We start from the raw sequence: 72,089 nt of genomic DNA, 5'->3' as shown, positions 1-72,089 counted from the left end.
TTTTAAATGTTCTACATACGCCTTCCTTTACTATCTTTTGTAAATGTACCACATCTCACTTTTGGAGCTTGATACACACTCTTCTTCTTGGCCTTGCCTCAGGAATCCTCAAATAATACCCCTGTTTGGAGTTTGAGTGCGTACCCTTCCACCCCTTTTGAACCATGAATTGAGGTATCTATTTCTCTTCTTTCTTAGACCCAAAAATCCTGTTACTTCTATAAATATATTTGCAATACAGTCCCTCCCTCTATTTATGCCACCTTCGAAGTTCTACATACATCCGTGGCTCAGCTTGAGTTCCTCAGGATCAAGTCTTCCCCAGTTGACCAGTTTGCCTTCAGTCCGCGGGCCACCTGTGGGGACCAGACAGGAATTTCGTCAAAGGGGCACCTGCCAACCGATTCTTCTTACACGTGTGTATTTTTGTGCACCGATCTCCACAGGAAGCTCCATGGTCTTCTAGCTAATGGTTGGAATCAATTGAGAGTCTAGATTTGGGCCTGGGTCGATTAGACCAGAACCATCCTCTGCTACCAAAATGTGCTCTAGCACATTGAAGCATCTTATGTACTAGATGGAATTACCACCAAGGATCTCGCACCTAAATAACTGGACAGACTCAAAGAATATGGCAAAATACTACTTTATTATCAGCATAGAAATAAATTCGGACAATCTGGGGAATAACAGGCAGTAATTCATACACACATTCCCAAATGTGATTATGCAAAGGTTGTATACCTCGATATGCGCTATCTATGACGTCATCCTACATGGAAAACTAAAACCTATTCAAGGGAGGGATTGGTTAAGGAACATATGTTCCTCTAGTATATACACGTTTTAATAACTTAATTTGCTTTCCCATATCTGGTGGGCACGCCTCAAACTACCTCTAAACATGTATAAAACTGATTATGATGGAAAAAATGGGAGCGAGTTGGTCTTTGCAACATTGTATAGCATGTTGCTAAATAGACCCTCTGATTGGTTGGCATGCTTTCCCAACCTTGGACTTTCGGCTTGTTAGCAGCACGTAATCAAAACGAAACAGGTGCCGCAAGGAACGTCAGACTACTCCCCACTTTCCCAATGAATGTCAGACTACTCCCCACTTTCCCAATTAATCCATCATCACTCATCACTCAGGCCCCAAGCCAAGGCTTCTCTTTTGTAGTTGACCTTGAAGCCTGCTCTCTGCTCTGGGACATTCAAGGGAGTGTAGGCAGACTATTAACTTCGTTTGGACTTAATGAATAGCCTGTGTTATCAAATTTTGAAACATGTTTGAGGATACCACAACTTTGTCCATCTCGACCTTCTATTTACTTGCAACCTTTTTGTTTTTCTATTGAATATCGAAAAGGAAAAGAACAAGGAAAGGTGGATTTTCTCAGCAGATTCACACTAAATAAAGATGATGAAGCCACCATTTGTAAGGGCAAGGGTATGTGACAAATTGCAGATATTCGTCCCTTCTCGCCAAGAAGTAGCCACCCTCTTTGAGGCTAGGGAGGTGAGTCCTCTTTACAAGACCTTCCCTGGGGGTAGGAGCAAGAGGGATACCAATGGGAGTCACTCCCTCCTGGGGTCAAGGACCCACTTTCCAATGAGGAAACCCCTAGATCCAATACCTTATCTGCCTATATGGGTCTGCCACCTATGAAAACTGATTGTTATCCTTACATTTGACTTCTAGCAAAGTGGGAACGAACCAGGCATAGAATGACAAAGGAACTGTCTCTTTAAAAAGAGATTTGCACATTACTGGGATGAGTAGCTCTTGGTAAGAGAGAGAGTATGGTGAGCAAGGGAAGCACCCTGAAGTCATTACGCCTTGGACAGGCATAGCAGAGCAAAGTGGCGGAGCCCATGACTTTCTGAGAGGCAATAAATGCCATATTGAGATGCAGGAGAGACAAATAATCCTGCAACAGGAGAACCTTTGGCCGAAGAGGAAAGAAAGTTCTGCACCCTGACCACAGCTGCATCGTGGTGGACAATGGGTCGAGCTAATCGTGCTGAGGCTTCCCTGCTGCCCACATCCGTAGATGGCGTCCCGCTGCTTGTGAGCCGAGAACAAGACACCAATGAGAACAGATAACGAGAAGAGGACTCAGGAAACAGAAGAGCTGACTGTGCACTGAGCCTGGCAAGGTTCCCCTGCATCAGAAGAGGTACTGAAGAGAACGGGAAAGGCAGGAGTGACATATGAAAGAATATGAAAGAAAGAAACTTTGTCTAATCACGTATTTGAAAGGTGAATATTAAATAAACTGAATTGGAGTTAAAGGAAATCAATACAATGAGTGAGAAATAACACTGTATGGGAAGCTTCTAAGAAGTGGAAGCCAATAACCTGGCTGGAGGAGAATAACCCCCAAGTACAGAGACCTAAGGAGAGGAGAGAGTCCTGCATGAACCAGTGTGAGAAGTGTTATAAGAAGAGACTGTTAAGCGAACAGAATTAGAAAGGGGACAATCCAGTATCAAGCGTCCAGGACATGGGAACCCATAGTTAGCACAAAAATACTACAAAACCTACAAGTATATCATTGGGGAAACAAAATAAAGGAAGCACGTATTTTAAGGAGAGACATTTCAATAGCAATAAACACAGGATATAAAATGTTGATTGGAAGAGAAAGCCGCTGGAAGGAAGGCAAGAAGAAAATGACCATGAAATGAGAGACATTCTTTTGACCCCTTTTTGAGTTATTCAGATTAGTGGTAGGGTCAGGTCGAGTTAGGGTTTGGGATGGAGGACAGTTACTTTTGGACTTCCCGACTACAGACAAGCACCTTAGTTGATTTAGATAGGTAGGGTGATTCCTTTAGTAATAGGGAAAGCTAGGCCTTTTTAGATATAATTAAATTAAAGTGAAGTAACATGTCCCTAATGTGTCCGACTCCTTCTTCCAACCCGCCACAGTAGCCACTGACTATTACTCATGTCCTCAAGCTATTGCTTTATGCCTGAACGGACAGTCTCTGCTGGAAAAGTCTGAAGGATTTCTTTCCAGCAGAACCAACTCCACCTCGGAGCCGGACACCCGCCTGGTAAGTCTCAGAACCTTGTTCCTCCAAATCCCGTATAGGACCCATTTTCTACTGCCCATAGAATGTAGTGGTACGGGTCATCTTTTAATTTCTCTTTTCAGTATTGCTTTTGATCCCTTGTGATAAATCTGCTTATATTTGCCCCAGTAATGGTTTGCATTAAAATACATTTTTCAATAATCAATTGGCAATACAGTGAATTCATAAAATAACCAATGTCCAAACAAAAGAAGTTATACGCATAGCGACACTTTAATTAAAACTTACCACAAGAAAATCCAAGGGTAAAAAGGAGAGGAATCAGTACTTAAAAAGTGTATGTAAATAAGAATATAAATTAAAATGCATCAACAGTAGTGTACATTACGTGAAAAGCTGGAGATATAACACTGGGAAGCTCATCAAAAATACTCTCTAAAATGTGTGTGGGTCCATCAAAAAGATGGCATGCTCACACATGCTGGAAGGGCCAGTAAAAGGTTCTCTATCCAGCAGAAGCTGGCACAGCTAAGGAAAGTTACCCTGTAGATTGCATTGGGTCTTCTGTCTCATGGTTGTCTCTCCTTCTCCTTCAGATAACATGGCCAACATGCATTTGATGGTGGAGTCTCTGCAACCATGATACACTTGCTGAGTGGCAATGAGGTTGGTTATGATGTCTTGCTTCTACTTTGGTTCAAGAGCTGCGCTTTAATGTTCCAGTTCTCTGCTTCTAAGAGCTGCTCTGCTGGTCTCCCAGAGAGAATTTAGTTATTCCTCACTAGACCACTGGCCACTCTCAGACTGGTGTTTTGGCAATCACATCTGCTAGTCTCTGCATTCCCCAGATTCAAGACACTTGGGCAGAAAATAATAAAGGTGGCTCTGTTCCATGCCAGCAAGGCAGGAATATCCAGTGCTCATGCAGATAAGTATCAAGTGATGGTTTTCAAAAGCCCTAGAGATGTCACTTCAATCCTCCAAGAACATGGAAAGCAAGAGATCTCTGTTGTTTGTTAGGTGGATAGAGTTCCTCCAATGTTGTCTTTAGAGGTAGTTATGTTATATTAGTCCCCAGATATGAATACCTATTAACCTAGTGCCCACCCACATTTTGCTGCAAGGTGGGCATCAGGAGGTGGCACCTGTATTTTCAGCTATATGTTCCCATGTAGCCAAACAGGCAGTGAGTGGGCCTTTCTACAGAAGCCTTATTTCGCCACTCCATGGTATGGTACAGTATTTATAAAGCTCAAACTAAGGCCCAAGGGCATCTAGGCTCTGAGGGGAAACTCCACCGGTGGGCCTGAGAGATACAGAAAAATAGAACTAAGGTGCATTTTCAACTCCTTCCGTAACTGGAGAAGACCTTCAATCTCGCGCATTGGATGGCAAAGCATTCCACAAGATAGGGGCAGAACCGAAAAAGAGCGGCCACCTAGCGGGCTCCATGGTAGCATGGAATTTTTTATACATTTTGAGAGGCTGAACGTAGACACATGGTAGGCCGACAGCGATCCAGTTTGGCAGGAAGTTTCCTAAGCACTTTTAATTTAGCAAAGCCAGTGTTACACACTGCAGTGATCTGAGCATCTCTGGAACCAGACGGCAGAAGTCTAACACCCAGACTTTTTACTGAGGTACTAGGGACTGGATAGGGATCCAGGGAGTCTAGAAAATACTCTGAGCTCCAAATGGCAGGAGCCATGGGGGAGCCAAACACCAGGACCTCCATTTTCACCCCATTTAACTTCAGCCAATTTTTTGCCATCCAGCTCCCAATTGCTGATAGAAATACTCTCAGTTCACGTGGCAGCTCCACTATAGGTGAATAGAGAAAAAAACACTAAATGCATATCATTAGCACAGGTGTAAAAGTGCACCCATGTTCAGAAATGAAGTCTGCTGGGGAACGCAGATAAAGATTGAAAAGGAGCAGGGACAGGGAAGATCCTTGAGGGTTGCTGCATGAGAGCATGGAGGACGTGGAATGACAAGAGTAAGAGTTGAAAGAAACAGTTGCATATAATCTGTAAGAACAGAAGCAAACCAAGCCAGTGGAATACTGTAAACACCCACTTGCTCAAGGCCGTGCAACAGAATGCCATGATCAACTGTATCGATGGCCGGAGACAGGTCAGAAAGGATCAACACCTCGACCCCCTCACAGTCCTGAAGCATTGCGAGATCGTCCAAAAGTGAAATCAGGATAGACTCAATATCCATAAAATGTCTAAAGCCAGACTGGAATCGGTGTAGACAATTGTTAGTTTCCAGAAAACTATAAAGTTGCAGAGTTATAATACTTCTGAGAGTTTCGTAAGAGCTGGCAGTAATTATATAGGCTGATATGTAAATGCTAGCGATGGATCAAGGTGGAGATTCTTCAAAAGCAGAGTGACCAGAGTGTGTTTCAGCGAGATGGGAATCACAGCAGAGGACAGTGAGTGGTGAAGAACCACAGTTAACAGGGATATAACTTTCTGCGGAAGGGCCTGATGAATGCGTAAAGGACCTGGATCCATAGGAGAGGTGGATCTAAGATGGTTCAGAGCATTCACAATGACCTTGTCGGTAACTGGTTCAAATTGAAACGTCTTTGCTTACGGTCAGTAGAAGAAATCACCCCTTTCCCAGAATTGGCCTGATTTAGACATACTCTGATTAGAAATAGATTGCGCAACCTTACAGATCGTCACTGCAAAATATATGCTGATGGATTCACTTTGAGCCTGGGGACAAGAGGAGTTGTCCTCTACTGGGGGAAGGGAGGAGAGTCCCTTCGCAACTCTGAAAAGTTCCCGTGAGGAGCATGCTGCAGAAGTGATACGATTTACAAAAAACAAATATTTTCCTTCTTTAATCGCACTATGATAGTGCGGCAGGCCTGTTTGCAGGCTCAAAGGCTTCCTGCTGATGGGATCAAAATAAATTGACAGACTGAATCCATGGGCCTCATTCAGAGTTTGGAGGTAATCATGGCGCTATTATTACCGAGTCCGCCCTCGTTCAATGGGGATTTACCGGTCTATTCCGAGCTTTGCAGGACTGGTAAATCCCCATTGAAAAAGCCATTGTTTTATGATTCTGAAGCCTATAATGTTGAGCAATAATACTTCATGCTTTGTGTTACTGTGGCCTAGATGTTCCCGTACCCAGGTAAAATAGTAGTTACAGCATATTTGTATGTATAGAGCTTCATTTATGACTCCTGATGCCTCCTGTTTCTAAGTGCTGTAAAATAGGAGTTATTAATATGAAATGAAATAGTACTTAATCTCTCAATGTCAGAAGGATGAATGGAAGAACAGCTGTGCTGAAATATCAACTTGGAAAGTGCGGCCTGGCACTTGTCAGAGTTGAGCTTTTAACTCATTTATCCAATTGCGACACTATGCTATCTAATCAAATGTACACTTAAAAAGAAACATCTATTAGGTTATCTTCCCACAACCCTCTCCTGACGCCTCTAGTTCTTTTTGAAACAAAATATAGCACTTCTTTTATCAGATTTACTAGTGGGCATTGACATATTCTTCCTGCATATAAGCACTGTAATGATAAGAGCTATGTAATTAAGTAAACCACAAGAGCCAATGCATTACTACATGGTGTGGTATGCATATTTAAATATAACATAGCTCATTGGGTTAAGTGTTCACTGCTAGGATCTATCTGTGTTCTGCAGGCCACAGGTTTGAATCCTAACAAGGTCTGCGAAAACCATATATGCTGCTGACCACATAGCTCAAATATGTATGGTCAATGGCATATATGGTCGGGGGCATACATGATTATAACTTCTTGGGGTCCGCCTCTTAGTCCTCCTGATGATGGTAAATGTACGGATTGAAACATCTTGAGGAGTCATGGATTCCCTTTCAGTTTGTTTTTTAAATATGTTTGGATTTAAATTTGATGGATATTGCCTCTTCGAACTTGACATACAATACAATAATAAGGCTTCAAGTTCATCTTCCAGATGAACAAAATGTGTATTTCAACAATGATAACATAAAATTAGCTGCAGAAAAGGCCCATGACAGGGATGCCACTTTAACAGCATACTTCAAATTGCATACACTAAGAATATATACATTTAACAACAAAAAACATATAAACAGAAATATATTTGACTAAGCACTATTGCTCTAACAAAAGAAATTACTTTTTTTAAATACACTTTTGCATTATGTAATTATTAATTGTTATATTTCTTGGTAGGTACTATTATATCAATAAGATTCTTCATGTCCATTTTAAACTTAATTTAACTTCTATTTACTTTAGTTTTATGATCTCATGTCTACTTCGGATCATGCTGCACGTGAATTGTATCACTCTGACATACCTCAACATTATATATTGGAGTCCAAAACCTGTAAGTGGAATCCAAGACAATGAGGAGCAGATACAACAATTGGTCGTGTGTAATATGTTGAACTCAATGGATTCTGTGAGATTTTGTTTGAGGTTACTACTCCTCCAGGTAAAAGGAGCAAGATCCTTTACAAAATACTTTTTTTCTATTAACATAAATTATGTTAAAATACACCACATAAAATATTTACACTCTGAAAATGTCTTCCTTTACGCACATTAGCCAGTGTACACTGACGTTTCCACTAGTGCAGCAATAATTTACATATGTTGGCAGTAAATGGGCTTATAATGTTGTACTGGCATATGCATGGTAGTGCCACTGGCCAAGGTTGGTTCTACTGGGTCTACCCCTATCATAACATGACACCCTCCATGGCCTATCAACACAGCACTCTCTTTGAAATGTGGTTGGTATTTAGTAAAGCCTTATGTCTACTATAGTACTGGCTTGGTAATTTATGTAATTTATGTATGTTTCTTACAAGCGTCAATCACTTCAGGGGATGGCATAAGTGTTAAATGTCATGTGATATAAGTTTATGTGATGTCATACGGGTCAAAGTTCATGTGATATCACTTCCTGTGATGTCACTCCGCTACCCCTGGAATTTTGGTGAATTGACGTCCCTGAGTAATGACCAAACTTCTAACGTACCAATGGATGCTGTTGCTCTTATCATAGCAGAGAGGTTATTGGTGACCTTTTCCAGACAGCCTAAAACCATATTGTAATATGAGGTCACAGCATTAGTGATTGTATTCATAATTGACTTTTAATGTTTAGTGGGATTTAATAAAAATAAAACAATATTGGGCTTAAAATATCATGAGTTATAGGTATGCTCTAAAAACCTGAGGCAAGTAGTCCATGGTGCCATTTCAACTTTATAAGCACATTTTTTTAAAGTTACATTTGTGGCATGTAGCCTGTAGGCTTTCTAAGCTACCACTGTGATTCATTCACACACATAAGATAAGTGTCCAGATAAAGCAGAATGTTTGGTAACTTGCGTAGCATTTGCTAATGTACTGTGTGTCTGTGCAGAACGGGTAGCTGTAACCACACAAGGCTGCCACGCCACGCTTAGAGAATTGTCAGCTTACACTTTGGCAGTGCCAGTGTCATGGATACAACCCGGACACTCTGGTGGGGAACAGCTGTGCGCAATAGTTGCTGTGCAGACTGTCCATGGCACTGGGGAGTCATGCCATGCCTTTACACCTGGGAGGGTTCAGCACTAAATAAGCCTCAGCCTACATTTAAAAAAGCATAGCGCTGCCAACTAGTAACTGGAGATCCGTATTTCCTGAAAGGGTGGTGCCAATGAAAAGATGGATGGGGGATTGTAACACTTGACAGGGATTTGCTCGCTAGTAACTCTCACCCAAGTTTCTTATAAGCCTTCTGTCTCAGTTATACAATACCCATCACCCCTCTGCTCCCCCGTAAAGGTCTTCTCCACCCCCCTCTTGCTGCTGCTTGTGTTTGAAACTTTTTTCCTTTTTTTCACCCAGGAGATGCTATCATGGGGAGAGTTTAATTAGGGTGGAGGAAGCAATTACATGGCTCCACTGGATAAACAGTGTGAGGAGAAAAGCGGAGGGTCAAAGGAGACTGAAAGGAACAGACGGGAGTGGCGGATGAGAGGCAGGCCTGGGGATAGGTAGGAAAGCAGAGGAGATGAGGGAATGGTGAACGGGAGCAGGGGGGAGAGCGAGAAAGAGAGGGAGTGTAAACATGGGAATAGAGAGAGAAGCAAAGGGATGGTTACAAATTGAATGGATGTTGTAAGTGGGATGGAAGCAGAGAGTAAGAGAACAGTGGGATACTTAGGTATGTATGCATGAACAGAAAAAAGAGAAGGATGGCAAAAGGTTAGAGAGAAAAGCAGAGATGGGGCCAGAGAACTAAAGATGGAAATGAGCGCAGATCCAAAGAGGGAGAAGAAAAACAAAGAGTGAAAGGAGCAAATGGGTCGAGTAAAATATGTAGAGAAAGGGAAAGTGGGGAGAATGCAGGATGCCCATTCACCGAATGTGAAGTCCCTAAACTGAAAGCCTTTGTGATGTCAGCGTCCTGCACTCTCCATGGGTTTCCCCCAAGCCTCTGAGCTGTCCATATATGAGCCTTTGAGAAAAGCCCTTCTGGACCCAATCCACTGCCTCATGCCTGAGCCTGTGAAATGACATATATCCAAGCCTGTAAGCCGACCATACCCGAGCCTGTGAGCTGCCGCACACCCGGACCCGTGGGATGACTCACTCCGACTTGCAGGGCTGGACTGGCCTATAGGGAACTCTGGATATTTACCAATGGACATCTGCACCCTGGGCCTCTTTTGTATGGCATTTCCAAATGTTCTCATAGGAAATGCATTGGGTTTGCTGAAAATGTGTCAATGGGGCCACTTTGAAAATTATTTCCAGGGCCTCTTTTAGTCCCCAGTAATTATTTCCTGGGCCTCTTTTAGTTCCCATTCCACCCCTGCTGACTTGATGACATGTTGTAATGTAACTAGATTGTATGTATGATTGCATATTACATTGTTAATGGAGAACTCGGATTATAAATAAAGCAAATGAATGACTCATTCTGATGCCTGTGAACTGCCCCAGACCAGAGCATGCAAGATCTATCAATCCACCTCCTTGCCTCCTCCCAGCTCCAGAAGTGGGCCTATTCTCATCACAGCCTCTGGCCTGTGGCATCTCCAGGTGGGATAACCTTGGCCACCCCTCTCGGACCTGGGGACTCCAAGTAAACTCCCTGCAGAGTGTGCAAGCCCTGAGGGCTTTAGGCTAGGATCTGGACTCAGGGAAAGCCCAAAACCAGCCTTTATGCGTTGGCCCTGGCTTTACTTATCCAGCGCCGGCTCAAGGGGTGCTCAGCGTGTGCGGCCGCGCAAGGTTGCCCTCGCGGCGCAGCAAATAAAGGGCACCTTGCCTCCAGCGCAGAATCATGCAAACAGCGCCTATGATTCCTTAATAGGCGCCCTTTACATGACACTGAGCTGGAGTCAAGGTACCCTTAAACACACCTTACAATAACAGCAGCCCCCTGCTGTTCTGTATTTGTGGTGGACGAGGTGGGGGGCACACAAATCTCACCAAGGGGGCGCTCGCAGACGTGGGGCCAGCACTGTACTTATCTGATTACACAACCCTGTGTTTCCCAACACCAAAATTCCTATGCAGACCATTTGTTTCTGCCAATTGTTTGCACGCGTCACTTACAGGACAAAATGACTTTGCCCGGACTTTGCACAGCAAAAATACACTTTACACAGTTCCATGTATCAGGGTTTGTGTCGGCAGTGCAAAGTCATTTTTCATCAGTGCAAATTCACTTTGAACCGGGCAAATATTCCATGAATCGGACTTTTTGCCTCTATAATAAGTCTGTCCAGGTCGCTGTCATTTTCTGGTGAGTGGTGCCAAAGGTATTTTGTCAAATTGCACATGAATAAAACACAAGCATTGAAAATGACAAAAGTTTTGACTTTTTTGTAGAGATAGGATAGGCATTTGAAAGGGACTGGCATAATGGTACTTCCTGCTCATGAGATGGAAACAGCTGGCAAATGGTGTGAGTACATGAGCATATGATGGCAGTGACTGGCAAATACCTATAAGAGCAAAAACTCTTGTCTGTGCCAAAGCTTGTTTTATCAGGAATTTAGCACCAGGAATACATGTGAGGACAAATTTGGCTGAAGGCACACCAGGTTAAAAGATTGGATTACACCAGGAGCTGGTTTACAACTGCAAGTAAGCCATTACCTTTCAGAAGACTACTTAGAAATATGAATGGCAGCGCCATAAAATCTGATCTGATAGTTTGATATTACTGCATGATACAGCTAGCTGAAAAGGATCACAGGAGGGTGTGTTTTGGGCGCAGAGGGGCGCGTAGTAAGTGGGAATGAGCAAATGGGCTGGCGTGACCATCAGCAGTCAATGAATGGATACAAACACAAGCAACGCAGAGTGGGTGTCCCTCTTCATGCCTGTATACCTTGCTATTTGCACTTCTGTGGCAATAGTTTTGGATGTATAGAGCCAGCTCAATAGCCAAAGCTAAAAATGCAAAAGAAACGTGCATGCCCAGGTGGAAAGAGCGAGAGAATGAAAAAGAGAGGAAGATGGATGGGGAGGAAAGGAGACGTGGGAGAATGGTTGTGTTGAAGAAGAGTAAGAGATTGGTAAAGGCGAGCAGAAGATGGGGAAGGGGAGAAGAAAATGAAAGGAGACCAAGAGACACAGGGCCTTATTCACAGAGCGTTTTCCTATGGGATTGCGCCATTATAAAGCACTTCTGTAAATCAGGCCCACAATGAGCTAGACACATGGGAACAGGTATGTGAGGCAGGTAAGTGAATCTGTGTGGAGGTATCACACAGGTAGATAAACACAGTGCTACACACACGTGGTGATGGTGGCACGAAATGGCACAGAGCAAATGAGAAAGACGGGTGTGGTGAAAGGAGGGGGAAACTGAGAACAAATAGAAGAGAGGAAGGGGTCAGGAGAGGAGGCAGAGGAGCGAGGCGGGAGATACGGGGATGCGGGGATGAGTAAACGAGGGTAGGAGACAGGGAAATGGAGAGGAGATCGTTTTTCAGCGGAGACAGGGAGAGGAAGACCAGGAAAGAGGAAGAGAGGGAGGAAATAGAGGAGATAGGAGGGAGGCAGGTGAGTAGGCGAGGGTAGGAGGCAGGGAAATGGAGAGGAGACGATGTTTCAGGAGATAAAGAGAACGGAAGACAAGGAAAGTGGGAGCAAGGCTCTAGATGGAGGAGAGGGGGGTGCAGGTGAGTAAACCCAGGTAGGAGTCAGGGGCAGAGGCAGGAGATAGGGTCTCAGGAGGGAAAGAGAGAGGGAGTCCAGGCAATAGGCAGAGAGGGAAGGGATAGGGTGAGGCAGGAGACAGCAGGGGAGGTAGGAGGCTGCAAGGTGGAGTGAGAAGGAAGAGACAGGAAGAGGCAGGAAAGGAGCCAGAGGAGAGAGAAGGGAGGAAGGGTGAGTAAAGGAGGGCAGGAGACAGGGTAAATGGCAGGAGATAGGGTGAGGTGGGAGACGGGGGAGAGAGACTGGAGGTAGAGAGAAAGGGTGAGAACAAGTAGGAGATATGAGGAAAGGCAGGAGAGGAGGTAAGGGAATAGGGCAGGAGAACAGGCGCGAAGGGTGGAAAGCAGAGTGAGTAAGTTAAGGTAGGAGACATGGAAGGAGGCAGGAGATATGGCGAGGAGAGAGACGGGGGAGGGATACAGGAGATACATAGGTAGGGTTATAACAAGTAGGAGAGAGGAAGAAGGGCAGGAGAGGGGCAGAGGTGTGGGGCGGGAGACAGAGGAGTGGGGAGGCAGGCAGGGTTAGTAAACGAAGGGAGGAGACATGGAAGGAGGCAGGTCGCAGGGGAGAACGAGAGAGGACGACCAGAAAAGAGGAAGAGAGGGAGGGTAACGAGGGAGAGTGAGGCGGGAGACGGGGGGAAGAGGGAGGCAGGGCGAGCAAACGAAGGTAGGAGACAGGGAAAGAGGCAGGCACGAGACAGGGTGAGATGGGACACGGCGGAGAGAGGCGGGAGATACGGAGATAGGGTGAGTAGGAGCAGGCGGGGAGATAGGGTGCCAAGGAGAGGCAGGCGAAGGGGACATAGAGCAGGCAATGAGGACACCAAGGGGCGTGGCAGGAGAATAGGATGGCATCTAGGGATTTGGGTGATAGGAAACGAGACGGGGAGTAGGAGCCGGAGGTCAGGGGGCAGGGGGCTAGGGCGACAGGGCGACAGGATGGCAATGTTAAAGGGGAAGGCGGGGGTATAGTGAGGTGAGATTAAGAGAGGGAGGGTAAAAGGGGCGCGGGAGGGGCAAGGAGGCAGCGCCAGAGGAGTGTTCTTACCCCAAGATGTGTATAGTATTATATAAAGCGCTGTAAAACAAGACGTGAGACGAGACTGGGAGAGGGCTTTTGTCCGACCACCCCTCTCATCCCAAAGTCCCACGCGCACCAATGTGCGCTTTTCTTTCAGAAAATAAAGCGCTTCTCTGCATTTGCAGAGAAAACCGTGCCTGGCGTGCCTGAGCAGTGAACCCATCGTCTCTGCATAAGAACGGGCAGGAAGGGGTTACTGCGGGCTGGGTGAGAGGAGGCAATGCGGGGAAACCCTGGCTCGTGCACGGACCCCGCCTCTCCCCCATCATCCCTCGGTCCCGGGGAATTGCGGAGGTGTCTCCCTCCCCCTGGAAGATATCCCCACCCCCTCCCCCCTGTGCTGCTACGGGGATATCCTCGGGCTGGGAAAGCACCGCCACGCCTCCTCCGGCAGGGGCCGCTCTTTGGCCTGTAATGAGAGGACTTTCAAGGTACAGGTGCAGACTGCAGAACGGGAACATCAGCACGAAAACAAAGGTGGGTGGGGCGAGGGGCGCCCGGTGTACGACACATCTCACGAGGCGGGGGCGGGGAGTTCCCTGTAGGCGCAGAACAGGAGAAGCTCGGGGGAAAACCACTGTGTGGTTGGCAACCATCATTGAAAAAACATTGCTTCTCAATCCAAAAGGGCACTGTTCCCTCTCACACTGTGCCCCCGCCATTTCTCATCTCATGCCACTGTCAAGCAGCTGGAAGTGTTTACATGACAGTTCCCAAGCAGACCATCCATTCCCTAAGCATTGAGTAAACTGCTTATAAAATGATCGCTGACTGGCCAATGTTTCATTTTCTGTTCCCTATACCTGTTTGCGGGGTGGGGGGGCGGGTAGAAAATGACGAAATTAAGCGTTTTGGATGCACCAGCCTTGCTTAGTCAATAAGTGCCTTTCATTTTCATTAGGGAACCAAGAGTGTCTCCTTTCCTTGGTCACCCCGCCTTATGCAGCCCTCACTTACGGGATCGTATTTATATTAGCACATTCGCACCTGAGGCTGATAACCTAACTCCAATCTCTGCTGTTCGCATGCGCAGACTTTGCACCTTACCCGACGCCACGGTTTTGCAAGGACTCTCCCAGAATGTGCCCTGCCGCCCGAGGTTTTTTTCACTTTAAAAACCATGTGCAGGTATTTGAGATACTGGTGAAGACTGTGCTGTTTTTTTTTTTTTAGATAGTATGAGTTTGGGCCATCTACCGCTCACCCCTAAATAGACCTCAGAATATTTTCTCAGTTTTGCCATCTGAGGACGGGCTTGAACCGCCAACTTTCCAGATCCAACCAACCTGCATTTACTGTGCCACAGAGAATAGCTGGGAAGCCCGTAACTCTAGCGAGACATGTAATGTCAAACGGAGCAACAGCTCCATTATTATTTATATACATATACAAAAGAGCACAATTTATATGCGGATACTTTGGAAGGGGGTGGGGAAGTAGGTTGCGTTAAATGGGGAGGGGCGTGGCATGGAGGGAGTGGGGTAGACCTTTTGTGTTTTTGTCTGTCATGTTTTTTGTCTTGGAAATCTGGTCTCCCTAAACAGTGCTTTAAGTGGGTCTCCTAAAAGTGGGGTTGAGCACAACGTTGGTGGGACACATTATATCGCCACGGCCGATGCCGCGACGGGAGATGCGCCCACTATTGAGTCAGGCAAGCTCACAGAAGTGGGTCTCTGTGGCTGGCTGGCACTTCTGTCAGTCACTGTAACTTCCTCTGTCCCTTTGTTTCCACATGTCGCTGTGGCGTCTTTAACCATCGATGAACCTGGGGACTCCTTAACATATTTCAAGGTTTATAAAAGGTGGCTTGGAAAGTACAAAACGCAAACCATCTTTTATAAAGCTTTGCCAGTGGACAAAGACACCTCAGGCTTTGTCTGTCGGAAAAGCTTTATACAAGATGGAGTGAATTGTGTACTTTTTAAGCCATTTTTTACAGACCTAGAAATGTTGAAAAAAGATGACTTGAAAAGTACGCAAACCATAAGGTATGCACACAAATATATGAATATTATACATTTGTTTGCCCACCTTACTATGGTTTGTGTACTTTTCATGCCATCTTGATGTACACAAAACATAGTAAGGTACACAAACAAATATATAAATGTAAACATTTATATATTTATGTCCGTACCTTACTATGGTTTGTGTTTGTGTACTTTTCAAGCCATCTTTCATAAACATAGAAATATTTTACGTATTTCTATGTTCATAAAAGAGGGCTTGCATATTACACAAGCCATAGCAAGATACGCATACAAATCTATAAATGCTTACATGTATTTATATATTTGTTTGCGTACGTTACTATGGTTTGTGTACTTTTTTAGGCCACGCCTATCACACAAGCCACGCCTCCAAATGAGGGACCCCTTGATTTCTTACCCCATTTAAAGTCCTGACCCTACCGGAAATGAACCCCCTTACCTTGCCCTTCCCCCATGACTCTGACAAAGGAACATGAATGCGTTTTCTTAAATGGTCCTTTAGGGTTTCAGCGCCCCCTTGTGGTTGCCTTCTGCAGTACAAAGGAGGATCTAATATGTGCCTTGAAGGATTTTGCCATAGACTCAAGGCACACTGTGGGGCTGATGGCATGCACATATCTCCAAAGAAAGAATAAGTCTTTATGAACTAAAGGCCATATCACATTCGATGTGCATTTGATGGCCAAAGAGCAGTGGTGGAAGTGGAAAAGGGGACCTGTGGTACTATGACTGCAAAGGAGGGAGTGGGATAGAGAGGCAGATGGGTTGCAGGGGAGGGGGAGCTGATCGTGTGAGGGACAGGGCAGGGTTTGACCTTTGGTTTGCAATTTTCAAAGTATATTTTTCCATCGTTGTCAGGCTACACATTGGCTGGAATAATAAATTAATGGCACTCTACATCCCTGACAGAAATATAAAAACAATATATTAATGGATGGAAATGTTTGATACAACTGTGCATGCAAAGATACTATTTTGGCACATCTTTTTAGAAAATGTTTATTAGAGTCGTCTGTGAATCATCACCCGTTCCTTTACCTCAATGCACTTTGCAGTTGCCAGTAAGCATCTGGCTCCAGTCACTGCAACTGAATCCAAACAGTGGAAAACACAACGGATTTGACTTTTGTGCAGGCATGGGATAGGCATTTGCCAGGCACTGTCATAATGGTTCTACCTGACCATAAGATGCAATATTTGGAACATGGTGTGATTATCTAGGCATATGAGTGTCTGGCATATGCCTAATTAATACCTAAACACAAGCCAAAACTGTTGACTTTGTCAATGTTTTTTTAGACAGGACCTCAGTGCAAGGAACATAAACATCAAGTGACTGAAGGGATACGTGTTTAAGACATGTTTATTAAACATATAGCTGCAATTAAGCCATTAACTCTTATCTCTCATCGGATTAATTAGAAATAACACTTACAGGCCACAGTTTGATGTTACTGCTTCATAGAGCTAGCTCAACGACATCCCAGGAGTGTTTGTTGTGGGTGGGATAAACGAACGGGTAGTGGGTGGGAAAGGCCATGGGTACCAATATGGCCCTGAGCAGTCAATGGGTTGTAAATAACTAAACAACTGCCTGAAATTCTGTGTCCCTCCTCACGTGTCCTTGCCTTCCAGCTTTACTCGAATGCATTACTTTTGGTTTATAAGCACCACCTAATGGCCAAAGCTAAAAATTGACTGAAGTAAAACTACAGTACAATCAAAGCTCTGTGATTAGGTGTTCCTCTGGTCGTAGCCCCTCTGCTCCTTGGCTGTTCTGGTGAGTCACTCTCCTCTGGCCCTGGGCTCCCATGGGAGCTGCTCCTCTGGGCCATCCCTTGACTCCTGGGCGAGTCACTGTGGAAATCACACATTGACAATTGCATAAGGAAACCTGTTTTCCAGCATAATCAATGCACCCCACTACTACCACCCCCAACCGAAGTCCTTCACCTCTTTTGCACTCCAATATTTTGTGTGATCAGATATGTTCATTCGAGCATACAGAACTGCCCCTACTTAACTTATGGTGCCCACCAAAACTGTATTTACTGTGTTTCCGTTGCCTTTTCGCATTTGAAAACTTTAAGCTACACCCCTTCATCACTGTTTTGGGGTTAACACACGCAGCAGGTGTTCCCTGCTGTAGGTAAGAGGGCCCTCAACAGCAGCCTGAAATGGGTCCCGTTGCACCTTCACCCGGCATTATGAACACAGCTTCCAGGTCCCAGAGCAGGGCATTTTAATACCTGCAATGTTTTCCCTGTCATTGTGAGAGTCGTCAGCCTTTTCCGACCCTACCCCAGTAAAATGAAGACCAGCCCAGAAGCAGGGCCATTTCGGGATGCAGGCAAAATGGGCAGCTGCCTGGGCGCGGGGTGGGGAGGGGCACATCACAGGCTGGTGTGAAGCAGTCCCTGGACTATTGTTTTAACCAGTTAACATCTTAATCTGTCAGTGCTGCTTTGGTTTGTCAGTTTCAAAGTCCCTCAGAACCACTCCCACCTTCAGGCAGTAGAGCCAGCTTCCTCAACCGTTAGCACATCTGTCAGGCTATTTGCAGCTTAACTTGGATAATGGCACTGCCATCCTTGGGCAAGGTGTGAGCATTAGCCCCCACGTGGGAGTCTGGGCAGGGCTCAGACAGAGCGGAGGACTGAGGGGGCGAGGGGGGGGGGGGAATAGAGCAGATAAAGTGAGCACATGACCAATCAGTCTAAAGAGAAAGCAAAGTGAAAAGTGTGTGGGGGGGGGGGGGCTTTCGGCGGAGACATGGGATTGAGACGTAATAGAATGTTAGTGAGAGACAGGATGGAGTTAAAGACGAGACGGAAAGGCAAAGAGCTGAAACTGCGAAAAAAAACAGACAATAACGCAGGATTGAAAGAAAACAAGTATAAAGCAAAAGGGAGAAAGGGATGCAAAGGAAATGAAAGTACGAGAGAGGGGGGTAGAGAGAGAGAGCGAGATGAAGGGAAGGAAAGGAGTACCTGAAGGCGGGAATGGCAGCGGTTTAAAAGGAAACAATGGTGTGAGTGACATGTGAGACCGAGAGAATAGAAGGGAAAAGGGAAAGACGTATCTAAGTACAGAGATGTATTAAGTAGGCTGGGCAGTGGCTTGTGCAGTGGGGCAGATTTAGCAGTGTGGCGGTGCGCTGTGCACGCGTGGGCAATGCAGATTCTAGGGGGTTTCCCTCGGCGCCTTATGGCCAAGAAACTGCCCCCTGAGGAGTGATATCCATTTAAACAGGGAGATGAATCCTGTGGCAAACAGATGCACTGGACCAGCTGCACCTTTCCACCACACAAGCAGGCGCGTCCTGGGGCAGGCCTTTCTATTTGCAGGGAGAACCCACCTGTGACAGCGGGAGAGCACCAGCCCACTCCCTCCCTCTCAAGCACCCGCCCCATGACACAAATTAAGACTGATCCCAGTGTGATGCCCAGAAGATGGAAATAAAGCGCCCGGGTCGATGGCCCGCCGCCTGCGGCTCACGAGCCATTGATCAACACAGGCTATAAATAGCCTGCGGTATCCTCAGCACCGTGCAGGGCTGGCTGTGTGTGGGTGGACCAGTGCGGGAGGGGCCATCGCAGGAAGGCTGCAGCATGAAGGGGGGCACCAGAAAACACACACACACTATATGTATGCCACACTCAAAAACACACACGCGCGCGCGTTAAGGCTGCATGGCATTTTCCACTGGACGGTTGAAAGGTCACCAAATTTGGCATGCAGCTGAGTTAGCCAGATCCTGCCACCCTTTCACAATTTGGCTACCTCTCCTCAAAGTTTTTATCGACCAGAAGAATGCTGACTAGAGGGCGTTTTTGCATTGGGTTTTCCATAGAGCCATACAGGACAGGCTTTTGCGACTTATATCTCGGAATTGCCCACTTTGATCATTGGCGCACACCTATCACACTTGAAAATAAAAATAAAAAACGACTCGAATGTATGCAGCTTTTTGAAGGAATACACTACCGGCAGGGGCGTTGCTAGGGGGGGGCTAAGGGGGCTATAGCCCCTGATCTTTTGGTTGTAGCCACGGATAGAATCTCAGGAGCTACAGCCAAAAGACTAGCTAGCCCCCAGTCCCAACAGTTCCGACATCAGCGTAGTTCCGGGTCTTTTCCAGACCTAGCAACTCCCCTGACTACCGGCCTGTAGTGTTAAAATACGCAATAATAGAAGAAAATACGAAATTCTGAAATAAACGGATTGAAACACCCAGAACGCACGAGCTAATTTTACACTTTCAATGACACGTTCAAAGAATACATTTGAAATAATGCACTACGCACTACACGTCCGGAATACAACTGAACACAAAGCCACACACAACAAGCACTCGATGAAAGACCACACCATGATAAACAGGAATGCACTCAATATGATACACTTGGAATAACAAGCTCACAATACAATTCAGCACAATAGTCGCACACAAACGGCATTGCATACACGCACACACAATGTGTAGACCAGAGCCAACAAACGTACAGTATAAACAAGATGCTCATTACAATACACTCTAATATAAGCAACGGAATACACTACTGCACAATAACTAACACCTCATGTAAGCCAACACCATGAGCACAAGATGACCAACAACCACAACCTTGAAACAATACACTCCAAATATCAGGAGCAGAATACAATTCTGCACTATAACCACATAACATGCACTGCATGCCAGCCCACACCATGAGCACACAATGACCAACAACCACAAGTTTGAAACAATACACTCCAAATATCAGGAGCAGAATACAATTCTGCACTATAACCACATAACATGCTCTGCATGCCAGCCAACACCATGAGCACAAGATGACCAACAACCACAACCTTGAAACAATACACTCCAAATATCAGGAGCAGAATACAATTCTGCACAATAACCACATAACTAGCACTGCATGCAAGCCCACACCATGAGCACAAGATGACCAACAACCACAAGTTTGAAACACTACACCCCAAATATCAGGAGCAGAATACAATTCTGCACTATAACCACATAACATGCACTGCATGCCAGCCCACACCATGAGCACACAATGACCAACAACCACAAGTTTGAAACAATACACTCCAAATATCAGGAGCAGAATACAATTCTGCACTATAACCACATAACAGGCACTGCATGCCAGCCCACACCAGGAGCACAAAATCGTGATCAAGTTTGGCATAGGTATTACCATCCGCTAATTGACGCTCACATTCATTCATGTAATCTTCAGTGTTGAGTATCACTATCGCTCCTCCTTTATCCGCGGGTCTGATGGTGATCGAGGGATCTGAAAAGAGTGCTCTTATTTGTGATAATTCTCCTCTGCTAAGGTTGTTCATTTTTGGTTGTCCATATTGTAACCTTTTAATGTCTGCTAGTGCCATCTCGTGAAAGATTTCAATTGCAGGTACGTTAATCGGGACAGTAAAGGTGCTCTTGGGTTTGAATTCAACGTATTTTTCTTCTTTCTCATTGGTTTCTAGCGGTGGGGGCAATTCAGCAAAAAACACTTTCAATTTCCGTTTATTTATTAGTCTATGCACTTATACTTTGGTATTGAAAAAGTTAATGCTGTATGTGAGTACAAACTTCAATCCTGTCTCACCTGTTCCTATTTCATGTTGAGACAAACTTCTGTTAGATAAATTAACGACTAGGTCTGTTGTGTTTGGAAGCGAGTTAGCATGCGCTGGTTTCTTCCTTTTCCCCCTTCTCCTTCTTTTTCCCTGTTTGGCTACTTCTTAAAAAGTGTTGGTTCCTCCTGTATAAACGCTGGTGGTATCTCGATTCTCAGTACCGGAACTACTGGCTGTCTGAGTGTTGGCTGGTTGGTTATAACCTGATCTTGTTGTTTCTGAATCCGAGCTGCTATTTTTTTTAAAACATTTTTTTTATTTAAAATTATATGTTTAATAATACAAACTTTTCATCATAATGTTTCATTAGTAGAAAAGCAAGAGCAAAGGGAAAACGTTATGCTTGTGATTCCAACTCATGCAAATTATTGTCCTTCTGTATTGCAGACCAGAATTTAATTACTGTTAGGATCAAATGTTTGTCATGACCTTTTAGAAGGTGGTCCCATCGCTCTTGAGTGGTCATTTGTTTCATGGAGACTCGGAATAAATCTTTATACAAGTTTCAGTCCATCAGGGCAGGGCATATCATGATTACATGGAAAAGGGTCTCTTTGGTATTCGCGATCTTACAGAATCGACAATCAGCAGATGTATATTTGGATGTTTTATCACGGTCAGTTTCACGAGTCGCCAGAATGTTGAATCGAAATCGTAAAAAGAGGTTGCGGATAAGTCTATCTGGGAAGCATGCCAGATAAGTTGGAAGTTCATGGAGAGCCCTTGATTCAATTGTACATTTCAGGAAACGTTTGTATTCTGTTTGCTCAGCAGTTTTTTTTATCCAATCATTCAATCATTTCTCTGGATTTTTCGCTTTGCATATTGTGGTCTGCGTATTAGCATGTCTTCAGTGATTTCTTCATCTTTCATTCGTTTCCTTATTTCACTAGACCAGTGGTGCATAGCTGTCACATGTAAAGCATTATTTTTTTCTTTCAAGATTTCTAGAGATGGAATTCGGTCTTGACTGATAATATTTCTAAAGAGATCCATTTGTTTCCAGGCAATCAATGATTCTAATGATTGAAGAGCCAATTCAAATCAAATTCTCGGCATTGGAAAATGTTTAGGTAAAGCCAGAGTTTTCCTAAAAAAAATAGCCTCATAAAGATGCCATTTCATTGTTTGTTGGTTAATCAATGTTTCACCTTTGGGACTACTTTCTGTTTATATAATGCAATTGTGGATTTTATAGAGTAAGTCCCAAATTTGTGATGAAAGAAACGTCCTTGGTGGGCTAGAGATGTTGCTTTCCTTTCAATATGGTCTTTCCATTCTTTTTCTGTTGGAGATGAATTTATCATGGCGCCTAAATATTTGGTTGTAGTTATTACTCCAATCTCTTGGCATTCAAAATTTAAGTTCCAGGTTGACCGGATCTTAGATTTTTTAGTTGATAGCATCATTAGTTTCGTTTTATTTGTGTTGATGGTCAGCTCGTTTTCTTTCATAAAGATCACCACCTTATCAAGAGTTTTTTGTAAGCCAAGCACTGTTTTATCCATGACTATGATGTCATCAGCGTAGATGAGAGTTGGTACTGGTTCATTGTTGATCTTAGGGGGGTTCGAAAGTGGATCCTGAATTGCTCTAGCAAAATCAAATGTGTATAGGTTAATAAGCAAGCAGCGAGAGGGCACCCTTGCTTCAATCCATTCCAAGTAGTAATTGGTTTAGTTACTACACCATCCTTAGTTAATCTAACTTGGATTGACATACTGGAGTATAGTTGTTTAATTGGATTTGGAATGGATTGCGGGCAGCCCAATATGTTAGTTTATTCCATAGGTTTCGTCTGTTTACAGAATCAAAAGCCATTTTTAAGTCGATTAAAAACAGCATAAACCTGGTGTTTCTTATGTATAACTTCATATTTGATCATACTCAGTAGCAATAGGTTAACGTTTGTTCCTATTTTACTTACGAATCCAGTTTGTCTTTTTTCATTTTTTTTTCCATTTGCCTCTGCCCATTTGTTGAGTTTTTGCAGTAGATACCCTGCAAACAACTTTCCCAGCGGATCTAGCAAAGCTATGGGTCGGTAGTTTTCTGTTTTTTTTCTGTCCCCCGTTTTGTAGAAATTGGGAAAAAAAGGTGACCCATTCCTCAGGCACTGATTTGAGGTCAGCATTAGAGAGGCCATCCGGCCCAGGCGCTTGAGATGGATTCAAGGAGCTGATGGTTTGTATGAGATCTTCTTTTTCCCATTTTAGGTCCCATGAATGTTTTTTGTTGTCTTTTTGTGCTACTAAAATATCTGTTTTTTTGCTATACAGCTTTGCAAAGTGATCTGTCCAGGCTTGTGCTTCTACTTCTTGGATCATGATCGATCCTTTGGAATTTTCATTGAGGAGAGACCACAGTTGCCTTGTGCTTTTCTGTTTTAAGGCTGATAGAATAGCCTCTGCGTCCGCTTGGTGCATTAAGGATTTGATCGCTTTTATTGAGTTTGAGTACTTTTATTTTTCTATTTTTATCTCAGCTGCAGAGGTGGCAGTTTTTTGCTTTTTTAGTAGTCTTATTTTTTCATAAAAGGGTTTTTTCATCAACTTGATGTCACTGTTGAATTTGTGCTTATGTTTGATGTTACGATTCATGCTGGATTTTTGAGGTTGCTTGTAGTTCTGTATTATCCACTCATAGTTGAGTTTTGGGTAATCTGCAAGGCAAGAGGCATCAAGCAGATCAGCCATTTGAGATTGTTTTATGCAGAGTTTGGTGAGGCCGTTGTTTAATTCAAGGTCTGGAAGTATAAATCGTGGTGCTTTATTTTGTGATATATTCCATGTGATAAAAATTTGATGGTGATCACTATTTACTTGTGGATGATTGGCAGTTGCTATTAATGATTTCCGTATACCTTCCGAGATGAAAATATAGTCAATGATAGAGGCAGCTTTTTCACGTGTCCATGTTAGTGGTGGTAAGCCTTGTCCGTTTGGTGGTTGTTCTGTCAAGGTTAGATTTCCAATATCTATTTCTTGTATCCATTTTTTGGCTCTTTGTGACAATTTGCGAAATTCCAGTTTAATCCCTTCCATGCTGTACAAATGCATGTTAAGATCTCCAGTGATGATGAATTCTGTTTGTTTATAGGTGCCGGCAGTTGCATCCAATTAGTCGTTTATTGAATCGAGGAATTGGTTGTCGTTCATTGCTGTTGGATTCCAATAAATGTTAAAAATTGTTAGGGAGGTTTCATCCGAAGTTCGAATGGGCGCTTCTGCTGGAGATGTTATGCAGATAATAATGTATTGGGCCCAGGAATTGATGTTTTGCTTGGCTACAACGGAACAGTTTGTGTCTAGTTTATTCAAGATAATCATTCCGGAAGACAGCCTCCTTTGTTGAGAAATGATTGCTGGGTTCACGAAGGTAGAAAAACCTTCACAGACTACTTTGTTAGAGAGCCAGGTTTCCTGGAGACATATGATGGTCATGTCTTTTTGGTTTAAGGAGCCTTCGTTAAAAAGGTGTTTGAACCTCTTGTATTCCATGAACATAACATGATACTAGTAGGAGAAGACTCCTTAGTGAGTGGTTGCTATAAGTAGGTCTTAATGTCTGGGCTTTGGAGGTCACCTTCTGTTGTCATGTTTCTTTTATACTGAGCGTTGGTTTGCTTATCGCCGAGAAGATCTTTCATCCATTTGGTCAAGTGTAGATTTGATTAAGTCTTTGTTATTGTGTTTACTCTGGACCTGGGCTCACTATACGATGGAAGTGTTCTGATGAATTGCTTAGAGTCAAATTTATTCTGTATTCTATGGTCAAGAGTTTTGTGTATAGTAATTTTTTGAGAGCCATGGATCTAGTTACAAGTATTTCTTCTATTGCAAAACCCCATTTGGCTAACTGTACATTTGAAGACATGACATGCTGCATTGTTTCGTGTTTATAGAAGTCAATGTAACTGTTTCCATTCTGTTTTTGTTAGGGAAGTGTAAGACATCAATGGGCCTCATTACGACCCAGGCGGATTTCGCGGTGCTAAATGCACCGCGAAGCATGGCGGAAAGCCGCCGATAGCGCCATGGGGGTTGGCGGATTTACCGCCCCATTCCGACCTCGGCGGAGCGGTAAATCCCCAATCCCCATTCTGCCCTTCCCCATTCCCATTTTTGCCCCATAGGGTATAATGGGAGTGGGGAAGGAGTTAATTACGCCACCGTAAAATACGGTGGCGTAATTAACAACGAGGTCCCGTAGCGCCATGGTTTTCTCCGGCTGGTAAAACCAGGCGGAGAAAACCTCCATGGCGCTACGGGAACTCGTAGTATGGCGGAGAGGTACGCCATGCACTACGCTGGCGTAATACCCTCTCCGCCAGGGTCCTAATGAGGCCCAATGTCTCTTGAGGTAATTTGAGTCAGGTGTGGAATGGCATTGATTAATCGTAGGATGTTCGCTCTGTTCATGATTAAAGATTAAGCAGGGTTCAGACTGGTCGCAGTCAATGACATTCTAAATATGTTGGATGCCATTTGCGGATTAAGACATTTTGGTCTAATCGGTGATGGTTCATCTTGGGCCACAGGTGTTTCTTCAGTCTTTGAACGATGATCAATTTCGGATGAAGACCAGACTTCTTCATTTGAAACAATTGAGTATACAAAAGAAATATTGGAAGAAGTGTTGATTGAAATTGAGTGAACTGAATCTGACAGGGTCTCATGGTATTCATCCAGCACTATCAATAGGTCATCCTGAGAATCAGGTATTATATCACTTGATACAGTTGTATGAGCAACAGAGCCTGTCGATGTCTCAGCAGGTTTTTTGGGATCTTGGGTTGCTGTGTAGTGATTTATGAGAGCTAATAATGCATCTAGCGGTTCATACTCTAATGATCTTATTTCAACAGATGCATTAGAACGGCTTCAGACGTCACCTTTGGATTTCATATTGTTTCTTTTAATTGTTGATGGGGCAGATCGAGATTGATTTTGCGGATTAACTTGGAGTTTCCTCAAAAAGGCTCGAGAACCTGATTGTCGTTTCTTTTTTTTTTTTTTTTCTTTGGAATCAAAGAATTGCCCAAATGGCCCCATTTGGTTAGATCAAAGATACCAAAAGGGGTGCATATTGTGTGTTCAATATTTGCAATACTTGGTGGTAATGGACAGATCAAGGTTTTTGTATGGGGTGTTAAGGTTTCATATTGGGTGATTTGATCTTTTTTTGCTATGTCTGTTTGTACTGATTGCTCCGTAGAAGCAAGCATTATAGATTGAACTGTAGGTTTTTTGGCTTTATCGTCCATAATTTCTTTGTAATTGTTGCCAATGTGTCTGTCAAATTTTCTTTGTCGCCCCAATCAATTCTTGCAATTTCTGCAAGGCGGTTTTGCCATATTCTAGTGGCTTCTGCTTCATGATTTAGTTGTTCTTGTATGGTGCTTATGAAGCCTTCTAGTTTGGTTTGTTTTGTCATGATCATAGCTAGTAAAGTTGCTTGGTCCTTTGTTGTGTCCACCATTGCTTCTTGTATCTTAAGAAAGGGTACCATTGCTATTGATAAGGCTGCTATTAACATGTTGTGGAGATCAAGCAATGTGGTTGGAATTCTTTCAGGTACTCCTGGATTGTTAGTCATGGCTTCATCTTTTTTTGGTTGAAGTATGGGTTGTTGCTCTGGATGGTTGTCATCGACTAATAGAGGCTTGAGGTAGTGGTCAGATTTGAGTGAAAGTTTTGGGACAGGATTTTTTTTTGTTTACAATGGGTGTCGATGTCTTGGTTGGAGCTTAATGCTTTGTGTTGTTAAGAGGTGTTGATGTCTTAAATGGTGCTTCAAGCTTCTTATTGTGAAGATCTCCGAAAATGTATTTTCCTCATTCTTGGGAATTCATAATGGCATCTATTTCTGTTATGTCTAAAGAGAGTAGAGCAACTCGCCTTTCTAATTGTTTATTTATATTGCCTTGAGGGGAATCTGAGTGGTAGTACATTGACTGCCATTGCTGTTTAGCTGTCCGTCCTCGTTGTTGAAGTGTGGGGGAAACAGGAATGTTAGTATGCACACTTGAGTGAGGATTTCCAGGTTGTAATTTGGATTGTACTGGTAAATTAGGTTTGTGTTTTGAAGGGGCTGGAAGCTGCACTGGACAGGCAGACTGAATGTTAGGACTGGCTGAGAGGGTCTGATTCTTTGCATGGTCCAATATGGGTGGAGATTCTCGCTGTTCTGAAGCAATCAGCATCTCGTTTCCACTGGTCAATGGATTTCCGGAATCTATAGGGAGTAGGAATAATTTGTCCGACTGTAAGACTTGAGGCATCAGCCCATTTAGTTGCGAGTTCTTTTTTTCAGACTTTGGTGTCTGCATTAGTCCTAATTGGCCCTGAAATGATACAAGGTGAATTGGAAGTTTTGAATCTGTTGATAGTGTCACAATCGTTTCGGGCTCAGTTAGGACAATTGGAATCACATGCGGTGAAGCGGTTTTAATCAAAGTGGGTGGATCTTGCAAAAGGTTTGTAGGTTGATCTAGGAGGTTTGTTTTTTTTGTAACATTTGCTAGTGTTTCTTCAAGTTTCTTTTGCAAATGCCTACAAGGTTTGCTAGGGTCCATTATACTTTTAGGGTTAGGGTTATTTTTACGTGACAGCTCGATATTGAAGGACTCTATGAACTAGAATGTTATAGAGCTTGGTGATTAATCACTTACCAGGTAACCAGCTGTAAACAGCGGAAAACAGCAAATGTTCGTCGCCCTTGTCTCCTTGGCAGGCTTAACGCCACAAGGGCGGCCGGGAGATGGTTAAATGCACACTTCCTGGGGGCGTGTCTGGGGGTGTGGCACACAGCAGGCAGGTGTCACATGACTCGCTTTTAGCTCCGATCAGCTGTAGTTGAGGCCCGTGCTCTCTTCAAACTGCTGCAGGGGCTACAGGCTTACGCAAATTGGAGCAGGGCTGCCAATGTTCACTTTTGTAGGAATAAAGAAGGTAAGCTGCAAACCAATACTTCACAGCAGTCAGTGGAGAACAGCAAATGTTTGTCGCCCTTGTCTCCTCGGCGGGCTTAACCGAGCTGCTATTATCCATCAAAGCATTATTGGGTCGTGGTGTCTGGAATTGTTATTTATCTGCCATGGTCCGAAATGTAATCCGAAATAGTTTGGCTAATGATGAATCTGCCTATAATTAGAAATTAAACGCAAGCCTCTCAAGAAGACCATTGTGACCAGTGAACAAAACAGATTTATTTGACTTGGAGTTACATTGAATCCAATCATGTATCTACATGATAGAAACTGATAACAACCACTAAATTGATTTTAGGGAGTGCAGCCCACACCGAATGCTGAGAAGCCTAGGTTCTCTCCCTTCTAATGATTTATGCACCCAACATGGAGGCGCTTACCATTGGGGTTGCACCCCATGGAGATATATGAGAAAAATTGAAATATAAGCAAATCAAACTAATATCAATAGCAAACACGGCAGCTGTGCCCAATCACCTATCTTCATTTGTATGAGCAGACACCTCACTGGTTGAGTCTTTTTTTTAAATGATTTTTGTTGGACATGGGGCATCCCAGGGAGAGCTACCGCGTCACTGTGTGCAACTTCCCTGCCCACCTGCAGGTGTGTTTTTATTCATATATTCGTGGTAGGGCACAAAGCAGACCACGGAGAGTGAACGTATCACAGGGTGAAGCTCCTCTGGCTGTCCAAGAACTCCATTAGGCAAGGACCAGGTCTCATGCTGAGGGGAGCACTTGTGTGCTTTGTCTGTGGTAGATGTGCCCGGATGAGTGGTGAGGCAGTGAGCCGAGTTTGTGGCCGTGTGTCTCTGTGTGAGAAAGAGAGAGTGTAGAGGAGCAGGTGGATGCATTATCCCCAACTCTCGCCCCTCACCGCCCTAATACTGGAACAGTAGGAGACAAACCTTATATGGGACTCCAAGTGTTATGCCTATACGACATCGAGTGTACGAGAGACGATGTGCACTCAGACAACAGTATTGAATGTATCCTCACACCAAGGGAGTGGAAGGATATTGTGTGGAAGGATATCAGCATGCATCATCAAACATCATGGAGCGCTAAGTGAAATCTGACGAAGGCAGAGTGATGTCATGAAGAAGGTATATGAGGACATACTGAAACGATATGAAAATACTTAAAAATGACAATGCAACTGAAGTGAGAAGAGAAACATTTCCGAAATTATAAAGTAATCATGTCTGCTAAAGAAGATAAAGTAATTTGCTGACCAATAAGTGTAAATACACAGCAACGCAAGATAGATGAGACATATGGAAGCTTGCTATGGAGGAAAATATAACTTGGCAAGGACGGCCATGATAGGAAAATGGACATTGGCTCGTGTAAAGAATCAATCCAGCTACCTCAGAAACAGACCAGGGTGCAGAGTCAGGCGACGTTGGAGAATTATCTTCATGTTCAAAACCAAGAGCAGTCTATGTTGGCCTGGGCTCTAGGATGCTATTTGAGGAATAGCTGCAAAGCACAAAAGGAGGCAGACGGATAAGCCATGGATGTGAGAGATATTTCTCTTAGATTAAAGAAGAAAACATTTACAAGAGCCAAGTATTGGACACTTAACAATGGATAAGGCTCCTACAAGATGGAGTGAGCAAGTCTCTAGAGGCCAAGAGGACCAATGACACCCAGCATTGAATCAAATAGCAATAAATAAGAGGTTTGAAAGTGACAAATTTGCATTCTCTTCACATGTGATTCAGAAGTCAAAAACAAGGACTATTCATTAAGCTTTGGATGAAGATAGTGATGTGCTTGTACTCCCTTGAATGTCCCAGAACAGAGAGCGAGCTACAAGGTCAACTACAGATGAGAAACCTTGGCTCACGGTCAGACTGATGAGAGATGATGGACTAATTGGGAAAGTGGGGAGTAATCTGATGTGACTCAAGCACCTGGGTTTCATTATGCTTATGTGCTGCTAACCGAGTCGAAACTCCAAGGTCGGGTGGGAATGCCAACCAATCAGGGGTCTATGGGGCATCCTGCTATACAATGTTGCATAGACGAATATGCTGCCATTTCGTCTGCTATAACCAGTATTATACGTATTTAAAGGTAGTTCAAGGTGTGCCTTGCAGAAAAGAGACAGCCAATGGTGTACTAACCCACACGTATTCTATAAGTAGATATGTTCCCCTAGCCAATCACTCCCGTCTATAGGTTTTACAATTTACCACATAGGATGACATCATAGATGACGTACATTGGGGTATAAAATCTCTGTGTAATCAAATGTGTGTGTGAGTGTGCAAGCATCAGTCTGATATCTGCCAGTGTGCTTTGCTGTATTCATTTGAGAATAAAGTAATTCCATCTAGCACAAGAGGCCCTTCAAGGTGCTAGAGCATAAGAGAGCATGAATAAAGCAAGCATTGGCAATGCCAACAGTTTGGGTTTTTGTGTAGACATTTGCCAAGCACTGCCATAATGATATTAACGGGCACATTTATGGTAACAGCTGCAAAATGGTGCGAGTGCCTGGGCAATAAATAGCAGTGTCTAACAAATGCCTAATAGTCATATAAACACGCGTAAACTGTTGGCTTTGCCAGTGCTTCCGTTAAGATGACTTCCGTGAAGGACACACAAATGAGCTCATGCTGCCCCTGTATGCAATTTGCCAGCGGGGACCCGTTACCTTTACACTGTAATGTAAGTGCTTCCCCGACACCAAATTCCTCACAGCCTTTACTTTCACTTTGAGAGGTTGTTTGTTACCTCCACCAACCAGGTGGCCTAGGTAAGTCACTGTACCCTGTGCTATCTGTCACTTGGTGGCCTTGATAGTCAGACCTGCATTCTGCAGTGCCTGAAGCACTTGTTTCAGGTGGGATAGATGATCCTCCCAGGTGTGGCTGAAAACAGCAATGTCATCTAAATAGGCGACACTGAAGTTTTCCAGACCCGACAAAACTGGTTAGCCATCCGCTGTAAAGTGGCAGTGGCATTCTTCAATCTGAAGGGCATCACAGTGAACTGATAATGTCCTTCCAGGGTTGAGAATGCTGACCTCTCTATTGCTCCATCTATCAAGCTGACCTGCCAATACCCTGCCGTGAGGTCGAAGGTACTCATGCACTTGGCATGCGCTGAGCTTGTCAATGAGCTCATCTGCCCGAGGAACGGGGTGAGAAACTGTCTTCATGACAAAATTGAGCCACCTGTAGTCCACACAAAGTGAACTTCAGTCTTCCCACCACAGGTCTTTCAGGGACCAGTACCACTGGGCTAGTCGAGGGGCTGTGGGATGGCTCTATCACTCCTAGGGACGAAATCTTGGAAACCTCTTGTTGATGGTGTCCCTGACCCTTATCGGACATCGGCTGAATCCTACTCTTCACCGGCTTACTGTCTCCAGTGTCCATGTCATGGGTGCACCAATCTGCACGACCAGGAGTCGGAGAGAATAGACTGACAAATTGTCCCAGTAAACGGCAACAGTCTGTCAGTTGCTGTTCTGACAGGTCTGTTGCAAGGTTGACACCCTCAACCGACCCATCTGTGCCTTCAGTGTGCAGGAGGTGTGAGAGGGGATCTGTCTCTACTTCAGTCTCTCTGTCAGTCACTAATGCCATGCCCAAGTCATCCTGGCTATAATGTTGCTTTAGCCGGTTGACGTGAAAGACCTTGCACATCGGTTTAGGTCCTTTCACGTTAATGAGATGATTCACCTCACTGACCTTTTCCAGCACACAGTAAGGCCCAGTTCACTTGTCCTGAAGGGTAGTGTGTTTGACAGGCTCCATAATCCACACCCAGTTGCCTGGAGGATAGACTGTCACAGTGGCCTTCTGGTCTTGCCAGTGCTTCACCAGCTCCTGCCTGGCCTTTAGGTTCTTTGGCGACTGTTCCATGTACTTTGCCATTCTAGACCGAAGGTTGAGTACATAGTGCATCACTTCTCATGTAGGGGCTGAGGGTTTGCTTTCCCATCCCTCTTTCACTCGACTGATGTAACCTCATACAGGGTGTCCAAACAGAAGCTCAAAGGGGCTAAATCTTACTCCATTCTGTGGCACCTCCCTGTAGGTGAACAGAAGGCGTGGCAGGAGAATATCCCATTTTCTCCTCCTTCCAAGCCACCTCTCAAGCCTTTCAGGGTCTTGTTAAACAGCTCAACAAGTCCATTTGTTTGTGAATGGAAGGATGTAGAGAACCTATAGGTGACTCCACACTATTCCCACATGGCTTTCATATACGCTGATATGAAGTGTGACCCCCTGTCAGAAAAGACTTTCTTGGGGAATCCAACATGGGAGAATATCCCAATCATAGCCTTTGCAACCACGGGGGCTTTGATGCTCCTCAGAGGGACAGCCCAGGGTATCTTGTGGCATGGTCTACCACCACCAAGATGTATCTTTTCCCTGATCTGGTTTGGGGATACAAAGGACCCACAATATCCATGCATATTCTCTCAAAAGGTTGTCCAACCACAGGTAGTGGAATTAAGGGGGCCTATGTGGCACCACCTGACTTGCCAGAAGCTTGACAAGTCGGGCACTACCGGACAAATTCCTTAACCTTTATGACGATTTGCAGCAAGTAAGAGTGCACAGACAACCGGTCTGAGGTTTTAGTCACTCCCAAGTGACCCGCCAAAGGAATTTGGTGAGCCAAATCCAAAAGGAACTTTCTGTGGCATTGGAGAATCACTAACCTTCTGGTGGCCTTGCTGTCAGAGTCTTTTTGCTTACTGTACAGGAGTGCATCCTCCCAGCACCCTTTGAACAGGCCAGGCGCCTTGTCCTTGGCCTGCTCCTGTGCCTGCTTCTGCAGACCTGCCAGAGTGGGACACTCTTTCTGGGCTGTGAAGAAGTCAGTCTGACCTGGGCCCCCAGCTGAAACCCTCTGGAAGCACTCTAGGCCCTAAGGCTCTGAGAGTGTTCAATCTGGTGATATATTTGGCCCTCGATTGGGTAGCCGCTTTGACTAGTTTGGGATCAGGAAGATCATTACCCACAGACATGGCCAGGGATGAGTCTTTCACTACTACACCGCGCTGGGTCATTTAACCTCACCAGCTGAACTCTACTGTCACCAGGGGGCACTTACTCTTTCCATCAAACCCACTCACACAACAATCAGGTCCATCAACACTGGCCAGGCTGTACCCACTGCCGGGTGACAGCAGTGACGCTAGCCACTGTGTCTCAGACAGCAGGAGTTTTGTGTCCATTGATTTACGCATGTTCTAGATAGAGTTGAGTATTTTTTGGGAACTGGGATCTCTTCTGGAGATCTCGTACCATTGCCACTCAGTGTAACCAATCCACACATATGGCCACACCCTGGCCTAGTGGAAAGTCCTCCTCTAAGAGACCCACAGTAATGATGGCTTCTCCATGAGTCCAACATTCACTATGGCTTGCTTGGGTAAGCCCTTGCAAGCATGATCCCCTTTCCTATGGCTCAGCACCTTACACACAAAACAACCTTTGGGTGGTGAGAACGCAGGTGTCCCAGTGTTAGGGGTGACTGTGCTCTCCTCTTTGGTGTGCAGCACTGAACTAGAGTTTTGGGATTTCCTTTCGTTCTTTTGGGGACCTGACTTTGAATAGTTGAGTTGGACCTTTATCCTTCCCATCCTTGTTTACTTTTTGTCCGCTTACTTCTCTTCTGGTTTGGGTGTACTCACCTGAGCCTTTTTCTAATCTTGAGTACTCACAAACCTTTCGGTGACCTTTGAAAGCTCCCTAGAACTGTAATAGTCTTGTCCACAAGATGCTGGTGTAGGACAACCTCACATTTATTCAATAAATTCTCACACACAATCAACTTTTACATCCCTTTAAATGTGTCAACTTTGTTACCAGTCACCCACCAGCTCAGATATTTCAACAAGTGTGTGAATGCTTCAAATGTCTGCCCACTTTTCTTTCTGAGGTCTCTGAAGCTCTTGAGATACTGTTCTGGGGTTTTACAGAACCTCCTGATGCCGCACTAGCCCCTGTCCTCACTAATACTCTTGAGTGTTGAGAAACTACACTTGCCCACCGGCGGGATAATTGGTGAGAAACACTGCTCATGCAGTCGTCCTCATTATTTTCCCCCTCCGGAATGTCTTGTCCATTCGGATACACAGGGCCTAGACTGTCCCCTGAGGTCTCCTCACCAACCGCCCTCGCTTCTACCCAAGCTTGGAGGTTGGTGAGCATCTCAGGTTTATTAACCTTAGTGCTGTGGGGAAGTCGCCACTATTGACATAATATACGCAAGACATCCTTGGTCCTGACTTTTACAGTCTCCATGTCAAGATCCATGACTATTACTAATACCTAGCAGTGACTAAACTTTGTCTGCAACAGTACTTTTATCGTTGAGTGACTAAGCTGTTTGCAAGGCTCCAAGTGATCTGACCGCTTGCCATCAATGTGACGAATCAACTTCCGGGGAAACAGTGGTCCAGGGATGAATATCGGTTTCTAAACCACCAATCAGCCCCACACCTCTAGTACACCAGAAGGGATCCGAACAGATTGGAAATACAATTAAATTATAAACCTCCTTGTCCAATTTTGGTAACATGGACGGAACGGCAGGCTTATCACCATAAGGTTGTGGATCGTTGGTTAGTTGCAGCACAGCAAAAATACAATTATTACCCAATAATAAAATGGACTGTCCGATCAAGGATGTATAAACATATCTACTTTATTATTATTACAACAGACAGTTCTAGCACACTTCAAAATATAACCCACCCTGTAAAGGAACACAGAGGACAGATAGTTTCATGAAGGAAAGGGATGCACTCTGGATACTGACAGGAGGATAGTCGGTAAAGCAATCAGTCTTAACTGGTTAAGGTTATTTGGTTTCAGCACCAAGGGAGCAAGGGGTCGTAAATGTCACTAGGGCCCTTCGGAGAAGGACCAGGGGAACAGAACCACAATGTACCTGGTGCTTGAGATGATCTTGATGTTCGACAGCGGTGCGCCAGTTCCAGGTTACTTTGCAGCTCCTGTGACAGAGATCAAGACAGGAGACATCTGTGGGTGTTAGACGGCAGGGAATTCAGCAAGCGAGGCTGAGCGGACGGCTGCAGGCTTGCCTTCACTGAGGCTTGGGGTCAAGAATTGTTGTATCTGTGCTGGTTGGCGGATCTGGAACGCTGGTCGGGGCGTCTATGGCGGCTTTAGCAACTGCGGCGTGACAACAGTCATTAGTGCAGCCGGTTTCAGCTCGAGGGGCTCGACTGCTTCGAAAATGCTGTTTGATGCTTGTCATGGTACTCCTCTTAGCTTTGTCGCAAGGCTCATGTTGTCCTATAAGGTGGACAGCCCAAAGCTGAGGAGAGTGTTTTTCAACACCCTTGTCCTTTGTTCAGAGACTCTCTTGCACTTCCCACCTAGGAAGCTTGCTGGCAGAACCTAGCAGGGGACACTGTGTGCTGGCTGGGTACTAGTTCTGGAGTTGCTGGACAGGTCCTCTGAGGTAGGTATCTCCCTCTGTTCCCTGGGAGATGTTTAGAGTAGGGATCTTGCTTCCCTCTTGGAAATCCTGGCTTTTCTTCACTGGTGGAAGCTATAGGGCAGACTGTACCTTCAGCCATGGTCCAAATGAGTCCTTCTTCTTACTCCCTTCGAAGTCATCGGATTATCTGTGAGGGGCTCAGCCCTCTTTTTTTTTAAGGGTGTTTTTATTGCCATTTGACCATTTTTAAATTTTAACAAACCCCACCCCCTCTCGCCCCTACCCACAAAACCCCCTTCCCACCCCTCTCCAGATCGCTGCAGTTCATCTTGTCCATAGTGTTAAAGTTTTGGAGCACCCATCAAAGCCCAAGCTATAGGACATTAAGCAGGCAAATTCTTTGGGGGCCCCCTTTTAAAGCCAAATTGGCCCCAGTGATTGGTGCAGGCTAAGCCTACCTCAATGAATCAATCCTCGGTCCCCACCAACAATCTTCTGTTATGCGTGAGGTCATAACCAGAATGCTTTGCAACAGGAAAGGTAAGGATGACAACATATAGTAATAAGTCTCGCCCATCTTCCTTTCTGTTATGGATCAAAGTGTCTCTCTGCTTAATTGAGCTCTCTGTGGCTCCTGATCGAAAGCGCAGGTCTCCCTTGAAGTTTGTGGCGAGAACAGACTTTCTGTCTCCATCAATCCACATACTTCTGCCCTTCCTGTGAGTAGTGTCCCCCCGCAGTACACATAACTATGTGTTTGTTGTGTGGTGAGCAGAGAAAAATAGGAGTGGATTAGCCCCACACATTTTCTGAGCTTGATCTCCCATCACTTATTTTCATTACAAAACTTTTAAAAAGCCCAGGCGAGCACACTCTCCCTGTGCGGATGGTCGAATTCATCACATGCTGAGTGAAAGCTAAAGGGCAATCACAATAAAATACAATTACATGTTAGAATAAGCATTTCCAGTAAAATGAAGATATGATGCTCTACAGGGTGAACTTCTGTTCTTTGTAATGTATGCAAAACAGTAGATTACCTTGAGAATAAACTGCATTCTATAAAAGGTATTGGTTAATAATTTTTGATGCTTGAAAAATAATTTCTTCTTTTCTATGCAGCATGACATACTGACAGGTTTTATTACATCTGTGTCGGTATGTAGCATATCTGCACCCATAGAATAATAATAATAATACCAGTTTGTATGTAGCGATAGCTAAAACAAGGGAATCAAAGCACTGTAATAAAAGTTGATATTGTATACCACCGCGTGGTACTCAATTTATCAATCTTGGGAGGATGAAAGGCTGAGTTGGCACCACCGGGATTTGAACCTGCATCAGCAGGTTACGCACAGATGTCATGAACAAGCGCTCAGCTCACAGTGCTATATGACTGACAGAATCGTTTTTAGATGTCATGCAAGAGAGCAAGAGCTTTCTTCAATATGATATTTTCCAATGATTTCATAAGTGATCTCGTTAGTGACGACATACGTTTTGTCACAAGGAATGCCAAACAGGTTGTCATAATTGGTGTCATAAGCAACTTAATGGGTGTCACAAGTGATGACATATATGATAACTCTAGTTTCCAGTGATGTCATCAAAGATGTCGTAAGTGATGTCATAAATGTTACAAACCATGATTATACTTAGAGCACTGAAGATTGTATAGTCTACCACATTCGGCAACACTTTGCACAGCTGGCACTACCTAATCCCTTCACCCCCACTAATATATTTTATCCAATACCATCTTGACAGATTTCCATTCCAAAATAACCAGAACATTAGATATTTGAGCTCCTTGAATTTAAAAGACGTCCCCCCCCTCCTAAAAAGCAAGAAATAAGTGGTTCAGCAGAGAGCTGGCAAGGTGAAGAGGATAAAAAGAAACACACACTCACATTTACTACAATGTGGTGGCAAAGCTACAAGATAATATTACCAAACCTGAATTATGACAGTCCAGAATAAGACAACAGACGTTTTCGAACTCTATAATGAGATAGGCAACCCAACAGTACAGGAATTCATGTGCAGTGGTCTAGCTGATTCTACACCGCGTGATGATGTTTCCAGGAAGCTGGTTCCTGACCGAAGAATTCACCATAAGCCGCACCAACATGGAGCCCGAGGCGTCACTACTCTTCAGCAACTGACGCCCTCGTAAGGCCTCTGTTCCCTGTCTTCTCTCCTCTGGCTTTTTGAAATCTTGCCTTCTGATCCTCCACTTGCACTCAGTGTTTGCCTGTCCTTCTGCCATCAACAGCGGCCCCTGTGTCTGCTTCGCTTGATCTGCTCTGCACAGCGGCTTTCCCGAGCCTACTAAAATTCGCATGAAAGGTTTTTTTAAAAATGTTTTACTCTGCAACATACTGAAGACCTCACCACCAGTCTTCAGGGTTTTCTACCCCAGAGGATGTCCCTTTAATATCATGTTAAGAGAAGTTTTGGGGTGTTCCTTATAGTCTTCAGTTTTGATCCAGACCAATACATCAGGTCAGTGCCATCGACTTGTATATTTGTGGCATGCTTGTAAGTCCATAACAGTTATAACAGAATGCCATCAAACAGTATACACCAATAATGTGACACTACCTCATACTACTGCCTGGCAAGGTACCCCAACCTTCAAGTGCTCGTTCCCCATGTCTGAAAGATTAGCATTAAATAGAAGACATCATCAAGCCCAGACCAAGCACTGCCCAGCAGCTTTCTCACAGACAAAAATCTTCACCTTGGCTCCAACCATCCCCTCAGTTTTCAATGCTTCACCTCATCAGAGATGGGATGAAGAGGGAAAACAAGGCTAATGCAGACCCAGCTGCGCTCCTCAATTTCTGCATGCTAGGCATCCTACCAATGGAGGCTACTAAAACCCTAGAAAGAGTGGATCTGCTTTGGAGCCAAACAATCTCAGAATTCTTCACAATTTACATGACCACATGTCTAGAGTTAGACTGTAAAGAGGAACACAGGCCACCTACACTTAAGAAAATGTCAAGATCCCAGACAACAACCAAACAGCCGTCGCCCTTCTATTTGATTGATTAGCGGCACACAAGAGGGTTGAATACTCAAATCACCTCAACCATCTCCCAGAGGTCCTGTGAATCAGAGGAGCACCCCTCTTCTTGTTTAAATCCTACCTGGAAGTCTGTGCCTATCAAGTCAAAGTGGTCCTGAGAGTTATCCCATCTCTTCGCAGTTTCCATGTTAAAGTAGGCCTAATCACAGAACTAGTCCATTCTCATCTGGATTCTGTTATGCATGCAAGGCATCTCTCCAAAGACAACCATCAATCTTTTCCAAGGAATCCAACACCAAGCCTTCAGAACATTCAAGGCCACAAAAAATACAATCCTGTTTCTCCCACACTGCAATCCTTTGACTGGCTCCTGTAGGTGCACAGAATTTCCTTAAGAGCCTTGAATTGAAACAGGACTCCAAAATACTGGGACAGTCTCTTCAGCAACATCTAGAAGATCCACAGTAAATTGAGTCATCTGTAAAAGCAAGGTCAACACATCAGGGATTGTGGGAGAGCGCGTCATTGTAGGTGCAACCTCCGGGGTAAACTCTCAAAGGATTTAAACCTCCAGACTAATGGCTAAATATGAAGAAATCCCTAAAAATGTTGGTGTTCACCAGAGGGTTGCAAAGCCTCAACTAAATCTGAACTTCTCGCTCAGTGTGCCAGTGCGGAGATCCAACACACATGGCCATAGACCTTACATACACCTTTTCACTCCTATGAACTAGCACGTGCACACATTAATGCACCTTGTCTGTGAAATGTGTATCTGTCTTTCCAAATGTATGACTGTGCAGATCCTCCATGAAAGCACCCTATCATTAACTATTATTGGTCCTACTCTCCTTGTCCATCATTCCAAGAGCGCTTTAAAGCAGCATGCACTGCATTTTGCATGTCATAAAACCTCAATAAATAAATAAGAAAGGAATGACAGATAGAGGTGACAGAAGCAAGAACAGTACAGGAAGAATGCATCTAAGATGAAGGGGCAAGGATTTCATGGAAAATAAAGACTAGATATTACAGAGAGAAGTAATTAAAGGGAACAACATGAATAATTTACACGAGGCAACTGGGAATATAAAATAAAGAAATATTTGCTCAGGGAGGAGCAAAATAAGCATGCAAAGATCATGTACCAGAAAAAGAAGGGAATGATAAGATGAACAAAGCATATAAAGAGGAAATAACAAAAACAGTGAAAGAAGGAATAGTTCAGAGAGAGGGAGACGGAAAGGGATAGAAATAAAGACTTAATCATAGACAAGGAGAGACCGAAAGGCAAAAAGAAGAAATCATGAAAATGAGAAAGAGGAAAGTATATAGGAACGAGACAGAATGAAGGAAGGAAGGGAGGGAGGGAGAGATGCAAGGGAGGGTGGGAGAGAAAGGGAGGGACGAAGGAAGGAAGGAAGGAAGGAAGGAAGGAAGGAAGGAAGGAAGGAAGGAAGGAAGGAAGGAAGGAAGGAAGGAAGGAAGGAAGGAAGGAAGGAAGGAAGGAAGGGGAAGAGCTTGAGGGAGGGCGGGAGGAAGGGGAGGAAGAGAGGAGGGAGCAAGGAAGGATGAAAGGAACGAAGGAGAAGAGAAAGGGAGAGAGAATAGAGTATGGTACAACATGAAGGCTGGACAGGGAAGCAGTTATGCAATGTTACTGAGATGTATACCATGCTACACTGCCATTTGCATGGTCTCCAGATAATCTGTCAGAAATGTAAGTGAAGGAGTGGGTTAGGAAAGAGAGAGTGAGAAAAAAAGATAACATTGCTGTTGCATTGATGCGTACAGACAGCGAGGTTAATTTCTAGGTGATGTATGTCAAGAACATAGAGGCATTTGTGTCGGGACGTGTGCTTCTGATGCTAGAATCCATTGGCCAGGGCTGTGGTACTAAAGTGCATGTCCTTATGTCTTGGAACCTGTTTTAGGGGCAGGATACACATATGTTTAAAAAACAGTGAATAATTATTTCCAAATGCATGTACTCCACACAAATGCATGTACTCCACCCACCTCCATACATGCTATATCACCAAAGATTATGCTCAGTCTCCAGTTTCATCTTTGCTCTTTAACTAGGATTGCTCCACTATGTCCATCACAGGACCTTTGAATTCTGGTAGTGAGTTTTCCTCGCACCTAACCCATTTGCAGGAACGTTGTTTCATACATTTACCATCATAAAGACCTTGCAGGACGCTTCCAAAATCGGAGCATTCTCTATAATCACGTGACAGAACCACAGAGAGTTGGCCATCATTGCCATATAGATTGAAGCCAGATCGGAAGGGCCCATATCATAAGGGCTTCAAGAGATCCTGGCAGGGCAGACAAATGAGAATGAAACTGACAAGGGTCGTAGCCCCTGGGGGACGCCACAGCCCACAGTTGCAGAAAATGAGATATTAGATATTGAAAGACATGTAGATTCATCTGTTTATTTATTTTTTTACAAAAAGTTGGAATTTTACAAACCATCTAACAAATAGAGTAAACATTCTGGAATGTTCTTGACACACAGATATCAATATGCGGATCTGAAAAGACCCCTGGAGCCGATTCATGAATCCTGCTGGTATTAGGATGCAATGAGCAGATCTTAGCCTAGCAGGATTTTCACAAACACCCCTGTTTGTGGGTAGAGGGTAAAGGTAATTGCTACTGAAAAGGATGAAAGAGATGGTTGTTTTGAAACATAGAGGTCATATGGGCATTTGCAGGAAAAAATCAGTAATTTAATTAGACTTTTGGTGGCTGCATGTGATGATTTCATTGAGATGCGGTTTAAGGAATGTGAAGAGTGCCGGAATAGTGAAAACATTCTGGAGTCCAGGTTGTGAGGAATTCGACCATTGGCACGGAGAGTGTGCACTCGCTTGGGCTGTTTTGATATTTATGTTAAAGAAATTGAATGTTGGTGGATAAACCTCCAGGAAATTTGTGGGGCTAATCCGCACACATTTGTCAATGCTCACCGCACAACAAACACATAGTGAAGTATACTCTGGGAGACACAGCCTACCGGAGAAGTCCTCATGTCATATTCAGCAGGAATGTGACAGCCACAGGTACATCAAAGCACCTCAAGAAGGGAGAAGGCAACACCTTCCTCGGTCATGGCCAGCCTTATTAAAATATCAAAGCTCCATGGATCCGCCCTGTTTATTATTGAGTTCTGTGTGGTAGCGCATACTGATGAAAGTTAATTGAAGCAGGCCTGCAAAGAGGCCTGTTCACAGAACTAACAAAGGGCAGGAAACCCAACACTTTTTTGATATGCAATGTGTCAGCTTGAAGCTAGCTCCCACCCCGCTATATGAAGGACAGTGAATGTCATGTCTGAGACAACTGCTTACAGTAGACGACCCCTGCAGGGAACCCCCTTCCAGAGGGAAGAGGTGTGTGTGTGATTTGATGGAGACAGAAATTTGGTTCTCACAACCAACTACACAGGAGATCTGCACTTAGATCAAGAGTTACAGAAAGCTCAATTAACCAGAGAGACACTTTGATCCACAACAAACAGGAGGATGGGTGGGGCTTAGTAGTACATGTTGTCACTCCTTACCTGTTGCAAAGCACTCTGGTTATGACCTCACGCATAACAGAAGATTGTTGGTGGGGACCCAGGATTGGTTCATTAAGGTGGGTCTAGCCTGCGCCAATCACTGGGTCCCATTCGGCTGTAACAGAGGGTTGAACCCCTCTTTTGGCAGATCATCTGACAACTTTGAAAGGAGTAACAATGACTCAGGACCTTGCCTGAAGGTACAGTCTGCCTTACAGTTTCCGCCAGTGAAGGAAGACCAGGATTTCCAAGAGGGAAGCAAGATCCCTCCCCTAAACATCTCCCAGGGAACAGAGGGAGATAAAAAAAACTCAGAGGACCTGTCCAGCAGCTCCAGAACTAGTACCTAGCCAGCACAAAGCGTGCCCTGCTAGGTTCTGCCAGCACACTTCCTAGGTGGGAAGTGCCAGAGAGTCTCTGAACAAAGGACAAGGCTGTTGCCTTCAAACACTCTCCTCAGCTTTGGCCTTGCTGCCTTTAAGGATGACACAGGCCCTGCCAAGAAGCTAGGAGCAGTGCCACAACAATCATCAACCAGCGTCCATCTTTTAAGGACATTTTCGAGGCAGTCGAGCTCTTGAACCGTGATCGACTGCACCACTGACTGTTGTTATTGCTTGCGGCTGTGCTGACGCTCTGGCACCTCTTGTCAAACACGCCCTATTTCATACATATAGCATCCCCATGATAGAGCCAGTAGCGGATGATAACATGGTTCTACAAAGGATTTTGCCTCTCCCGCCTCTGCTTTTTGCAGCTTGGCAGGCGGGCAGTTGTGGCGCTTGGCCACTGCTACTCCGTGAGGGAAGCTTCCACATTGAGGCCCTGATTCATGGAATTATTTGCTTGTTAAAGGGGGATTTGCGTGCCATTCTGCCCGCAAATTCCTTTTTGATGAATGGGGATTTGCGGCAGAACCCCCGTTTTACACGCAAATAATTCCATGATTCGGGGCCACAGTGGTGAAACACGTCAGCGCGAGCACTGGAGCAAGAGTGATCTGCGACGCAGCAGGTTAGCACAAGCACAGAAACAAGTGAAATCAATGTCAGGTGCTACCTGTTGCGAGCCCACCAGTGGATTCCAAGAAATCTTGGTCAATGAACTGGCTGAACTTTGATAGCAGCTGTGGAGTCTCCACAACACGCATGAGTGGTTCTCAAATGTCAGGGGTCGGAGGTCAATCTATCCTCTAATAAAGATACTTTAATGAGTCTAGGAGGGGCCTTTACAGAAGTTGAAGAAAACTAAAGAAACAACCTTTAGATGGTGCAAAAGACTGAAACACCACAACAAGCAAATGGCTGCATTAAGCCCTGCCTTGACACACGGCTGGCTTTCAGAAAGGAAAAAGGGGCAGACTGCCGTATTCACTGGAATGCATGTGTTAGTTTGTAGCACTTTTCATTGGACAAGCAAAGAGGCACACATAGACACATTTTCAGGAGTGTCATGCCCCTTCTAGCTAATACACGTACCGGCGGACTTATGTGTTGTTCCCAAAGCTTGTGTACTCCATTATTTGGACAATAAAAGGCACCAATAATCAAATCAACAGCATATACCTGTCAACCTTATAATGGCCATGTTCCACGTTCTCAGTCATCTGCCGCTCAGTGGCCTCATCACGACTTGAGCGGTAATGGTAACGCTATTAGCGCGGGCGGTATTAGCTCTACCGCCGAACTCCCCGGCGCTAACAGCGGCGGATCACGAGTTTGGCGGTAATGTAAGTCCCCATTCCCCACTGAGCCCATTCGGGAATGCCCCATTTCCCATTGGGCTCAATGGGGAATCTTCACGCTAATACCGCCGGCGGATTTCCCGCCGGCGGTAATACCACGAATTTTCAGCGGATTTCCCCCCAGCTCAGAGCTGGGGCGAAATCCGCCGAAGCCCTGATTCGGCGGACCCTTAAATCCAGCGGTAATAGCGCTACCGCCGGATTTAAGGGTTACCGCCGAAGTCGTGATGAGGCCCATGATTATATAACATTACACATAGAATGACTATGCTGCTCCTGTGTCTCCACTGGCCTCCCGCTGGCAAAACAACCAACAACACCCCTCACCAACTACTGTAGTCTTTCCATCCCCCTCTCCAGGTGTGCAGAATACACACTTGTACATTTCTATATGTACACTCATCGTTGCTCACGTACACCAATAAACACACATTAAAGTGACACTACAAAAAAAGAAGGAAGATTGGGCAAATGCCCCATGACAAAATTATACTGCACGCATGGGCCTTTTGTATTAATGCGCGCCATTACTTTTAATTGTATGCCCATCCCCCCAAGTATGTTCATCATTACAATCACATTATTACTGCACAATTTGGTTGGTTGGCCCGCTGCATACTAACACTTTTAAGAATACTTCCCTGCCATTGGATGTCACCTCTTAAGGTAGCTTTGAATGCTGCAACCGTCATTGACAGTGATATTTATTATTTGATTTACTAACAGGGAATAGAGAGATCAAACCCCTGCTTTCAAGAACAAAATACACTCCCATCTAATTTCTCATGCCAGGGCCCCATTTGGCTTGGACAGCTTCCCTAACCTTGAATATTCTAGTTAGTGTGCCTCATTACACGGATGGCGGTAAGGGTTTACCGGTACCGGTAAGGGTACCAGTGCTGGTAAACCCTTACCGCCTTCCTACGAGGTCCCTTTGTGGGACCCTACCTTTTTTTTTTAAAAAAAACTTTATTTTAGGTTTTAACATAAGCATACAAAGAACCACCTGTGACAACAGGTTTACTTAACACAAAAAAGGGAAAAAAAAAAAAAGCCAAACGTTACGTTCATAGCACACACAAAACACATCGGATAGTTGCAGATCACATGTTCATCGGGCTATTTGTTCTGTCGGAAAGTCCACTCTATGGGTACCCGTGTGAATAGTGGGACCTGGATCTTTATCTGGGTTGTGATTGCTGGGTCTGAGATTGGGAATGTGTAATATCGGTGGTAGTGAGTAAGTATCGAACGTAAGGACCCCAAATGTCAGGTGGTCGCGCATGTAGGGGAAGGGTCCGTGTGAACTCAGTGTCCATGTCCTTACAGTAAAGGATATCTTTCTTCCATGCGGTGAGCAAGGGAAGGGGGCCACGTCCCCAGGCCAGGGCTATCCTTCTACGGGCGAGCACTAGGAGCAAAGAGGCCAGCTTCTGCACCGGGGTTTGCAGGTGTCTTGTCATACCCAAGAGCGCGACTGTTGGTTCAGTGGCCAGCACCTCGCCTAATATGTCGCTCGTGTGTTGTAGAACTGAGGACCAGAATCGGGCTATACCTGGACAGTGCCATGCGAGGTGGACGAAGTCGGCGGAGGGGGTGCCACATCTTTCGCATTGGTCTGAGGCCTCGGGGTGGTGATGTCGTTTCTTTTGGGGAGTATAGTATGTTTGGTGCACAAAGTTAAAATGGGTCTGCTTGTAGCGAGTGTTTAGCGCTACTTTTTGGGCTTGCCGGAGAATGTAAGTCCAGTCGTCTTCGGGTATCGTGGTATGGAGGGCCGTTTCCCATCTGCGCTTCGCCTTAGCGGCGGTCACAGTTGAGTCAGCGAGCAATGATTTCTAAATTATGGACACTAATCTTCCCTCTCCCTTGGCCTGGATCAAATTGTGCAGCAGGGTCCACGTTGGCGGTTGTTTAGGGAATGTTGGGAAGCAGGCCTACAGGGTATGCCGCAATCTGAAGTAAAGGAACATGTAGAGTGAAGTGGTGCCGCCCCTCTCCCTGAGCAGTTGTGGGGTAATGAACACGCCGTCTGGGAACAGGTCCCCCCTACAGTTTATGTTGGTTTTATTTAGCCAGATCAGAAAAACTTTTTCGTTGGTTAGGGGAATGCCGGGAATAAACTTGACAGGTAGTAGCGGGGAGTATCTTATCTGTATTCTGTGATTATGGGCGATTTTCCTCCAGATGGCGTATGAGGATAGGACTGTATTCAGCGTGCCATATGGGACCGGGAGATTGCTGAAGATAACAGCTGTTAAGAAGTCTGGGGAGGGCAGAGCGCGCTCAACCTGCACATGTGGACAGACATACTCAGAGGCATACTAATGGCTAAGAAATTGAGCCTGAGCGGCACAGTAGTACTTTTCAATGTCCGGAAGTGCAAGGCCACCGTGTGACACCGGTAAAATCAGTGTTGTGTAGGCAACTCTCACCGGTTTGCCCGCCCAGATTAGTTCCAACATGAGACTTCTAATTTTCTGCAGGAATGAGCGTGGGAGTATTAGGGGTATATTTGTGAACAGATAGAGAAGTTTGGGGAGAATCATCATTTTAGTCAGTGAAACCCTGCCCCATAGTGTTAGGGGAAGCGACTTCCATCTCTGGACACGCTCACGGAGGGATTGGAGTGCTTGGCCATAGTTGTCTTTAAATATCTCGTCATGATTAAGTGACATGAGAATGCCGAGATAGCGAACCCCCGTGCGTTCACAACTAAACCCGTGGTCGTCTCGGAACTGAGGGGTGGCTGTTGTTAGCGGGAATATTACTGATTTGGAATGATTTATTTTGAGACCAGAGATGCCGCTAAATCGGATCACCTCGGGCATGACCGGATTGAGATTTGTTTGGGGATCTTTGATGAACAGTATTACGTCATCCGCGTAGAGGGAGACGATCAGTCTGTGTGGGCCCAGGGTGAGGCCTCTATCGATTCGGTGCGTTCTTAGCCTGGAGGCAAGTGGTTCCATAATTAAGGCAAATATGAGGGCTGACAGGGGACATCCTTGCCTAGTTCCCCGTTCCAATTTAACTCCGGGAGATCTGGTAGAGGCGAGGGTGATGTAGGAGCGGGGGTCGTTGTATAGTAATGAGACCATCCTGATAAAGGTTTTCCCTAGACCCATTTGTGTGAGTGTTGCGAAGAGATATGGCCATTCGACGGAGTCTAATGCCTTTTCGGCATCTAATAATACTGCGATGACCTGCTGTGATGGGTCGAGTGCAGCGATGACTCCAAACAGTCGGCGAATGCCATATGTCGTACTGCGTCCGGGAATAAAGCCGGCTTGGTCACCCAGGACCAGTGCGGGCATGAGGGGAAGGAGACGGTTTTCTAGGATCTTGGCTAGAATCTTGTTGTCGAGGTTGATCAATGAGATCGGCCTATAGGAGGCACAGTCGTCTCGGGGTTTGCCTGGTTTGTGAATGAGAGTGACATTGGCTTCGCGGAGGGTGGGCGGAAGAATCCCTTGCTCTAAGGCCTCTTCGTATACTTGAAGGAGTAGTGGGGCTAGCGTGAGTGCATGAGCTTTATAGAATTCGCCAGTGAGACCGTCGGGGCCAGGTGCTTTAGTGTTTGGGAGAGATTTTATTGCCTCTGTGATTTCCCCCTGTGTGATGGGCTCGTTCAAAGGTTCACGAATGTCATGGATAACCCAGTATAGTTCAGTATCATTAAGGTAGTTCCGGAGCTCCTCCGGGTTACTAGTGATTTGGGAGCTGTACAGGTCTTGGTAAAATGTATGAAATGTGTTCACAATGTCTTCTTCAGTGTATGTTAGGTTCCCGTTCGTGTCTCGGATGCATTCCACCTGGGGGGGTGTCTGATCAAGTCTCAAAAGGCGGGCCAGGAGCGCCCCGGGTTTCTGCCCTTTGCCGTACTGTCTGATCTTATGTCTGCGGCCCAAGAATTTCATTTCACGTTCGGCTGCTGTTTGGAATTTTACTAATTCCATCTTTAGGTCGGCCCGGGTCTGCGCGTCTGGGGATGTTTGCTTATTTTCCAGGTCTTTCAGACGTCGTTCACTATCTGTTAACTCTCGCCTGATCAGCTTCAGGATGCCATTTTCTTTAGCCATGCATACGCCCCTCACGTAGCATTTTAATGTTTCCCATAGCGTGCCGGGTGAGTCGACTGAGCCTTGGTTCGTCTCGAGGAAGGTGGTGATGTCCTGCCGGAGTTCATCTGCGAAGATAGGGTCTAAAAGCGCACCCGATTTGAATCTCCAATTCACGGGGGTTTTTGGGATTTCGGATAGCGTAAATTCGAGTGTGACCATGGAGTGGTCGGATAGGGATCGTGGTAGAATTTGGCAGGGGCCCCAGCTGAACGGACTCCGGGACGATACCAGTAGATAGTCAATGCGGGAGCTGGTGTTATGGACTGCTGAGTGAAAGGTGTAGTCCTGGGAGTTTGGATGGGAGTGTCTCCAAATGTCAGATAACTCAAAGGCCTGGCAGATCTCTGTACCTTGGCGACTGGCCTTGGAGATTCTGTTGCTCGGACCATGCGATTTGTCGATATGGGGGTTTAGGGAGGTGTTGAGATCTGCTCCCCAGATGATAGTTGCTGAGGTGTATGTTTCCAGGTTTGACATGATCCAATTGAAGTTATTCGGTCCGTCGACATTGGGGGCGTAGGTGTTCACCAGAACTATTTCTTTCCCCGCAAGTAGACCCCTTACCAGCAGGAACCTGCCCTCTTCATCCTTCCTAAAACCGATCAGACCGAAACTGGCCTTCTTGTCGATCAGTATTGCAACGCCCCTCGCGTACGAGGAATACGAAGAGAAGTATCTATGGCAACCCCATGAGCGGGCCCAGTGCTGCTCTGCCGATGGTGTAAGGAGGGTCTCCTGCAGCATAGCGATAGTGATCTTGTGTCTCCGTAAGTATTGAAGAACTTTCCTGAGTTTGGAGGATTGGTTGCCACCTCTGATGTTCCAGGTAGCGGTTTTAATTAGACCCATCTTGTGACAACAAAAGGGAGGGGGCTGATGCCACCTCTGTCATGCGGATCCGGAAGTACTTGAAGGTGTGGAGGTGCCTGTCGCTCATTGCAGGCTCCGGGTTGATGATCTGTGGTTGTTGTGTGCTTGAACGCAATTGGTTGGACGAGAACAATTTGGTTACTTTTGGATCCCTCCCCCATGCGGGCAACCCCCAACAGGCCCACGGTATACCCACCCTCCCGTGCACGGGCAACTCCCAACTGGCCCGTGGTGAACCGTCCCCGGTAAGCCAAACAGTTAGCATTGCTGTGCTAGGGGTGATAGTGGCCCTCCAAGAGGAGGCTGGCTCCCAGTCGCATAGAGAGTTTGTTCCATGGTGGTGATGTTGTTGCCTTTATGATAACAAGATATTTCCTATCTGTGACAGCTGCGGGGTGGGTCTTTATGGCGGCTCTCTTCTAGGTCTGTTTCCTCTTTCGGGGTTTGCATCGTCCGGAGCGGATCTACAGCCATTGCGGTCTAGGTATTCATTGATCTCCTCAAGCGTGTTGAAGAACTGAGTTTTGCCTCCGTAATGTATACGGAGTTTCGCAGGAAAAAGCATGGAGTACTGGATTTGGTTCTCTTGCAATCTACGTTTCACTGCTGTGAATGAACGCCTTTGCGCCTGAACTGCTTGAGAGAAATCCAGGAAGAATTGAATCTTGTCTCCGTCATGTTGAAGCACCCCCTTGTCCCTGGCGGCTCTCAGAATGGCATCACGATCTCTGTAATTGAGCAGTTTTGCTATGATGGGTCGAGGATTTGCTCCTGGGACGGGTCTTGTATTGGGGACTCTATGGGCCCGCTCAACCACGAAGAGCTTCGATAGGATCTCTGTCCCGAACAGGTCCGTGCAGATCTTCTCTATGTATTCTTCCATTCTTTGGGTGGGCTGATGTTCCCTAATGCCTACAATCCTTAGGTTATTTCACCGGGAGCGTCCTTATAGATCTTCGTTCTTGGCACTCACCGCCTTCAATTGCGCCTCCAATAAGGATACTCTGGTAGTTAAGGTCGATGTACCGTCATCAAGGTCGGAGACCCTCTGTTCAACGGTATCTAGTCTGTCGGCGTGCCTGTCTAGTCTATGCTGGAGTTGGTCAACTTTGGAAGAGAGGGAGTCTAGTTTGCTCCCTAGGCCTCCTATTCCAGCCTTGAGATCCAGCAGGATTTCCCTAATATCAAGTTCTTGTGGCTCTCCGGCTTCGTGGGGCTGTTCTTGATCGGGTGATTGTGGTCTGCTGGTTGAGTCGGTTGTTTTGGCGGAGACGCAGCCATCAAAGTTTAATTTCCTCTGCGACCTATCATTTTTCCCCATCTTTGAGGTGAATATGGATGGCGGGATGCCAGGAGGGTGACGTGCGATGCGCCTGAAGGGTTCAGCTGTATGCAAGCCGTGTGTACTGGTCGCTAGAAGGCTGGGGGGGCCTTTGACCTGCGGTGCGGTCCTCGGGTCGCAGATTCGTTTTTGCACTGTTGCCTCAGGCTGGGGTGGAGAGGCTGTGAACGCCCGTGAATTCAGCGTAGATGTGTCGATTAGATTATGCTTAGGCCGTCCTTGGATAGCGCTCTGTTCTGGGCTTCTGGGCTCTGTTCTGGGCTAGGCTGCAGTCCTGTGCTGGGGGCGCGGCTGTACCAAATGTCTAATTTGGACTTCCGATATTAGGCGTGTGATCTTAGATGTCTTGGGTCCGGTGAGATGACTACTTGCTGGTCTCACGCTTTATAGATGTAACATCACGAATCTCCGCCGCGCTCCCCAGTCCCCCCTCAGCCCCGGGGCCCGTGGGGCCTCAGAAATCACCAGCCGATGGTCACGGGGGCTCCGGGTGCCAGACAGGCCTGTCGCGGGCTCCCGCGGCCGCAGCGGGGGCGCAGGGCGCTCGTCCGTGGCTTTCTGCTGCACTTCCTCCGCTCTCTCCGCTGCGTCGACCACGCCGCCAGCGAAGCCCGCCGGCTCCCCCGACTCTCGTCGGTCGCGGCCGCTCTCCCGCCGGCCCTCTCCGATCTACTGGGAGCTCCGATGGCGTGTGAAGGGTGGTTTGGCTGTCCTCGACGAGTGCCGCGGGGTCACGATCATCCGCTCCACCCCGCGGTGCGGGGGTTCCGACGAGGCGTGTGCCGCGGCTCGTGTGGGCGTGGGCGGATCAGGTTTTCCGATCAGTACGCTGAGGCCCCAGCGAGGCCGCGTTCACCGGGCAGCCGAAGGGAGGAGGGGGGTGGAGGCCTCACAATCCGTCGCCCACGGGCGAAACCACGGCGGTCAGAGGAAATAAAGGCAGGAGCTTGAGTAGAAACGCCACAGCTGTCGATAACTGAGGATTGAAAACTGTGTAGATGCCACGGAACACACGATTCTTCAGGATCTTTTAGGGAGCTCCACGGAGCTCACAGGGAGGCCGCCATCTTGGACGGCTCTCTAGCGCCCTCGGGACCCTACCTTAACGGCTGATTTTTCTTTTTTTACGATATAAGCCAATAATTTGAAAGGTTTTAACATGTTGGATATTTGTGACTTACTTGTTTACTATGTGTATTGCTCTATCCATGATCTTATGTATGTGGTTATTGTTCATAATTTTGTTTAACCAAATGCACAGTAAAACATAATTTATAAAAGAAAGGCAAAAGCCTTCCTTCCAGGGCACAGGAACCACCCATAGGGGTCCTCCTGAGAACCAGTGCTTCTATGGCAGCACTGACATAACAAAGCCACTCTCACGCATGGGTTCTTACCACTTAGTCCCTTTGAAGTCAGCAGGCACGGGAAGGGAGTGCTGTTCGAGTAGACAGAATGGAGATGTGGGCTGAGAGTAGGACCCCAACAACTTGGTTTCTGTAAGGGCTCTCTTCCTTTTCCGTTCCTCTCCATTCTCTGCATGGAAGGTACTCTGTGTATGATGTCATAATGCAAAGGATGCTTTTTATAACGACCTGGATTGGCACCCTGTCAATATTTGATTCACATTTGGACTTTTACAAGGACAAGAAGGATTCCCTGAACCTCTTTTACTGGATACTTCAAAGTCCTCTACCATAGAGTTGAAGACATAAGGCATTGAAGGCAAAAGCAAACTCTCTCCCCTAACCATCCCCAGGAAACAGTGGGGAGGACCACTGTTGGACGAAGACCTTACTGGTGACTGCCCTGGAACTAGGACTCGGTATACTGGAGGTGAAGGGCCCCCTGTAAGTGCCAGTCTACTCTCAGAAGTGGGAATACAGAACAAAATGTCTCATCTTGTCTTGGAGCCTCTGAATTGGAACTTCCAGCAAACCAGAAGTCCATAAGCCGATTGGAATCGTATTTCTTCACCTCAAGACATCTCCGAGCCAGATTGAATGTGTTGAATGCTTTTGAGATGCCACAGGACAGGCGATGCTGCGTTTGGCACAACACAAACACTTTTAACCACTTTCTGGCCATCCAGATCCCAGATTGACCAATTCCAACAGACAATCTCAAACAACCCTACTGCTGGTTCAACCCTCATGGGAGCAACTGATTTGAGTGCGGAGTCGACCTGCTGGAAGCCATCAAACTCGCTCTCATGAATGCTCTCAAACCAGCAGAAGCGATCACTTGCCGCCAACTCGGGTACTCCACAAACTATTGGAAGACATCCTCTCGCTGTAGTGAATGCCAGTTCAACCCTTAGTGATCCTGATCCATACCTTAATTTAATGTTGACATCCAGTGGGATTGACTCATATCAGCTCTACTGCAGCTAAAGTGATAAGAAGCTCGATACTATAAAGCCTATAAGCTACGAATAATGTTATTGTGAAGAGACCCTGTCCCTCGGATCCATTTCTGGGAACCTAGTCACTTTAAAGCCCCCCATCTGTACCTTCTTATTGCTAGATATAATCTTGTGCAGTGACATTGTGTCCACTTGATTGCCTGAACACCCCTGCTCATCTACCCAAAGGGCCCTTTCACAAATGTCTGCTTCGCTGTGTTCTTTTGCAGGGGTGAGACTTCTTAGTGGTTTATGGTTAGTTGTTCACCGTTTATTATTTGATTAAAAGTCGATCTTTACATAGAACCTTGATTGGACATTCTTAAATTTGTGAGTCATTGTACTATTGCTGTTTGAGTTGATACTGTCATCAGAGCACAACCGTACTGAAGATATGGTCTGACCTTGGTGTGCACAACCACACAAACTGAATGAGATATACCTGTTGGGCTGTACCTTTTTACACTTCAGGTTTGGTATCACTTCTGGTTTAGTTGTAGTGTGGGGCTGAGTAGGTGGTTCTGCCACTTCTCATCCCTATAATCCTGCAAAGAAAGCCTATCAAATGTCACATTTCAGCCTCATCGCAGGAGTACAAAAGAAAACAGTGCCAACAAATAAATGCCATATTGCATGGTGCCCTATGCTCACATGTGTAAAGTGCAGGTACTGCCTGTGGCTACATCAATGCATGCATCGAGAGTTCAGCCCCACTCCACCAGACTTATCGATAACACACCTCCCTTTTCTCTTTATAGGGGCCCTTCCTGACATCAGACCACCAACCCCCCCATCCCAATGGTCTATCACTGATAAAGAGGGAAGCGCGTGCGTGCGTGCGTGTGTGTGTTTGTGTGTTTCATTTATCTGCCAAGCTGATAGACCAACAGCCCGTGGCAGAGGACATTTCTTCTCCAGAAAATGGGAGCTAGTGATATGCGTCCAGGTTTCTGCTGGAACCTGTGCCAACTGATATGTTTGTGCACCTAACCACTTATCTCTGTGGGATTGTTTGTATGTAAATTCGTGCTTGTGGTTCTGTATGTTTTGTGCGGGTGTTTTAATGGGACCATGTGCTTATGTGCTTGTCTACTCGGTTGAGTGTCTCATTATACATGGTTGTTTGCGATTCACTATGCGTGTGCTTGTGACTGCCTGTTTTCTTTTGAGTGTGTCTATCCATGGCTATGACTCTCTTTTGGTATGTGTATCCACACATGTGTTTTTGCAGGGTTGTGTGTGCAGCATCAATGCCTGTGTGTTGGTGTCCAAATCCGAGCTTGTTTGTGTGTCTATGTGTGTATTAATGGAACTATCCATACATTAATGAGTGTCTGCGCGGGTGAATGTTATGTTATCCAATATGTATACTGTGCCCACCACCACTGTGGTGATCTTACGGCACCTGGCCTTCTCCAAAAAATGGCATATTGTGACCATGCTAGGTTGGTCTCTCCACCCATACTTTTCTTCTTGTATACTCCTGTTGGTGTGTGCATGCTAGGTTGGTCTCTCCACCCATACTTTTCTTCTTGTATACTCCTGTTGGTGTGTGCATGCTAGGTTGGTCTCTCCACCCATACTTTTCTTCTTGTATACTCCTGTTGGTGTGACCATGCAAGGTTGGTCTCTCCACCCATACTTTTCTTCTTGTATACTCCTGTTGGTGTGTGCATGCTAGGTTGGTCTCTCCACCCATACTTTTCTTCTTGTATACTCCTGTTGGTGTGTGCATGCATGGCTGTGCATTGGCATCAGTGTGCTCTAATGTTTTTTCAAGTAGGGGTGTCTCTAAGTGTTCATGTGCCACATAGGTCTTTGTCTATCCATCATTCTGTGTAATTTTGTTCAAGCCTATCCATGTGTAAATGTGTTAGTCTGACTTGTTCTTCAATGTGCCCCTACCTATGCAAGTGGCTCTTTACCTATTTTTGTATGTTTTTATTTTCCTTTCGCTGTTTGTGTTATTCACTGAAAACCTGAATATATTTACATGTCTTTCTGTCTTCATTTATCTGTATGTTTTTTTAATCTATTTGTGTATTTGCATGTGCTCCTTCGAGAATTTCTGTTAGCCTTTGTTTCACTGAGAATGTGTTTGTTATTGTGTTCCTGTTTGTTTGTGTTTTGACTTGTGCTTACATTTGCACATTTGTATTTGTTTCTAAACACCTGCATGCATTGTGAGTGTGTGTGTTGTGTTATGTTTATATTTGTTTGTGTATGTTGTCCCACTCCTGGCACTGTATAAAACATATAAGTACATTTATGTTCCTATGTATACATGTTGTTTTACTATTTTGCGTGTACCTGTATTTCTATATATGTGTGTTGTTTTGTGCTTTGATATGAGTGTGTATTTGTATGGATGTGCATGTCTGTGTTTCTATTTGCTTTTGATTGTCCCGTATTTCTGAACCTGAGAAATTTTAAATGTACTTGTGTGTACATAACATTGTGCATGTTTGTCTCACTGCATTTCTTATGCACCTGCATTTGTGTTGCACCTGTGCATTTTGGTGTTTATTTTTGCTTTTATGTTTGGCTTATGGTTCTCTCTGTCTTACTATACGTTTGTATATGTTGTCTGTTTGTATGCCTTTATGTTTTTCTCTATATGTGCTTGTGCATGTGTGTGTTTTCCTGTTGTACAATTGAATTATGTATGGCCTTGTGATTCTATTTGTACAGCTTTGTTTCTAAACAACTGTATGCTTTTGGTTGTGTGTGTTGCCTTAATGTATATATATGTTTGTGTGTGTTGTTCCACTCTTGTTGTTTTTATTTGCTTGTCTTTTTAGTGCTCCCAATCAGTTATATTTTAATGCTTGCACTGTACATAACACTGTACATAACACCCAAATTAATGTATATATATGTTTGTGTGTGTTGTTCCACTCTTGTTGTTTTTATTTGCTTGTCTTTTTAGTGCTCCCAATCAGTTATATTTTAATGCTTGCACTGTACATAACACCCAAATAAATATGTTCTGTGAATCTATACACACTTGCTATTTTATGTGTGTCTGTTTCTGTGTTTCTTTTTATGTTCCTATTTCTATACCGGAGCGTGTTTCATGTATATGTGTATACATCTTGGTGCATGTTTATCTCCCTGTCTTTCTTTTGCACCAACATTTGTGTTTGTGGCTTCTAATGTGTCCATTTGTTTGTGGGTCTTTCTGGATTTGTACATGCTTTTATACATTGTAGTCTATTCATATGCCTTTCTCTTTTTCTATGTGTGTGCATGTGTGTGTGTGGCCCCCTTTTGCTTGTGGCTTTCAGTGTCTCTATTTGGTTGTGTGTTCTGTTTGTGGATCTTTCTGGGCTTGTATATGCTCTAGTCTGTTTGTATGCATTTCTGTTTTTCTACCTGTGTGTTTTGCTGTGTTTGTCCTCCTTTTGCCTATTGCTTTCAGTATTTCTGTTCGCTTGTGTGCTTTATTTGAGAGTCAGTCTAGATTTGTACATGTTTGTATACATTGTGGCATATTTGTATGCCTTTTTGTTTTGTATGTTTGTGTGTGTTTTTCAGTCTGTTTCCTCTTTTGTTTCTGTGGCTTTCAGTCTTTCTGTTATCTTGTGTGTTTTGTTTGTAGATCTTTCGGGATTTGTACATGCTTGTATATATTGTAGTCTATTGGTATGCCTTTATGTTTTTGTATGTGTGTGTGTATTTTCCTGTGTGTGTCCTCCTTTTGCTTGTGGCTTTCATTGTTTCTATTTGTTTGTGTGTTTTGTTTGTGGGTCTCTCTGGAACTGCATATGTTTATATATGCTGTATTTTATTCGTATGCCTTTTCTGGTTTTCTACGTGTGTGTGTGTGGGTGGCTTCCTTTTGCTTGTGGATTTCAGTTTTTCTCTTTGCTTGTGGTTCTTTCTGGGGTTGTCTGTGTGTTGCAGTTTACTCGTACGCCTTTCTGTGTGTTTGTGTGTGTGTCCTCCTTTTGCTTGTGGCCTTCACTGTGGCTGTTCGCCTGTGTGTTTTTCTCTCGGCAGAATATTCCGCACCACGGAGCTCCCCAGACCCCGCACAGCCTTGATGGAGCCTCTGCAGTGTCTTTGGGTGAGCGCCTAGGCAGCCAGCCGTATAATGCATGTGCTGTACCAGGTACAGGAGAGCAGGCGCTCTCTCTGCATCAGAGACCAGCACCGCTCCCTACTTCGGGGGCTGCAGGCCTGCTGCATCCATTACTGCCTGGAACACACCAAGGTCAGAAGGAGAGCGATGAAAGCGAGGTTAGCGGAGGAGAAAAGGGCATTTCTGCCTGAATGCAAGTTCTTGCCACAATTACCTCATCAAGGGGTTGTCTTGTATTTTAACATCCTCTGTTTTGCTCTGACAGACGGGGTTTTCTCATAATTCAAGCCAGCTTTTCCCTAGCGGATGGCAAGCTCTAGGCGTCCTAACTTAAAAAAACAATTCTGGCAGGAGGGGTGTCTCGCCCAGCAGCCAGCACCCTCCCAAATGATCAGCACAGAACTCGCTGACAGTAATGTGGTGTCATAAATGAACTTGCCAAAAGAGTCAATAGATATTTTTGACCTTGACTTGGGTTAAATAAGGCTGTGATTGCATGTATTGCTAAAGTGGACTACAGCAGTAAGGCAATGTTCATTTATACTGCACCAGATGCCACCCGAGACAGCAAACACGTGACATAGCCCCTATGTAGATTGGGTTGGGGGTTTGTACACCAGGAAAGCTCTGCCCCCTTCACAAGGGAGTGTGGAACATCAGGGTCTCCCTGACAGCCACGCAGGCCCGTGCAATCACTATGGGCAAGACCAGCAAAGCACCATTCCTTAGTCCTAGCCATCAATTGCATTCTGCCGCTCGTAGTATTGGGTCCTTCCAATTGCATAAACCTGTACTTAGGTAGAACCAGGGAGGTCATTTCACCAAAATTCTAGGGGTGTCATCAGTGGTCATGTCCTTTGACCACTGATGACATCACCGGAAGTGATGTCATTGACCCTACCCTGAAGTGACATCATGGGAAGCAATAGAACATGACCTTTCACCACTTTAATGAGTCTAGCAATATTGGATAGAATTCCAGAAAGACAACGTATTTGTTATTCCTATTCTTTCTTATTTCGGGTCACTACTCAAAGTGTTACAAGTCCTTAGCATAAATTCCAGCCACTCCAAAAACAAAGAGCCACATGGCACTGGCCACAGCCCAGGAACTTCAATGTAAAAAAAAGAAAAACGTTTTGTTTTGTTGGCGGTAGCAAGGGAAACCACAGGGGTCATAGTTGCGTCCCCTGGCAAAACCCAAATGACGTCCCTGATGAACGAAAGTAAAAGCAAAGCCCAGCACAGCAGTATGATATCAACGTTGTCATGGAGTCATTTGGGAACTTACCTAAGGGGCAGTGCAAAAGGCCCTACAGTGGAGGTGGGTGAGTCTGCAGACAGTGTGATGTGAAAGCTGATCCGTGACTGTGTGAGAAGACTGTGCAGACCCTGCAGCATCCCAATGTGCCCCCTGTGATTGACGTCATCACTAAGCGACGCCATGTAGCAGTTCCTCCTTGAGCAGCCCCCCACATCCCCACAAAGCCCTTGGTTCTATGTCTGTAACCAAGAAGAACATACTGGCAGCACGCCAGCCACTTTGGTGACATATCCCATCACACATTCCCAACTCTCAACATGAAACGCAGGCACAATAATGTAGACATGCAACTGAATTTGGCCATGGAAACATAAACGATACTGCAACCCGACCAGGGTTAAGTAAGGCTGCTACCATATTTAATGAAAAAGAACCACAAAACGGTCTGGGTAAGTGGATCAATCCCCCTGTACTAGGGCACATAATGGCATCCGTGGCAAACTCAATGGCAATTTTCCTATGTAGGTAGGAAGCGGTATCTGGGAGACATTTTCCCTGTTTGACCTGGATGGCCCAGCTGACCCGCCACTTCCTGCTCCACATTCCCCAACCAAAGATAGCCGCAGAGAGAGTGACCATACAGGCTCATTCTGCTTTCCAGAGTGCCACGGCCCCATGTACCCTGCTTTGGTACCCCTTCAGGAAAGCATTCAAGACTCAATGAAGCTGGCTCTTCCCCCACCCTAAAGAACAACTGTCTGCTCATATACCTGACATGCCACTAAACAGCATTACTACACATACCTGCATCACATTCTGTCCTGATCAGATTCCTCTCTCTACTCCCCCTCACCATCTAAGGCCACCATACACAACAACCAACATAGACAAAGATGGCCGACCTTGCATTGACTTTATTCTAACTTAAGAACAACCCTTTCCTGGACTGGCCCAAACTGGTCCTCCCTGTCCACTGCACTCCTCCTCCCTTCCCCCCTTCTCCCCCAGCCCCCCAGGCACTTGCCGCCTTGGCCCACCCAGCACTTGCCCGCCCCGACCCATGTGGGCGCCCCACTCCTGCACTTCTACATCTACCCCCTTCTCCCTGCACTTCGTGCACTAGAACAGTAGGATTGTCTCAAGGCCAATATAAACGTTTTTTGTTGCTCTACTTTGTTATTCCCATGTCCCCCCCCCATACTGTCTTGTGTATAGGCGCCACTCAAATGTCCAATAAATAAATAAATACATAGTGTAGAAATGCAGAATCCCACAAAACCAGGTAGCAGAACTCCGGAGGAAAATCCAAGAATTGAGCGCCAGGGACAGAGGCACAGTAAGAGAAATTAAATCACTGGCAGGCAGTCTCAACTTCACAGCCAGAATCATCCCACAAGGAAGGGTATTCTCCAGAAGCCTGGAATTTGAGACCAAGACATGTATCAAACCCCACCTACATATCCGGCTGGGCAAAGAGATGAAGGAGGACCTAAAAGTATGGTCGAATTTCCTAAAATACTTCAACGGGACCACACTTTGGCGCACGCCATTGAACAAATGGGCAAAAAGGGTCCTTTTCACAGATGCAGCTCGGAGCAGGGTTTTTGGGGCTATATTACACACAGAGTGGGTGGCTGGGCAGTGGCCCAGGTCATGGCAAACGGCAGGGTGGACAAAGAACATCACCCTGCTGGAAATATTTCCCATCTGGCTAACCATACACATCTGGGGCAGGCGGCTAGCCAACACGGAACTTTTGGTTTGGTGTGACAACATGGCGGTAGTAGGCATCCTGAACAGAAGAACCACAAAATGCCAGCTAGTGCTTAAAGTCCTACGGGACATTACAACAGTCACTCTGCGAGAAAACATTGTTGTCAAAGCCAAGCATATAACTGAAGCAGATAATAACTTTGCAGACGCTTTATCTCGCTTTCAGCGGACAAGATTCCGGGAGCTAGCACCACACGCCCAGGAACAGATGACGGTAATACCGGCGGACGGTTGGCCGATGATGGGAAACTGAAAGGAATCACATCAACGCCATTGCCAGACGGCCAAGGCGGGGATACACAACAAAGACCAGGCACCTCAAAAACGGGTGTCAGCCGTTTACTGCCAACAGAAAACCAGAACCCTGCCACGGGGTTCCTAGCAGAGATGGCGGAGAAAGCGCTGGCCAGCACCACTTCAGCACAGTACAGTAAGTGCTTGACAATGGTTTTTAGAGAAACGGGTCTGAATCATGTAGAATTAATAACTATAAAAGATATAGAAATCTTTTTGAAGTGGGCACATGATCAAGGGTTGAAGAAAGATTGGGCAAAAAGACACCTGGTAGCGATATCTTATTTCTCAAGGCTACGGGGTAACTCAGATCCTACCCAGAGTGCTTTAATCGCCTACGCAATGAAAGGCTGGGGCAAAATGGAGGGACCGCAGTTAGACACCCGCCGCCCATTTGATTTCGACAAACTGGTGATAATAACCAACCTACTAGCATATGTTTTCATCCGTACAAGATTTTATTTAAAACAGCATTTTTTCTAGCATACTTTGGGGCTTTTCGAATAGGAGAGCTCATTGCATCCAGCACTAAGGCCAACAATGGTTTGGGATTCATGGAGATCAGGGTCAGACAGGACAGCGTCACCATAGAGATACAGCAGTCAAAAACTGGGGCCAGAAGAACAATTAACATTTGTTGCATTGACGATGCTCCTAATTGTCCAATATGCATCACTAATCTCTATTACGCACAAAGGCCCAGAGTTGGGGGAAGGTTTTTAATTCATAGAGACTCCTCAGCTCTAAGCCGCTATCAGTTTAAAGGGGTACTGAATAAGGCGATTAGCAGTGCGGGCTGGGATCCAAAGGATTTCGGCACCCACTCTTTTAGAATTGGGGCCACAACATCTACATGGCAGGGTGGGCTGAGTACCCAGCAATTTAAGACCATAGGGGGTTGGAAGTGAGATTGTTACAAAAGATACGTAAGACCAGAACTAATTTAGCCCCCCCCCTTTTTCTCTTTCCCTCAACCCACAGAGACACCAGATGAATGGAAGGGCCCACTGCGGTCAGCATGGATAGTTGGACGCTCGTTCGTGCTCAGGACAGGGCGATGGGCTGAAGAGACCAAGGAGAGCCCTCCATTTAGAAACACCATTGCATCCTGGTGGGGTTACAGAGGCCTCCTGTGGGCGGACATCCATGACAAACTAGCAGACCTGGTTGCATACAGGGACCCGCCGGAATTTTTGATAATACATCTAGGGGGTAACGACCTGGTGTCCGTAGGAAGAAAAAACGTATATGAAGAAATCTGTGCCTCGTTATCAGGCATTTCCCACACTTGGAGGGACACTGAAATCTATTTCTCTTCAATCCTGCCTAGAAGAAAATGGCAGGGGGCCATCAGTTACAAGACAGTGGACATTTCCAGAAGGAAATTGAACAGAGGGTTGGAGAAATACTGCTTAGTCAAGTGCTTCAGGTTCATGAAACACCCATTCATAACATTGGGGGACCCCGACGTTTTCCACAAGGACGGCACCCAGCTTCTGGAACAGGGCATGGAATATTTCTTTAGAGAAATCTCGTCCACTTTAGCTACCAGGGGCTGCAAATAGGTATACTTTTGGGGGAACACGGACAGCCGGTTACCTGCCCATGAGTGTCGGCGTGGGCCAGTGGGGTCACCTCTGGACCCGGTGCCCAAAAGGATGATATTATTATGATTACGTGTATTTGTTTATGTTCATGTAACCATACTTGTATCAATAAAACCTAAGGCCTTTTATTGCCAACACTTGACCAATTGTTGTGGTGAAATCTTTCAGGGGGAGGGGGAAAGGGCCGTAAGGCATGACACACATCACACACAACAGCATAGGTATCTCTGCTGCATATGGGTTCAACAGTTATGGGTAATGCCGCTGGGTCACCCAAGGTGAGGCCAGGTAACTGGTGTTACATGGCAGCAGGCTCCAGAGAGGGGCAGCAGCCCTCCTCCAGGGTCAGTGCCCCTCTCTGTCTCTCAAATAACAGAGACAGTCACCAGGGTCTGGCACATGAAAGCGCAGGAAGGGTGAGGTAATAAATACCTTACCCTTCCAGTAGGATATATGGGTGCAGTGCACCCGGGAGACCCTGGATGCTTAGGCAGAGTAGTCAGCCGCATGCTGGCCTTGGGGGGGTTGTTGCGCAGCCCCCCACACAGTACAAGGAATCAGGGCCTTTCTGGGGCTTATATAATGAGCTGTGAGCAGCTCCTAAAACACAAACAGTTTTGTCGACCCTGCATGGGGACCCAAACAGTACCTGGAAGTTCACTGTTAACTCAGCGTCTTCCCGTTCTTTTTCTTTGCCACAAAAACCCTCCCACCACAGAAAAAGGGGAGAAGAACAACAGAAAGAAACTCAGGACACCGTACGGTGGTCACAAGAAGTCGTGGGACAAGAAAGGCAGCACGGGCCAGAGGGGGTCACCTCTGGACCCGGTGCCCAAAAGGATATTATTATGATTACGTGTATTTGTTTATGTTCCTATAACCATATTTGCATCAATAAAACCTACAGCCTTTTATTGCCAACACTTGACCAATTGTTGTGGTGTATTCTTTCAGGGGGCAGGGGGTAAAGGCTGTAAGGCATGACACACATCACACACAACAGCATAGGCATGTCTGCTGCATATGGGTTCAACAGTTACTGCCTGGAACACACCAAGGTCAGAAGGAGAGTGATGAAAGCGAGGCGAGCGGCGGAGAAAAGGGCATTTCTGCCTGAATGCAAGTTCTCCCCACACTTATCTCATCAAGGAGATGTCTTGTATTGTAACATCCTCTGTTTTGCTCTGACAGATGGGATTTTTCATAATTCAAGCCAGCTTTCCCCTAGAGGATGGCAAGCTCTTGGCGTCCTAACTTAAACGAACAATTCTGGCAGGCGGGGTGTCTCACCCAGCACCCTCCCAAATGATCAGCACAGAACTCGTAGTCAGAAATATGGAGCCATAAATGAACTTGCCAAAAGAGTCAATAGATATTTTTGACCTTGACTTGGGTTAAATAAGGCTGTGATTGCATGTATTGCTAAAGTGGACTACAGCAGTAAGGCAATGTTCATTTATACTGCACCAGCTGCCACCGGAGTCAGCAAACACGTGAAATAGCCCCTATGTAGATAGGGTTGGGGATTTGTACGCCAGGCCAGCTCTGCCCCCTTCACAAGGGAGTGTGGAACATCAGGGTCTCCCTGACAGCCACGCAGGCCCGTGCAATCACTATGGGCAAGACCAGCAAAGCACCATTCCTTAGTCCTGGCCACCAATTGCCTTCTGCCACTCGTAGTATTGGATCCTTCCAATTGCATAAACCTGTACTTAGGTAGAACCAGGGAGGTCATTTCACCAAAATGCCAGGGGTGGGGAAAGTGACATCACATCTCCTTTGACCGCTGATGACATCACATGAAGTGATGTTATTGACCCAACCCTTAAGTGACATCATGGGAAGCAATAGAACATGACCTTTCTCCCCTTTAATGAGTCTAGCAATATTGGATAGAATTCCAGAAAGACAAATTATTTGTTATTCGTATTCTTTCTTATTTTGGGTTATTTTGGGCCTCATTACACGTTATGCGGTAAACCATGGTGCTATTAGCACCATGGTTGCCGCCGGTACCATACCGGTACCACCATGGAGAAAAGGGGATTTACCACCCCATTCCAAGGTTGGCGGGGCAGTAATTCCCCCTTTCTCCATGGCCCTTCCCCATTCCCATTTTTGCCCCATAGGGCTCCATGGGAATGGGGAAGGAGCTAATTACGGTACCGCAAATTGCGGTACCGTAATTAGCACCAAGGTCCCTTTGCGGGTCCCAACTTTAACTGCTGGTCTACACCAGCCGTTAAGGTCGGGTCCCGCAAAGGGACCTCGTAGTAAGGCGGTAAGGGTTTACCAGTACCGGTGCCCTTACCGGTACCGGTAAACCCTTACCGCCTACCGTGTAATGAGGCCCAAGTGTTACACTTGTGGAAGTCCCTGGCCCTCATACAACACCGCCGCTAAACCATGGCGCTATTAGCACCATGGTTGGTGCCGGTGTTGTAACGGGTCCGCCATGGTTCAATGGGGAATTACCACCCCATTCCAAGGTTGGCAGGGCGGTAATTCCCCATTGAACCATGGCCCTTCCCCATTCCCATTTTCACCCCTGAGGGCTCTATGGGAATGGGGAAGGCGCTAAGTACGGTACCGTACTTAGCACCAAGGTCCTTTTGCGGGTCCCTACTTTAACGGCTGGTGTAGACCAGCCGTTAAGGTCGGGTCCCGCAAAGGGACCTCGTAGTAAGGCGCTAAGTGTTTGACGGCACCGCAGCCTTTTACGGCACTGTTAAACACTTAGCGCCAGGGTCGTAATGAGGAAGAGTCCTTAACATAAATTCCAGCCACTCCAAAAACAAAGCCACATGGCACTGGCCACAGCCCAGGAGCTTCAATGTAAAAAAAAAGAAAAATCTTTTGTTTTGTTTGCGGTAGCAAGGGAAACCACAGGGGTCATAGTTGCGACCCCTGGCAACACCCAAATAACGTCCCTGATGAACGAAAGTAAAAGCAAAGCCCAGCACAGCAGTATGATATCAACGTTGTCATGGAGTCATTTGGTAACTTACCTAAGGGGCAGTGCAAAGGCCCTACAGCGGAGGTGGGTGGGTCTGCAGACAGTGTGATGTGAAAGCTGATCCGAGACTGTGTGAGAAGACTGTGCAGACCCTGCAGCTTCCCAATGTGCTCCCTGTGATTGACGTCATCACTAAGCGACGCCATGTAGCAGTTCCTCCTTGAGCAGCCCCGCACATCCCCACAAAGCCCTTGGTTCTATGTCTGTAACCAAGAAGAACATACTGGCAGCACGCCAACCACTTTGGTGACATATCCCATCACACATTCCCAACTCTCAACATAAAACGCAGGCACAATAATGTAGACATGCAACTGAATTTGGCCATGGAAACATAAACGATACTGCAACCCGACCAGGGTTAAGTAAGGCTGCTACCATATTTAATGAAAAAGAACCACAAAATGGTCTGGGTAAGTGGATCAATCCCCCTGTACTAGGGCACATAATGGCATCTGTGGCAAACGCAGTGGCAATTTTCCTATGTAGGTAGGAAGCGGTATCTGGGAGACATTTTCCCTGTTTGACCTGGATGACCCAGCAGACCCACCACTTCCTGCTCCACATTCCCCAACCACAGCTAGCCACAAAGAGAGTGACCATACGGGCTCATTCTGCTTTCCAGAGTGCCACGGCCCCATGTACCCTGCTTTGGTACCCCTTCAGGAAAGCATTCAAGACTCAATGAAGCTGGCTCTTCCCCCACCCTAAAGAACCGCTGTCTGCTCATATACCTGACACGCCACTAAACAGCACTACTACACATATCTGCATCACATTCTGTCCTGATCAGGTTCCTCTCTCTACTCCCCCTCACCATCTAAGGCCACCATACACAACAACCAACATAGACAAAGATGGCCGACCTTGCATTGACTTTATTTTAACTTAAGAACAACCCTTTCCTGGACTGGCCCAAACTGGTCGTCCCTGTCCACTGCACTCCTTCTCCCCTCCCCCCTCCTCCCCCAGGCACTTGCCGCCTTGGCCCACCCAGCACTTGCCCGCCCCGACCCATGTGGGCACCCCACTCCTGCACTTCTCTCTCTACCCCCTTCTCCCTGCACTTCGTGCACTTGAACAGTAGGATTGTCTCAAGGCCAATATAAACGTTTTTTGTTGCTCTACTTTGTTATTCCCATGTCCCCCCCCCATACTGTTGTGTGGTGCCTGGGCACACTTGTGTATAGGTGCCACTCAAATGTCCAATAAATAAATAAATTCATAGTGTAGAATCTAGTGGGCCTGTTAACCTGTAATGAATACAATCTGTGAATTAGTAAGGAATTGCTCCTTGCTAAAATCTCCCTAGAATAGGTAACCCAAAGTTGGCTAGCTAGCCCCTACCTGCTCGGCCAAGCCCACTTCTGCTCCTTCCCCATCTACTTGCTCCATTAGTGTTGTTAAATAGACTTTTCGGATTTGGAACTAGGCCAATGAAGCATGGGAACGCGCTAGCAAGGGGGCGTTTGTGTGTCCCGTGCAGAGCCACACGCAACAAAACTGTCAAAATGCAATGATGTACTGTACAAGACCACTTTACATTACACTCCTACAGGCAAATCTCAACTCTACCCTATGCAAGGAGAATAGCGGGGGGTTAAAGGCCTGATCCCCCTCCTCTCAAACCTCTCATCCCTCGCTCTCCAATCAAATTGAATTGCGCTACCCACAGACATGTGCAGCACAGCATAGCAATCAACCACACGTTAATTATCTGGGGACATGCTATCATACAAGAAACCTTGTGCAAGTACCCAATCCAACAGCCCCAGGTGAGCTGCAGCACGCTAACCCAGAGTTTCTGGAAACAGGTCTGACAGAATCTCCCCTTGAGTACAGATTACCCGACCTTCAAAATCCAGGCTGTTTTTTTCTGATAGAAGGGGTTCTCTCAGAATGTTCTTCAAAAGAATGAGGGAGATAAATGCGTCCCTCAAAGGGATGCAGAGAGGAGAATTTTCCCTCAGGAAGGAAGAGAAGTGTCATCCCCCACACCCGCCTGATGATGAGGTGTGGCATCTCGCAGAATAAGGGCAAGAAGGGACTTTGCCAAAGAGAGGATAGCTCAAGGGGCAACGTGCTAGACGTGGAATGAAGACGACATGGAGCACCACTGGTTCGATCCCTGGGTCCGTGCTTAGAAACCTCCAGGCATTAAGTGTGTTATAAATAACCTATCATATCATATCATGAGGCCTCTCCCCTATTAAAAAAGAAAGTGGATGAGATCACCCAGGATGAGAGGAGAACTCAGTGGATGGGATAAAAGGGGTTTCCCCAAAGTGCAGTGAACATGAGGACCTCCATTATCCCCTCAGAGAAACTGTATTTTCCCTAGAGGCGAGGGGTGTCTAAGGCGTGACTGGCTGCTGAGAGTCCTTCACTCTCCCCTCTGATGATGGCTTCTGGAAGGCCTTAGACAAAGGGAGGATTCAGTGGCTCCCATCACGCACTCATTCCTAAGGGCCCTTACCTCTTATAGGTGTGAGGGCTCACAACACTCACATTAGTTTCTAGAAGGCCACATCATCCTGCTAACCCCACCGAGTGAGACAGGGGGTTGCAGTACCCTCAACACACTCTGGCCCTCATTACGACCCTGGCGGAGGACCATGGTGCAATTTGCACCATGGTCAATGGCGCAGAGCTGCCAACTCCGCCATGGGGGTTGGCGGACTTACCGCCCCATTCCGACCTTGGCGGGGCGGTAAGTCCCCAATCCCCATTTACCCTTCCCCATTCCCATTTTTGCCCCATAGGGTATAATGGGAGTGGGGAAGGCGTTAATTACGCCACCGTAAATTACGGTGGCGTAATTAACAACGAGTCCCGTAGCGCCATGGATTTTTCCGCCCGGAAAAACCAGGCGAAAAAACCACCATGGCGCTACGGGAACTCGTAGTAAGGCGGAAAGGTACGCCATGCATTACGCTGGCGTAAAACCCTTTCCGCCAGGGTCGTAATGAGGGCCTCTGACTCCTAATGACCATTGGATCTCTCCTCTGATATGGGCTGTGCACTCTCATCACTTACACTAGCTTCTAGAAGGTCTTAGAAAACGGACAACCACACCAAAGGGGGCGATGGTGCAGTACCCCGAACACACACTGACGCCTAAGGGTGCTTGACTGCTCCTCTGATATAGGGAGGCGACTCACATTATCTGCTGTAACCTGGAAGGCATTAGAACCCCCCTATTCTCCAGAAATGGGGACTGTGCACTGCAGCACCCCCCCAGATCACACACTGTCTGCCACAAGCCCATCCGTCTCTACAGACTATGCCCCAGACGGTATCTCCAACCATATGCTGGCGTGTAGGCGCGCGCCTCGGGGTTCGCAGCATTGCCATTCCAGTCATGAAAACACCTCCTGTCTCCTGTGAGGCCTGTCAGCCCGTGAGCGCGTGCGTGTCCATTAAGGCAGAGGAAAAAGGCAACAACCCAGGAGAGGTTAAGGGCGCGAGAAAGTGAGAGATAGAGTGGGAGGGGCAGCGAGATAGGAGGAACAGACAGAGCAATGCAGAAAAAGGAAGAGGGGAAAATGATGTCACAAGCGAAAATCAGAAGAGGCAAGCAGCATAGAGGAAATATACTGAAAAATAGAGAAAGAAACCGAGGGGAAGATAGAGCAGTGGCAGGGAGATCAAGAGGAGAAGAGAGGTGTCTAGAATCTCATGTGCATTTGTTTACTAGAGGAGCTATGAATACATAACCCCTCACGTGATCTTTTCCCAGCTTGACTCCTCCCGGTCTTCATTTTAATAGTCATGGACTGGAGTTATCCGGCGGTTGAGTGGGAGGGTGCCTCGGTGGTGTATCCCTGGTCCGTCGTAACGCTTTCCATCCTGGTGATTCACTCTTTAATTAGCATTTTCAGTCAGCATTGCATTTCTACATGGCCCTATCATGGCTGTCAAACTCTGGTCCTCAAAAGCCCAATCAGACCTCGTTTTCTGGATAACCAAAGACTAAGCAAAAATTCCCATTAACATTTATTGGATGCAAATGTATATCTTGTGGATGTCCTGAAAATCTGGGGTGAACTCTGTGTGGCCTGACGTTCCATACCCCTGCAGCATGCATGGCGCCACTCCCAAATACATGTAGCCAATACAAATCCAGTTGTGTACCTCTCCATAATTGATCCTTTAAAATGCACTGGTTGGTCGCACAAATGGCCAAGTCAATCTTAACACAAGGCCCCCGCTTTCATGGGGTGAATCTATACAGCTCTGTCAACGTAATTGGGACAGTCAATCGAATCTGTTAACAGACTGGTAAAGACATTACACACAGAGCATGGTTAAGAGCCTTACTAGAAACAGTGGAAGAGGAGGATATAGAATCAGGAACGCATCCAGGGTTCACCAGCAGCACAAGTAGGGTCACCAGTACCAAGCCTTGACCAGTATGTAGTTCCTGCTTTTCTGACACTTGTCCAGGGCAAGGGAGTCATTCAGTTGGGATGCACGCTCAGATCCCAGCCACCTCCCAAAAGATTTGGATTGCAGAGAGTGCACTAATATACGAAAAATACACATAAGCAGGTACAGGGGGCAGGGGGAGACTTGTGGGTATAGGTGATTGGCTTATTATAGGACTTTCTAATAAAACATACTAACAAGCCTTATAGCATCCTACGTCAAAAACTCTAGGTGTTTACCTAGATTCCCCACTCACCATGACCCGCAAGATCAACCACATCACCTCCTCATCAGGGTATGCTACTAACCTCATCAATGCTAGCAAACCGTTCCTCTCCTCCCAGAACCACCTTGAAATTGCCCGGGCACTCATAAAATCAGTGCCCTTGGCCCATATGCATCTTTGGGGCCTTGACCTCCCACACCAATTCTTCCACACCAATGAGCACCACACACCGTAGGTAATAATAAGCAGCGCTCAGATACCTGAGGGTTTGTAGCGCTATATAAATGCTAAATTATTATTATTATTATTATTATTATTATTATTATTATTATTATTCCCAGCTCCTGTGTTTCCACAGCACTTTGCATCTGCACACCCTCCACTCTGGAGACTTGCACTTACACCTCTTGCGGCCCAGGCTGTGTAGCACTCAACATTCTAGCACTTTGTCCATGGCTCACCCACAGGCTTGGACTCCCCAGCACTTACACCCTCCTCCCTCTTCCTCTCTGCACTTGCACGTACTGAATGCTCACAAGGCATAGCAGGTTCATCTCCCCCTCCCTCTTCCACCTCTGCTCCTAAATATTGTGTTGTAATGTTGTAATGTACTTCCCACTCTCCCTCCCTGCCCTGTGGGCACTTTGAAACAGTATTTTCTTATTGTATTAGCGCCTACCAAGCAAAAAATAAATAAATAGGCTCCATAGTGGACAATTGCAACTACCAACTCTGCGGAACATCAGAAAAAAATGTGCACAAGCTCAAAACTATCCAAAACAATGCCCTTCGAGCTGCACTTGACATTGACAGACACGCCCACGTATCAGAAGCTAGGGAGTCTGCCCATTGGCTCCAAGTTAAGGACAGAATTAAGTTCAAGACACTCTCAATCACCCAGAGATGCATCGCCAGTGAGTCACCCCAATACCTAACCGACACAATCAAAAAACATTCCTCTACCAGAACGATCACATCAGCCTACTCACACCGTTTGATCATTCCAAGATTCTACAGAAAAGAGTGGAAGGGGCAAGCTTCCTAGCCAGTGCACCAGCTCTCTGGAATTAGCTCCCTCTGCATCTGAGAAACAAACCTTCCTGCTGTGCCTGTGGGTTACGTGCACTTACTATCAATGTACAAAATAAATAAATTAAATAAATAAATATAGACTGAATCTTTGACACGTATTTGGAGGTAGGCCTGAATCCTCACAGGCTGCGTAGAGCGCATGAAACAATGAGGTGTCACGTTTGAATATTTCTTCCCCACCTCTGGTGATGCAGGGAACACAAACACACACAGATACATCTTGTTACAGCTTTGTGAAATTAGGAATTTGATTAGCCCACCACGAGTAAGGGCTGTGGCCGGTTGTGAATGACAAACCCATGGGAGTGAGACAGAGGTCTTTAGCTGCCAAAACACAAGCAGAGATTGAGGAAACTAGTCCCACCCTCCCACCTTCCAAGGAGAATGGCCATCCCATTTGAACTACCAGATGCCCATGGGAAAAACTCCTAAATCCTTCATTATTAAGACTGATCAGTGGGACCTGCAGGAAACCATGCATTGGTCTTATGTACAAGACTGTGGGTTCTGTGGTACATAAGAGCAATGCATGCTGTGCGGAGATTCAAAAGATCTTCTCCACGAAAATAAAACGTTGTCAAGTGTAAGTGATTTCAATCCGCCACACATCCAAGTCAACGCCTAGCGTGATATGCACAACTGAAATCCTTATTGATTTTTGTCTAAAAATGATTTTATTCTGAACGATGTACCACTCATATCACGCCCCTCTCCTGGAACCCTACCCCTTCCCCCCGGTCACACTAAACCAGGAATCAGGCTGGTTTGCAAAGTTAAAATATTTATTTATGTAGTTACAATTAATCACACTATGTTTAATGGGTATACAATGATCACCAATGGGTTGATGTAACACTAAATAATCTCTTTAATACACAAGGAGTAATAGTGAGCAAAACAATTCAGCACAGAAATAATACGTTTGTGTGTTTTCAGATCAAAAAGCAATGTGGTTACTAGTTCCCCCTGCACACCCCTCAACCCCCCAATAGACAATGTAAAGAGATAGGAGGAGAGAGCAGATATTCAGGAATTGCAGAATACAAACAAAATCTCAATCCCAATTCCCCCCCCAGCAACACAAGAGAAAAACAGAATTGATTGGCAAGCGGCCAGAATGGTTTTAAAGTTATCTTGAGAATGGATTGGGTAAAAACACTAAATATGGTTTAAATTGCTGAAATTGTTTAAATTCTTATAGGAGCCGCTTTGGATCGTTGCACACACACAGTAGCAATGATTTGATACTAAGAAACAATGTGAAATCTTAAATTTAACGTCGGAAGCAATCAAAATCTGTTTTACACGTGTCAGAATTTCCCTAAAATGAAATTCGTGGCAAACTTTTCAGTGTGCGGTAATCGCGATTACGGTAGAACCGTATGGATTTGCGATGCGGTTTTAGAAGTTATGGACGTTTTAGTGGAGGTCATTTTTTTCAGATAGGCGCAAGAATGAGAAAACGGGAAGCACTTTTAAAATGACAAAAAGGATTTCTTACACTAGAGGATGACTATGAATAAACGGATACCACACAAGAACACAGTCACTTGATCAGGGCGACTGCCTGCAGTGGTCCCACCTTCTTCAGATGAAAAATATCAGCGCAAAGATAGTTTTAACAATACTAGCATAGGAGGAAGATAGGAGGGATAGGATAGAGAGTTCAGGCAATTCAAAAGTACTCCTAACAATGCAGGTTCTGAATACAAGATAGGATGGATTTAAGATAGGGATTAACTAAGCCAGGTACATATGCTAGTGA

The 72,089-nt window shown here is 45.7% G+C and overlaps 1 protein-coding gene across 1 annotated transcript; it reads left to right on the top strand.

Annotated features, from left to right (window-relative positions):
- The first annotated feature begins 13,544 nt into the window (after positions 1 to 13,544).
- Positions 13,545 to 62,490, top strand: LOC138570138 (uncharacterized). The gene is made up of 3 exons (XM_069648784.1): positions 13,545 to 13,836; positions 59,828 to 60,091; positions 60,937 to 62,490. The coding sequence occupies exons 2-3, from the start codon at positions 60,049 to 60,051 to the stop codon at positions 61,518 to 61,520; spliced, it is 627 nt and encodes a 208-aa protein (XP_069504885.1). The 5' UTR covers positions 13,545 to 13,836; positions 59,828 to 60,048; the 3' UTR covers positions 61,521 to 62,490.
- Positions 62,491 to 72,089: the final 9,599 nt, after the last annotated feature.

This window comes from Ambystoma mexicanum, chromosome 1p, assembly GCF_040938575.1.
Source record: "Ambystoma mexicanum isolate Mex_15411 chromosome 1p, UKY_AmexF1_1, whole genome shotgun sequence".
Taxonomy (NCBI): Eukaryota; Metazoa; Chordata; class Amphibia; order Caudata; family Ambystomatidae; genus Ambystoma; species Ambystoma mexicanum.
Note: the sequence above shows the minus strand (reverse complement) of the source record. Positions and strands in the feature narration are given on the sequence as shown.

Bases quoted from the DNA above. Each gene is read 5' to 3' on its own strand.
- LOC138570138 (XM_069648784.1), top strand. From the start codon at position 60,049: ATGGCGGAGAAAGCGCTGGCCAGCACCACTTCAGCACAGTACA. The intron at 60,092-60,936 runs GTAAGTGCTTGA...CTCAACCCACAG, and splicing joins CACCACTTCAGCACAGTACA to AGACACCAGATGAATGGAAG.